The 72,089-nt window shown below is 37.2% G+C and overlaps 2 non-coding genes across 2 annotated transcripts; both read left to right on the top strand.

Annotated features, from left to right (window-relative positions):
* The first annotated feature begins 21,018 nt into the window (after positions 1-21,018).
* Positions 21,019-21,125, top strand: LOC112773754 (small nucleolar RNA R71). The gene has a single exon (XR_003188287.1). It is a non-coding gene; the product is annotated as a small nucleolar RNA R71 (small nucleolar RNA).
* Positions 21,126-50,458: 29,333 nt separating this feature from the next.
* LOC112773409 (small nucleolar RNA R71) lies at positions 50,459-50,566 on the top strand. The gene has a single exon (XR_003187960.1). It is a non-coding gene; the product is annotated as a small nucleolar RNA R71 (small nucleolar RNA).
* Positions 50,567-72,089: the final 21,523 nt, after the last annotated feature.

Here is a 72,089-nt window from a genome sequence, read left to right as displayed (position 1 = left end):
AATAACTTTTCAAATGAAACCTCAGGTTTTTATAAAATTTCGGCAGCACCTCCCCTAAAACTCGGACTTAACCACCCTTACGGGTTCCCTCTTTCTCCACAAATCACCAGCCCTTTTCTCAACAATTTTCAAACGGGTAATTCTCAATCAACCAGTCATTCACAATTCATAATAATTAGCAAGTCAATCATACTCCACAATTCCAACTAATCCATCAATCCAACTCCAATCTCATCAATTCACAACTAAATTCATAAGTCATAAAATCCTTTCAAATTAAACTCAATCAATTCTCCATCCGTTTATTAGCAATTATCATAACAGATTCTCAATAATTATCTCATCATAATTCAGTTTAAGAACTAACATCCTTTCATCAGTTAAAATCAGAATTTCACCCAGTCATCATTTATTTTAAAAGTAAACCAGTCTAACTTTAAAAACTCATAACTAATTTTCCAAAACCATTCTTCAATCAGTCACCAACCAAATCCACTACCGTTACAATATATCAAATAACCAGCACATCATTCAATTCAATATAAATCCGTCAAAGATCAGAATTTCAGTCAATTTGCAACCATCAAGCAAACCAGCCTATGGCAACCAGCTCAATATAATCAAATAACAGGATTCTCAGTAATTCCAAACAATCAGAAAATCGGAAATAGTTACAGCCTCAAATTAAAATCAGTATCACCAGTTAATCATTTACCGCAACAAAATCAATCACAATTCAAACTCAATTCATCAATCATCAGCATGTTAGTTTTTCTTTATAATTAACTCAACATATTTTAATTTAGTAAATAGCACCAGTTTAATCACCGTTCATAACCACATTTAATTCAAATCATAACTCAGAAAAATCACCACTTACAGCCACATTTCAACCAATTCCAACCCATCACAAGTTCATTTTACAGCCATTCCAATATATTAAAATTCCAATCCAATATCAAATAATTCAAAATAACTTATTCAAGATCAGAATCTCAGCCAACTCATCATAAAAATCAGTAATTCAAAATACAATTCACAACCAGATTTCAACCAATTCAGGAATATCACATAAGATCAGAATTTCCAACAAATCCATCAAAATTTGAAACCAATATCAGTCACAGCATTAACCAAAATTAGTCTTGTCAAGTTAATTACTCACGATAACAAAACCTAGTAACATTCACAGCCATAAACTAAACTCAATAAACCAATTTAGAATATTATCTCAATACCAAACTTAATCCAAATTTTACAACTTTAAACCAAGCTTATTCCTATCAATTAATCATATTTATGAATTATTTGCAATTACTCACTAAACCTCTTTGGCATTCATAAGTTAAAAGCTGTTAATTTCAAATAAAATCCCCTACCTCGATTAGTTGAATTCACATAGATTAGACATCGAAACTCCCTTCTCTTTTAATTTTTATGGCAGCAGCATTGTCAATCTCTTATAGCAGTGACGATGGTTGTAGCGAGACAAGGATTCGAATTGGGTAAGAATCAAAAGCAAACATAGCTCTGGAAGATTCAAAACAATTCAAAGACCAGAATTGAATTAAAACAAGAACATGGCAATTAAAAGTGACAAAATAAAACGTGCCAAATAGGTCAGAACCAAGGAGAAGAGCAAACCAGAATCAATGTAATAGGATTCGGAACCAACAGCAGCAACGGTGACATCAGTTCTCTCGGAGCAAGAACAACAACGATCTCAGCATCAATTATGCCTTTTTCGAACAGTAAACCAGCAACGAAATTTCAAAGAATAGGAGAATTGAAATCAAAACAAGGCTGGCGCTATCTTCGACACTGGTGTCGGTTCACAACTCACCGGCGACTGAGGCAGCAACGTAGACAAGGCTTCCCCTCGGCGGTGAGAAGCGGCGGTGGCACGCGGCGGTGGTAACTCCGGCGATGACAAGGCCTGGCGGTGGCTGAACAACAACGAACGGTGGCGCAACACCTTCCTCTCTCACCTGCGAACTCTTTCTCTCCCACTTGTGAGCTCAACGGCAACGGCCATGGAAGCTTCTGCTCGGCGGGCTCAATGGCGACACGGGCTTTAGGTAACGGCGACGCCGACCTCTCTTCGCGTGGCCCTCTCCCTGGGTTTTGGTCTTCCTCCGTGACGGCGTGCAGCAGAACGCGATAATCGGTTCGGCGGCGGAATAGGTTCGGCGGCAGCAGGCAGCGATGCCATGGTGGCTGGGTAGTGACGTGACGACGGCTGGGTGGCGAGTTCGGTGGCGGCAGGGCGTGAATGAACGACGGCAACGCGGGCTCGGCTCCATGGATGGGACAGCACTGCGGAGCAGCTCGACGGCGACGGTGGTACCAGGCCGGCGACGCTCTTCTTCCCTTCTGCCGGCGCTAACTCTTCCTCCGGTCTCCTCTCTCTGTGTGTGTGATTTTTACGTTTAGGAAAGGAAGGGGAGAAATGGGGGTGCGGCTGAGTGTGGTGAGGGAGTTAGGGTTAGGGTTTCTGGGATTTGGGAATTAGGGTTTCTAATTCAATTTGGGAATTTGGGATTAGAAATTAGGATTTTATAAAATAATAAGGATAGGTATGAATAGATATTTTGATAAAATTGAAAGGTAGAGTTATTTTAAAATCAAATATACTTTATTAAAAATATTTAGGAACATTATTTATCAACATATTGCTAAGTTAAATCAATTATTTCTAATTTACATTATAAAATGAACAAGTTAATTATATTTTGTAAAGTACAATTTAAATTCAAATATCAATTTTCTAGATTAAATCATACAAATCTCTATTATTTTTCTATCTCTGAAACTTTAATTTCAATTTATAAAATAATTAATTATAATAAAAATTATACATAAATATTAATTGACTTAAACTTAAAGTATTTATAAATATCAATCTAATTATTTCTAATAAAATAATTTCTAGGAGTTCAAATTAATAACATAATTCATTCAAAATAGAATTTATTTAAATTAAATTATACAATTATTCTATTTTTCAATTATCAAAATTATAATTTCAGTCATACCAAATATCTAATAAAGATTATATAAAAATTCTAATTAATTTAAACTCCAATTATCATGAAACTCTATTTAATTATCATTAGTAAAATAATTTTCTTAAAATAAATCACAAATAACTAATTATTTGATTTTCAAAAACTAGGGTTGTTATATAAAGTATAGACTATTATATATTTCTGGAAAGCTCTGAAAGTCAGCTTTCCATAGCCGTTGACAACGTTCCATTTGGACTTCTGTAGCTCCATAAAATCTCTTCCAAATGCAAGGAGGTCAGATTCAGACAGCATCTGCAGTGCTTTCTCTGTCTCTGAATAAGACTTTTGCTCCAGCTCCTCAATTTCAGCCAGAAATTACCTGAAAAATCTTACTGGGTTGTGTGTTCTTAGCTATAATTCATGTTCCAATTTATAGTCTTCAAACAAGTTTAACAAAAAAGTTTTAATTTAAATTAGTGAAAAAATAGAGTTTTGAAAAGAAATTTATTACTTTAACCAAGCAAACATACATGCAAACGATTATTATCATGCAATCTATTCTATCTAACAAAAGAAAAACTTAAAATATTGGTGTTAAGAAAAAGCACTTACCTCCGGAAGTCAAGTACTGACCGACCTCCCCACACTTAAAGCTTGGCACCGTCCTCGGTGCCATCAGTTAGGAACAAAGGGGGGGCTTGTAACAGCATGTCCCGTTGGGATTGTCATGGCTCCCAGTGCTGGTAGGTGAGGTGGAGTCTGGAGTGTCTGGTTCTTCTTCAGGTGGGTGGTTGCCAACAATAAGCTCCTTAAGGCATGTAAATTGGCGCTTGTTATGGCGCTCCATTCGCTTTGCTTGCCGGTCAAGCCGGTCCAACCTCTGAAGTATCTGTAGGATCAGCTAATTTGTTGAAGGTGCTGGTGATGCAGAAGGAGAAGGAGTATCTCTGGCCGGGGCTGCGGTCTGGTTTATAGTGGTTGCTAGAGGTCTGATGTACTTCCCATTGGGGACAATCTGATCATCTCGCGGAAGTATAGTCTTTTTGTCCCTAGCTCTGTAGGAGACTCCGGCTATCGAGACTAGATCTAAAACCAAGGCGGGAAAGGGTAGGTGTCCCGCAATCTGTACGTGTCCTATGGCGTGCCGGAGGTGTCTTGGTAAGTTGAGAGGCTAGTTTGTAAAGATACACCAGAGGAGAACAGCCATATCTGCAGTGAAGGAGGACTCGTGAGTGCTCAGAAAGACGTAGTGGGACATAATATGTGCCCACACTCGAGCCTCCAAGGTGAGTGCTGAAGCCAATATTCCCTTAGGTCGGGATCGATGGTATCCATAGATCCATCTGCTGCCAACTTGTGCTATAACTTTGAGGACGGCGTCCCAGTCAAATTGGTATGTCTGGCGTTTGGAAGAGGCTTCTTGGTATGCGTCCAATCCTTCTGGAGCAGGGGGAGAGATCTAAAGCTCGCTGAATGGCCTCTTCGGAAATAGGGACTTGCTTCTGATGGACATAGACAGACTGCAGGGTTGGCATGTGGAAATTGGATTAGAATTCAACTACCCATGAAAGGTTAACCTGCTGTGGCTGTTTTCGTAAGAATCTCCATTGTCTGTGCTCAATGCGGGGCTCTACCAACTCAATAATCTGGGTAGGGAGGATGAGTAGGTGCTCATTATTGTAGTTCCGCTCAGCCAGGATGGGGAACATCTGTTCACAGTAGCGGTTAGTGAACCGCGCAGTGTCCCTTGCTGGAAAGGCTTTCTCTTTTTCATCGACCTTGATGATCCTCTTGACTCGCTTTGTGGATTGCTTGACTAATGTTGAGGATGGTTCCATAGCTAGTGCTCTTTTTGTTCCTCTCCTTGCCGGTGATTTGGGAGCAGATTTCTCTTTACCCTTCTTGATGGCCATCCTAAAAAGGGAAAAGGAAAGTAACGTGTAAAGCCAAGGGTTAAAGCAAGGAGGAGGACAGTACAAGTGATAATCAATGCCAAGGTAAGGAAGGATGTCGTTAACACATGGTCGCGACTACATGTGATCAGTTCATCAATGGAAATATAGCAAGTGCATATTATGGCAAGTAGATGCAAGATGTTTATTAGCATGCCGACGAAGGCATGAGTAGCATAGATCAAGCATCAATAGTTAAAATGTATTATCACTCGTAACAAACTAATAATTACGTTTGTATTGATAATTACATTCAATTAATAAAATATGGAAAGGGTTTTGTGGAAGAAACAGGCATTAGAGTAGAAGGATAGAATAATTAAAAATGCTCAATGCCATACGGGTTTTTTCACAAACACTTAGTATGTATAGTAAATATGTTATTGATAGTATTAAATTTGAACATGCAAGCAACCCAAAAATAATTAGTGATAATTGTCAAACAACTCCTTAATAATCCACAAGCAATAATGGAAGAAAACAATCACCCAATTAAATTTCTAACACCAAGTAAAATAATGCAAAAATAAATAAATAATAAGCAGAGAAGAAAGAAAATAGAAAAAAAGAACCTTGAGAAGAAGGTGACAAAGAGATGGAATGGAGGGGGTGAGGTGAAGAAAATAAGATGGAAGGGGGAAGAAAAAGAAAAGAGTAAAGAAAGAAAGAAGGAGAAAAATAATGGAGAATAAAGAAGAAGGAAGAAAAAGATAGAAGAAAGAAGAAAGAAATTGGGATTGGAAAAGAAAAGATAAGAAAAGTGGCGGCGCAGGGATTTGGTGGTGTTGCGCGGGTGATGTGCACGCATACTCCACGCGTACGCGTGGGTCGCGCAAATGGGGAGGCGACGCGTACGCGTGACCGTGTTTGTGCTACTTGCGCGAAGGTAGCCTTGCGCGCGCACAACTCTCTATTTATCTTGGGGTGTGTGCCAAAATGGTATACGATGCGTGCGCGTCATTGACGCGTACGCGTGAGGGTGCAGAATTTGAAAATGACGCGCACGCGTCAGGGACGCGTACGCGTGAGTGACTTAGTGCCTTGGGCACAGTTCCAGCACCAGGCCAGCACAACTTTCGGCCTGACACCTTTTTACGTCGATTTTCTTAGGTCACGCGTGCGCGTCATTGACACGTACACGTGAGGTGCCAAATATTCAAATGACGCGTACGCGTCAGGGACGCGTGTGCGTGGTGATGCTTGTGCGATTGGCACACTTTCTGCATTGCTCCCACGCAATTTTCTACCACTTTCTCCCCTTTTTTTTGCCGAATGCAGATGCAGATGCAGACTATATGCAGAAATTATGAGAAGAGTCACTAAATGAAATTAAAAAGATAGAAAAGAACGATCGTACCATGGTGGGTTTTCTCCCACCCAACACTTTGCTTTTATGTCCTTAAGTTGGACGGTCCATAAGCTCAATCTGCTTCTGTTGGTGGATCTTCCAATAGGAAGACCTCTAGCTCTTTGTGTTCCTTTATCTTCTCACCATGATAAAGCTTTAAGCGATGTCCATTGACCTTGATGAAATTGGAACTTGAAGGATGACTCAGGTGGAAGACCCCATATGGTTTTGCTTTCTCCACTCTGTAGGGACCTTCCCATCTGGATCTCAGCTTTCCTGGCATGAGTCTCAGCCTGGAGTTGTAGAGAAGAACCAGATCTCCAGGTCTGAACTCTCTTCTTTTGATATGCTTGTCATGCACAGCCTTCACCTTCTCTTTGTATAATCTGGAGTTATCATATGCTTCGAGTCGAAAGGTCTCCAGTTCTGTCAGTTGCAGCTTCCTTTCAGCACCAGCTTTCTCAAATCCCATGTTGCATTCCCGTACAGCCCAGAAAGCCTTGTGTTCCACCTCTACTGGAAGGTGGCAAGCCTTTCCGTACACTAAGCGGAAGGGACCCATTCCAATGGGTGTCTTGTACGCTGTCCGATACGCCCAGAGCACATCGACAAGTTTAGTGCTCCAGTCCTTCCTATGAGGTTTCACTATCTTCTCCAGAATACGCTTTATTTCTCTGTTAGACACCTCTGCTTGCCTATTGGTCTGGGGATGGTAAGCTGTTTCCACCTTATGACCGATCCCATGCTTCTTCAGTAGTCCTGCTAGTCTCCTATTACAAAAGTGAGTGCCTTGATCACTCACGATTGCTTGTGGTGATCCAAAGCGACAGATAATATGGTTTCTAACAAAGGAGATAACAGTGTTAGCATCATCAGTGCGGGTAGGAATTGCTTCCACCCATTTAGAAACATAATCTATAGCTAACAGTATATAAAGATAACCACTAGAGTTTGGAAATGGACCCATGAAGTGAATGCCCCAAACATAAAAAATTTCACAGAAAAGCATAATCTGTTGGGGCATCTCATCCCTCTTGGATATATTACCAAACCTTTGGCATGGGGGACAAGATTTACAGAAGGTAGTAGCATCCTTAAAAAGAGTAGGCCACCAGAATCCATAGTCTAAAATTTTTTTAGCTGTTCTTTGAGGGCCAAAATGTCCTCTACTCTCAGAAGAGTGGCAAGCCTCAAAAATGGACTGGAATTCTGATTGGGGCACACACCTTCTAATTACCTGGTCAGCACCACACCTCCATAAATATGGGTCATCCCATATATAATATTTAGACTCGCTTTTCAGCTTGTCTCTTTGATGCTTAGTAAAATTAGGAGGGAAAGTATGGCTACCTAGATAATTAGCTACAGGTGCATACCAAGGAACTACTTCAGATACTACGTGCAAGCTATCAAGTGGAAAAGCATCATTGATAGGAGTGGAGTCAGTCTTAATGTGCTCAAGGCGACTTAAATGGTCTGCCACTAAATTCTGGTTACCACTCCTATCCTTAATTTCTAAATCAAATTCTTGTAGCAACAGTATCCAACGTATTAACCTTGGTTTGGACTTCTTTTTAGCTAATAAATATTTTAGAGCTGCATGGTCTGAGTACACTACCACCTTAGTACCAAGAAAATAAGCTCAGTATTTATCTAGAGCAAAAACAATAGCCAGAAGCTCTTTTTTAGTGGTAGTGTAATTAGGCTGAGCAGCATCTAAGGTCTTAGAAGCATAAGCAATTACAAAAGGATCCTTACCTTCGTGCTGAGCCAGCGCCGCACCTACTGCATGGTTGGAGGCATCACACATAATCTCAAATGGCTGGCTCCAATCTGGTCCTCTCACAATTGGAGCTTGAGTTAAGGCGATCTTCAGCTGATCAAATGCATTCATGCAGTCCTTACTCAGCTCGAACTCAACATCTTTCTACAGCAGTCTGGAAAAAGGCAATGCTACCTTACTGAAGTCCTTGATAAATCTCCTGTAGAAACCTGCATGGCCAAGGAACAAACGGACTTCCCTCACGGACGAGGGATAAGGTAAACTAGAAATGATATCTACCTTTGCTGGATCAACAGAAATACCAGTATTAGAAACAACATGTCCTAGTACAATACCTTGTTTTACCATAAAGTGACATTTTTCAAAATTAAAAATAAGGTTTGAACTAACACACCTGTCTAATACTCTAGCTAAACTATCCAAGTAAAGGCTAAATAAATCACCATATACGCTGAAATCATCCATGAAAATATCCATACAGTTCTCATAAGATTTGAGAAGATACTCATCATGCATCTTTGGAAAGTAGCCGGTGCATTAGATAAGCCAAAAGGCATCCTTTTGTATGCATACGTTCCAAAGGGACATGTAAAAGTAGTCTTCTCCTGATCTTCAGGAGCTATATGAATTTGAAAATAGCCTGTATAACCATCTAAAAAGCAGTAATGATCCTTGCGAGTAGCTTGGTTGAGACGTCTGTAATCAATGCAAACCCTCCATGAATTCTGCACTCTAGTTGTTAGGAGCTCTCCATGCTCATTCTTTACTGTTGTGACTCCAGACTTCTTGGGCACTACTTATATTGGACTAACCCATTCACTATCTGAGATGGGGTAAACGATATCTACTTCAAGTAGCCTGGTCACTTCTTTCTTGACAACTTCTAACATGGTGGGATTCAGTCTTCTTTGGGGTTGACAGACAGGTCTTGTTCCCTCTTCCAAAAATATTCTGTGCTCACAAACTTGAGGGCTGATGCCTACTATATCCACCAAGCACCACCCAATTGCTTTCTTGTGTCTTCTTAGCACACTGAGCAGTTGCTCCTCTTGTTGGGAAATAACTTCCCTTGCAATGATAACTGGGAGCTTCTGATTATCCTCAAGGTAAGCGTACTTGAAGTGGGGTGAAAGGGGCTTTAATTCCAATTTCGGTTCATGATTAGGCACTTGATCATCTGGAGCCAGTGATGGTTGTAACGTGTCTTCATCTTGTCTGGGGGTGTCCCCACACTTGCATCGTGCTCCACGTGCCTGTCTTCTACTTCCTCCTGGTGAGCTGCAGCTACTGTCTCATCAATGATGTTGTACTGGAAGATGGAATGATCTTTTGGAGGATGCTTCATAGCTTTATCTAGATTGAAGCTCACTGCTCTGTCATCTATCTCAAAAGAATAAGTTCCTGAGAAGGCATCCAGCTTGAATTTTGAAGTCTTCAGGAATGGCCTTCCAAACAGGATGGATGATGGTCTTCCTGAGTCATTAGGGGGCATTTCCAAAATATAGAAGTCAATAGGAAATGTGAGCCCCTTAAGGCTCACCAGCACGTCCTCAGCAATTCCAACCACAGAGATAATGCTTTTATCTGCTAAAACAAAACGAGCTGCCGACCTTTTTAAGGGATAGAGCCTCAAAGCATCATATACAGACAATGGAATTATACTAACACACGCTCCTAAATCACACATACACTCAGGAAATTTCACACCATCTATAGTAATAGTAACCATGCATGGACCTGGGTCACTACATTTTTCAGGTATATCACACACCAATGTAGAAATGGAACTACCTAGAGGAATAGTTTCTAAATTCTATAATTTATCTTTATGCATGCACAAATCCTTTAGAAATTTAGCATATTTAGGTACCTGCTGAATGGCATCAAAAAGTGGAATGGTTACCTCAACCTTTTTTAATATTTCTACCATTTTAGGGTCTAGTTCCATCTGCTTTCTGGACTTCCTAGCAAGGTGTGAAAATGGAATAGGAATGGCACCACTTGCAGCTTCTGCGTCCCTTGGTGCTCCATTCCTTGGCTGAGCTGCTTCTTTTTCAACCAAGTCTTGTATTACATCCTCTTCTTCAGCATCATCTGCCTCCACAACGCCTTCAACTTGTATGTTTTCCTCTGAACATGGCTCCTCATAATTCCTCTCTTGTAGTGTGGTTCCGTACCTCAAAGTGATGGCATTGATGCCACCCTTGGGGTTGGGTATAGTTTGAGAAGGAATTTTACTAGAGCTTGAAGGTTGAGTGTTGGAGGTGTTCGACGATCCCATCTGAGAGACGAGAGCTTGTATAGCAGAAGTCAGACCTGTAAGTGTGTTTTCCATGGTCTTTTGTCTTTGTGCAAGAGAGTGAAGCAACTCGTCATTGGGAGAAGAAGATGGGTAAGTGATTTGAGGGACCTGCTGTTGGTTGTTCTAAAGCGCTTGGGACTGCCTTTGGTGACGTGCTTTGTAAGGCTGTTTTGATTCTGCTATCTGTTGTTGTTGTTCCACCTCTGATTTCCATTATTGTCTCTGCCTCTTCTGTTGTAGTTGTCCCTCCATCCCTGGTTATAATTATCTCTTCACCCTTGGTTAGAGTTGTCTTGCCAACCTTGATTGTGGTTTCCACCTTGGTTGTAATTGCCGCCTTGTTGATTGTATCCTTGACTCGGGCGGTCATAGAAATTAGGAATAGCTGCCACGGTGTTGTCTTCTTGTTGGAGCTGCGGATACTCATCAGTGTAATGAGTGTAATCAGCACATATTTTGCATACTCTTTGAGGAACCAACTGTTGACTTTGTTGTGGTGAGGGAGGCTGAGGTTGTTGTTGATTCAGCTGTATCTGCTTTAGTAGGTTGGTTATCTCACATACAGCTTGTGTGAAAGCAGTAGTTTCACTGCTAGAGGAGACCTCTACAACAGCCTTGGGGTGGTTGTTCCTGTGTCTATGATTCCAAGTGGACTCAGCTAGGTCGCTGATCAGTTGCCACGCTTCATCTACGGTCTTGTACTTTTTCAAGGAACCATTACTTGCACCATCCAATGTGGTCTTATCCTGAGGCTTCATGCCTTGAGTAAAGTAGCTGATCAACACCAAATTGTCAATCATGTGATGGAGGCATGCGTTTAGAAGATTCTTAAAGCGCTCCCAATACTCATAAAGAGTCTCCGATTCGCCTTGAATAATGCAAGAGATCTCTTTCTTTAGTCTATTTGTAACTTCAGCTGGAAAGTATTTTTCCAAGAATTCTCTCCTGAGCGTATCCCAGTTGGTAACAGTTGCTTCAGGTTGGGTGTAGTACCACTCCCTCGCCTTTCCCTCAAGAGAAAATGGGAAGGCAGTTAACAGAATAGAAGTTTCATCTGCACCATGTCGCCTAACAGTAGAATAGATTGTCTGAAAATCCCTTAGGTGCTTGATAGGCTCCTGAGCAGGTAAGCTATGAAACTTGGGCATCAAGTTGATTAATGCAGTCTTCAGTTTAAAATCTACAGCCAGATTTGGGTGACGCACTTGATACGGTTGCAGAGTAAAGTCTGGGGCTCCAGCTTCCTGGAGAGTAATCCTCTTGGGCTCCGTCATATTACCTGCATGTAAATCAACCGAATTAGTAGAAAAGAAGCTTGTTTCTTCCTCAGATGGCGCTTCAGATTCGCCTTCAGATGAGACTGGTGAATTGATAACAACCACTTCACCACCCTCAGAGGCTAACCTATGCCGAGCTCGCCTAATACTTGAAAGAGTCCTTTCAATTTCAGGATCAAATGTGGGTAAGCTCGGATCAGGCAACGAATGCGTCATTCAATGAAAGAAACATACAGCTCATGGTAATAAAATAAAATAAAATATGCAAAAATTAAAAATATGTACACTAACTAATAATTTACCACACAATTGCAACTCCCCGGCAACGGCGCCAAAAATTGATACGGGCAGAAATTGGCCGATTAAGAATTTATAATATAAGAACAGTGTTGTAAGTACAGTTCTTAACCAGCTAAAATCCGCTTATCAATTTAGAAAGGTTGTCACAAAATCAGAATAAAAATACTGGGAGTATGAATCCCAGGTCGTTTTCCAATGAGTTGACAAAAGGGTGCTATCTTATTAATCAGGAGTTTTCCGAGAATTTTTTAGAGTTGAATAATAGGAAATAAATAATTGTAAATTAACGCAATAAAAATTAAAAGAGATTTATATATTCAGAATAAAAAACCTTGACTGGGGGAATGACTAATTGGAAGTTCTGTCCTTGTTGGAATTCTCTCAAGTGTAGTATAAAGAGGTTGTTATTTTCATTTAGTTAACCCTTACTAAATAAAGGAAAGTCAAGTGATTGAGCTAACTCTTATTCGCAAATCCTAGTCCTCTCCCTTGGGAAGGTCTAGCATTAGTAAATAGAGAATTAGCCAACAACTTCCAATTTAACTAATCACTTGAGCATTCTAACTCAAGGGTCTCCATTTAATCAACCCCCAAGTCAAGTTGGGAGTCTACTCCATTGACATGAAAATTACTTGCACAGAATAAAAAAGGGAATAAAAGGAAGACATGATAAACAATAATTGAAAATTAATTAAAAGTAAAAGTAATCCTTTGCATTAATAAAATCTAAAACCAATCTAATTGTAACTCTGAACAAAGATTAAGGATATGGAAGAGTAAGGGAATAAGAAAACAAACTAGAATAATAACTTCAACGGAGGTAATGACTCTTCTCAATATCCAAAGCATAAAACTAAAAATTTGTGAATGTAAAACAAAACCTAGAGGAAGAGTAATTTTTCTCTAAGATCTTAATCTAAAACTAAAACTACGCTAAAGAGAATCTCTCCTGAGTCTCTGCTCGATCCCTGGCTCTAGTCTGTGTTTCTGGGCCGGAAACTGGGTCCAAACTCGGCCCAAAATCGCCCCCAGCATTTTCTGTGATTTCTGCAGATCGCGCATTGATGCACGGAAACTTGTCTCTCAACAATTTTTCCCTCGGCAAGTATACCGAATTGTCATCAAGTAAAAACTCATAATAGAGTGAGATCGAATCCCACAGGGATTGATTGGTCAAGCAATTTTAATTAGAGAAATGTTCTAGTTGAGCTAAGCAGAATTTGATTTGAGAATTATAGAAAATTAAATGACGGGAAAGTAAATAACAGAAAGTGTAAATGCTGGAATTAAAGAGAAAAATGTAAATGGCGGAAAGTAAATTGCAGAATCTTAAATGGGGATTTGGGGAAATGAACATAAAAGTAAATGGCAGAAAGTAAAGAGAATGGGTAAGATTAGAAATACGGAATTCATTGGGCTCAGGAGATGTATTCTCCGGATCAAGTTCATCTTCATCTCTTCCTCAATCAATGCATTCATTGATCTCCTTGGCAATCTTAAGTGATTGAATTCCAATTCCTTGGTAATTCAATCTCTCAAATCTTGATCAATAGCCAATTCCTTGGTCTAATTGCTCATGAGAAGAGATAAAGAGTGGTCACTGATTATACCACATGTATTCCCAAATCAAAGTGTGGTAGGATTATATGTCACTATATCCATCTAAACCCCAATTTGGTCCAACATGAGAAAGCATTTCTACCATGATCTCTTCATTCCTCTTCCATGGTTCCGAAGAGATCCAAGTATGAATAGCTTATTTTCCAAGACAACTACCCAATTGCATGAAGATTGAAAGCATTCTAGTAAAATCAAGAGAAAAGAAAGAAGAAGAATAATGAAAACTATTATTGATCCATCAAATTACAACAGAGCTCCCTAACCCAATGAAAGGGGTTTAGTTGTTCATAGCTCTGGGAATGGAAAGCAAAGATGGAGAATACATTCTGAAAGTAAAACTAGAGTTGCAGAGAAAGTAAAATTATACAGAGAGTAGTTCTCCCAATGCCAAAAGCTCCTTCTATAGTTTAAAACTACTCCTATATATACTACTCTTCTGATCTTCTAGTTGGCTCTTCAAGTCTTTGGATATGGGCCTTTGGATCTTGAAATTGAAGTAGTTTGGAATCTTCATTGGGCTCAGCTTTACTTGCAGAGAAAGTGTGAAGTAGGAATGGACTTTAGCTAGGACGTTAGTGGCGTTAACGTTAAGTGGAAATGTGGGTTCGAAAACATTAGTGACGATCACCTTTTTCACTAACATTCCTAGCCCAAGATGGTTCACGTTAACTTCAACGTTAGTGGCAATAACGTGACCACTAACGTTGCCTCTTAGTCCATCGCAACCATTATTGGCGTTTATCTTTGCCAATAACGTTGCTCTTAGCCCCTCTTTCTCACGTTAGAGTCCACGTTAGTATAACTAATGTGGCTCTTAACGTGGGCATGCCTTAGCCTCGAGAGCGTTAGTGACACTTACCTTTGCCACTAACGCTCCAAGTGCCCCTTCTCATGTTAGTGCCTCACGTTAATTGTCTTAACGTGGCCACTAACATTGTAGTGAAAGCCATCTCCAACGTTAGTGACAAAGGTGGGTGTCACAAACGTTGGCTCATCATTCTTTCCTCAAAGTTAGCTTCCACGTTAATGCAATTAACGTGGCAGCCAACGTGGCTCATAGTGGCTTGGTCCAACGTTAGTGACAAAGGTGAGTGTCACTAACGTTGGCGACTCCTTGCTCCTCCCACGTTGGAGTTCACGTTAATGTAGTTAACGTGACTCTTAACGTTGCCAATTGGGCTTAGTCCAACGTTAGTGACAAAGGTGAGTGTCACTAACGTTGGCATGGTCTTCCTTTCCACGTTAGAGTTCACGTTAACTAAGTTAACGTGACTCTTAACGTGGCTAATTGCCAATTTGGAGCGTTAGTGGTATTCACTTTTACCACTAACACTGGAGCTCCCTTTCTCTCCACGTTAACTACCACGTTAATATAGTTAACGTGGCAATTAACGTGGGCCATGATGGTTTTGAAGGCGTTATTGACAATCACTTTTCTCATTAACGTTGCAAGTTTATTCCCATTCCACGTTAGTGGTCACATTAATTAGATTAACGTGGCTGCTAATGTGGCTCTTCCTTGCTTTCTTTGTCCTGAAATCAAGCAAATAAAGTGCATCAAAGCTCTAATCCAAGTTATGAGACACGCATTATCCAATTTGTCATTCAATTCATGCATGATTCTCATAAAATCACATGAAGTTCACAATGTTTGTTTGAATCAAGATGTAAGTGATTATCTACCCAAAACTTGCTTATTAACTAAGAAAATGCATGAAACTACCCTAAAACAGTAAAGAAAAGGTCAGTAAAACTGGCCAAAATGCCCTGGCATCATAACACCAAACTTAAAGCTTGCTTGTCCCTAAGCAAGTACTGAAATATAAGAATGATGAATGAAATGACAAAAGAATGAATCATTATTGTGGAAGTCATGTCCTTGGTTTTATGGGGTTTCATGCATAGCAACTTAGGTTCATTCCTTTATTGGATTTCAGACCTTTACCATGCCCTGGAATACTCACTTGATTGCACCCTATGAGACTTTTATTTATTGATCCCTTTTTCTTTTCAGGGTTTGATTGTGTTCTTTAGACTAGGTGCTTTGTAAGGGGGCGACTCTTTAAGATAAGCTTTTAGCCAGCACTCCCGGACCAGTTGGTCCAAGGTGCTGGGTGTTAAGACACCCCTAAGGACTTACTCCCTCAAGTCTCTTTCCCCCATACATACACACCACAGGCACATGGTTTGTTATTTTCTTACTTGAGGCCTTGGTGTCCAGTACCACTTTGGGTTATTAAGTGTTCTGTAGCAAAGGTTACTCTTGATAGTGGACTTTCAGCTGATAATCCCAGGTTAGTTAACCCAAGTTACCAAGTGATAAGGCACCCCTGAGAGCTTATTCATCCAAGTATATCCTTTGCACAGGAGCACCACAGACACATGCCTTAAGGTTCAACCCTTGGTGCCTAGCCTTATTTCTTATTCTTTTTCTTTATTTCTCAACTTTCATTTTTCTTTCTCTTTTTCTAATTAGGATCTTGTTATGTAGCTAGTCTCATGGGGTGTATTTCAAGCATATGATTCAGGACAGATAGTTGCCTTCCTACCTTATTGGTGAACCAACTTAGCTAAGTAATTACTACACCACAAGATTAAGAACTTTAATCCACAAATTGAACATCACTCTGGTCTTTCATAACATCTCTTTTTATTTGACTTCAAAGGACAAGCATACAAGTAAGCAAGGTGAAAATGCAGCAGATAATTTGGCACAGCTAGCATAGACCTAAGCAGTAAACTTAAAGGCAGAATTTAAAATCCTAAATTACCATGGAAGCATGTTCTATTTCATACATGATTTTCCTTATTTAAAACTTGAAAAAGATGGAACAAAGAGGGAACTCCACCACCTTTTACTCATGGGAGTGCTCATGCTCTCCCTCTTATTTGTCCTCTTTGTGTCCACTTGTGCTTCCTTGTATCCACGCCAGTCTGGCTTTCTTCCACTCCTCAAGTGCCTTCCTTACTGATTCATGACTCTTTTCTACCCCCTCTCTTTCTTTTCGCGCTAATTCATCTTTCACCTCTTCATATCTTGTGATTCCCGGATGCAATATAGGCAGCTGTCCAACTAAGTACCCTAGCCTGGCTTGAGTGTTCACATGATGTCCAGTCTCGTTCATGTAAACTCCCTCTGTGAACGCTCTGTATTCGTCAAAGAGTTTTGCCTGTTCCAATTGTTTCCGATCCGTTTCATGTATGTGTGCACCTTGATGTGCTTGGATGTTGATTAGCTTTTGGATGGCTTCTTGTTGTTGATCCTGCCTTTGCTCTATCCTGTGGAAGGATTCACCCCATTGTTTCCCTTGTTCCAGTTGCTGTTCCATTAATTGCTTTTGCCACTCCCCTTGTTGATTCGTCCATCTAGAGAATGATTCTTCTTGACGATCCATCAATTGTAGTTAAAGCTCTTTCTGTGCCCCTTAATTTTCCAAGTATTGTCTAGATAAGCCATCAATTGCTTCCTGTAGTTGGTGCATGTCCAGAGGGGCTTGCTCCTCTAGGTTTTGTCCTTCTACCACTTGCTGGGCTGCCTCTTTCTTGGCTTTCGTTGAGGTAGGGGAGATGCAACAGCATGCATCCGTCGAACAGTAATTGGGATGCCCACTTTTATCCACTCGGGGTTCTCATCCTTGAACACCACCCCAGCCTTGTCACACAGACGGAAAATAGTGCTGGGGTAGCCCAACCTTCCTCCAGAATCGTTTTTCTCAGCCATCTTCCTAATGCCTTGGGCTATGAGTTCATGAACCTTGATCTCCCCCCCCCCTTTTAGTATACATTGCACCATTATTTCTCTCTTAAGATTTACCTCTGAGTTATTCCCGGCGGGGAGGATGGATCTCCTTACAATTTTGAACCACCCCTTTGCTTCAGGAGTGAGGTCCCCTCTCTTGACGAACTTGGGCTTCCCTTGAGGGTCTCATACCCAATCAGCCCCTTGTACACAAATATCTTGCACAATCTGGTTATGATCGGGACTGCCATCTATTCTGGAGTGATAGCTTTCTTCTACAAATGGTATGGTTCTTAGCTTTAACGCCCTCATGATGCTCATAGGACTGAAATCCACGGTCACCCCTCTTACGAAGCTTATATAGGAGTCATCTGCCTTATCATACCTGAATGCATTTACATAAAACTCTCTTACAAGAGTTGCGTTTACTTTTATGACTGGATCAGTAAGGAGCTCCCATCTTCTCTTTTCCACCTTCTCTGTGATTTCGGGGCACTCAGTTTTTCTGACTTGAAAGCCTAGCTCATAGATGATCTCCTTATCAACCATCCACCCGAATTGTAATGGATGGTGAAAGGTTCTAAATTTCTTCTCATCGGAAGGGCGTTGCTCCATAGGCTCCTTCCCCTTTCTTCTTTTAGAGCTTGACGATGCCATGAATAGGAGTTGGTATGTAAAGGTGGTGAGGAGTATGAGTTGCTGGTGAAATTCGATTGGGTTTGGATAGGGTGTAGTTAAAGGAGTGGGTGAGAGTGCTTTTGATGGGGGTAAGAGGAGTTGGGTGCCGAAAGTGGGAAGTACAAAGGATGGAAATTGGAATGTGAAAGGGAGTATGGAATAAGAACCACTTATATAGGGAGATGGTGAGTGAATGAAAGGTGTGGATTGATGGAGTGGTTGTGTAATGAACGGATGGGGTTTAGCATGGGATGAGCACAAGGATCATCAACTTTATGAAGGGGGTTGGTTCAGTTTCCAAGCGTGTCATTCTTCCAATGTTACATGGCAACATTTCCCAATGCATTCCCCTTGAAGACACGTGTATAGTCCTTTCCTTTTGTGGTGGCCGAACCCTTCCTCTTTCAATTGTCCCATCAATTCTCCTACAAAACAAAAGGGATGTGATTAATAAAATTGTGAAAAGTGGCGGCAAAATTTAAAACAAAATGGGATAACTACTTTTTTTAAAGTTTTTGTTTCTAACTAACTAAGTGCTATTCATGACTGCAAACCAACTGTCTATTGAATTGTCCATGTATGCAACATTGGTGACACCAAACTTAGTTTGTGGTCATGTGGTGTACAAAGTTTTGTTCAAGGTTCTAAGAGTGACATGATATGAATTGCATTCATGTCCTCTTAGTGTACCTTGAACACCAAACTTGTTCTTCACTATATGTTGCATAAAAGGATTCATTCAAGTATATGTCAGAGTTGAATTGGAATTCATGAACCTTGCATTATTAACTACTTAAAAGCATATAAAACATGGGTTGCCTCCCATGAAGCGCTTCTTTAGCGTCACTAGCTTGACGTTCTGACTTTGTCAGGGTGGTTGGTAATGCTTCAAATCCCCCCCCCCCCCGCAGTAAATCTATCTCCATTGGCTTCATCAAGGATCTCCACATGTTCTAAGGAGAGAATCCTGTTGATGGTGAAAACTTTAGGTAGCTGAGATGGGATGGTGGGGAGATGAGGTGGGATAACTGGGAAATAAGCTGAGATCACTTTATCCCCTGGAGAGAAGTCCTCTGTAGGGATCTTCTTGTTCCTCCACCTCCTTGGTGCCTTCTTCTTTGTTCCTTTTGATGTTGCCCTGCTCTTTATGACCTCTTTTTCCAAGGAAATTTTGTTACTGGTCTCATATGACTCTGGTGGTTTAGGTTCCTCCTGGTTTTCCTTTTTCTGTGACAACTGCTGACTGTCTTGTTCATCAATCAAAGGGATTCCCAGGTGTACCGCTTGTGCTTCAATGTTTGTTTCTTCCACCAGTGCTTTGTCGTGCTCTCTCCTTGGTTCCTTGCTTTCCTGATCTGCTTCTTGTGAGGGTTTGAAGACATTGAATGCGAGTTGTTTGTCATGTATCCTCAGTATTAGCTCTCCTCGCTCCACATCTATGAGCGCTCTGGCTGTAGCTAGGAATGGTCTTCCCAATATGATTGGGTGAAGGTGACTCTCTTCCATTTCCAATATGACAAAGTCTGTGGGAAGGAAGTAGTTCCTAACCTTTACCAACATGTTTTCAACCACTCCTACTGCTTGTTTTTGAGTTTTGTCAGCCAGCCTGATGACTACGTCTGTGGGCATTAGCTCATTGATCTGCAGCTTCTTCATAACGGATAAAGGCATTAAGTTGATGCTTGCTCCCAGGTCACAGAGTCCTTTGTCAAACATTGTTTCTCCTATGGCACAGGGGATGTGAAAACTCCCTGGGTCTTTCCTTTTTGTAGCCAACTCTGGTTGAATGAGAGCACTGCACTCCTTATTCATCACTATTGTTTGCCCTCCTTTGAGTGAGCCTTTCCTGGTCAGCAGCTCTTTCATACACTTAATGTATGAAGGCATTTGTTGGAGAGCCTTGATGAATGGTATGTTCACATGGTGAGATACAAACATATCAAGGAATTTTGAGTATATTCTCTTTTCTATACCACCCTTGAGTTTTTGGGGAAAAGGTGCATAGAGTTTCAGCATCTCCTTCTGTGTAATTTTGGTTTCTTGGTGACCCTCTTCCTGCTTCTCTGCCGAAGTATCTCCAGAGTGTTCGAAGGGTTTGTTCAGCTCTTCTTCAGTCCCCTTATCACTTATAGTGACCATCTTGCAGTCTTCCCATTTTACTTTCTTTGCTTCACCTCTCGAGTTTTCCTCTGTGTCACTTGGGAAGCTGTCAGTAGGTTTGGTAATCTTCTCAGAGAGGTATCCCACTTGAAATTCTAGCCTTTTAATGGTGTCTCCCTGGTTTTTGATATTAGCTCGCACCTCCTATTTGAACACCTTGTTCTCTTGGAGTTCCTTACATATGCCTTCAAGTAGGGTCTCAATCCTTGAGAGTCTATCTTCGGATGATGGTGAGTTGGAGTTGGAGGGATGAGAATGGCCATTTTGGTTTTGATATGGATGTTGAGAGGTGTTGTTAGGTGTTGTTAGGTGGTTGCTGATATGATCTCTGTGTGGAATGTTGGTGAGCTGCATTGTTGTTGGGGTTGTGACGTCTCTGATCTTGGCCTTGATCTTGTTGATTTCCCCACCCAAAGTTTGGGTGGTTTCTCCAACCAGGATTATAGGTTTTGGAATATGGATTATGGGTATGCCTAGGTGAGTTTTCAATGTAGTTGGCTTGTTTCTGATCACCATCTGCCTCTGCATTTACTCCTTCTTGAGTTGCTAATGAGGTGGTGATTGCTGCTACTTGGTTCCTCTCCATCTTCTTGGTAAGTTCAGCCAGCTGCTTGGTAATCAGCTTATTCTGGGCCAACAGTGCATCCACATTATTTAGCTCTATTACTCCTCTAGTGTTGCCTCTTTCAAAAGAATAGAAGTAGTCATTCTCAGCTACAGTCTCAATGACATCTATGGCTTCTTCAATGGTCTTCTTCTTGTTCAGAGATCCCCCAGATGAGTGGTCTACTGCCTTCTTTGATTCGTAAGAAAGACCCTCATAGAAGATGTGTAACTGCACCCATTCGTTGAACATATCTGGTGGGCACCTTCTTGTCAAATCCTTAAACCTCTCCCATGCTTCAAATACAGTCTCACCATCTTGTTGCCTGAAGGTTTGTACCTCGGCTCTCAACCTGTTGATCCGTTGAGGAGGATAGAATCTCGCCAAGAATTTGTTCACCACATCTTCCCAAGTTGTTAAACTCTCCTTCAGGAAGGATTCCAGCCATTTAGATGCTTTGTCCTTGAGTGAGAAGGGAAACAAAAGTAGTCTATAGATGTCGGGATGAACACCATTAGACTTCACAGTATCACATATCCTTAGGAATGTGGTTAGATGTTGATTGGGGTCTTCTTGGACACTTCCTCCAAATGAACAGTTGTTTTGAACAAGGGTGATGAGCTGTGGCTTTAGTTCGAAGTTATTGGCATGTATGGTTGTTTTTTGAATGCTACTTCCACAGTTTCCTGGGTTTGGATTGATGTAAGAGCCCAGAACTCTTCTCTCTTGGCCAGCATGATTTGCTGGACCTTCTCTGCCAAGGTTGTAAGCCTCTTCTTCATGATGGTTCTCCATATTTTCATCCATGTCTGGTTCAAAGTACTCTTCCTCTTCCTCAGCACCAACAATTCTCTTTCCTCTTGCTTCCCTCCTTAGTCTAAGGAAGGTCCTCTCAGGTTTAGAATCGAAGGAAGTTGAAGCCCCACTTCTTCTACCTGTCATACAACCAACAAGGCCAAAGCAAAAGAAAGATAGAGAGTATTCTTTGTTAAAAAAAATGCTGTTAGTGTGAGTGATGTAATATATCAAACAGTTAGTGGGTTAGTGAACTAAATTATAACAACTAAGAGAACACCACTAACGGGTAGGGGTAAAGGGAAGGAAATAACTAAAACTGGAAGTAAATTACTCAAAACAGAATTTAAATCAAACAAAAGAAAATTGCTCAATCTAGTTTTCCACCAATTTAATCATTGTTGATACAAAATCAATCCCCGGCAACGGCGCCATAAACTTGATGCACGAAAACTTGTCTCTCAACAATTTTTCCCTCGGCAAGTATACCGAATTGTCGTCAAGTAAAAACTCACAATAGAGTGAGGTCGAATCCCACAGGGATTGATTGGTCAAGCAATTTTAATTGGAGGAATGTTCTAGTTGAGCTAAGCAGAATTTGATTTGAAAATTACAGAAAATTAAATGGCGGGAAAGTAAATAACAGAAAGTGTAAATGCTGAAATTAAAGAGCAAAATGTAAATGGCGGAAAGTAAATTGCAGAATCTTAAATGGGGATTTGAGGAAATAAACATAAAAGTAAATGGCAGAAAGTAAAGAGAATGGGTAAGATTAAAAATACGGAATTCATTGGGCTCAGGAGATGTATTCTCCGGATCAAGTTCATCTTCATCTCTTCCTCAATCAATGCATTCATTGATCTCCTTGGCAATCTTAAGTGATTGAATTCCAATTCCTTGGTAATTGAATCTCTCAAATCTTGATCAATAGCCAATTCCTTGGTCTAATTGCTCATGAGAAGAGATGAAGAGTGGTCACTGATTATACCACATGTATTCCCAAATCAAAGTGCTGGTAGAATTATATGTCACTATATCCATCCAAACCCCAACTTAGTCCAACATGAGAAAGCATTTCTAGCATGATCTCTTCATTCCTCTTCCAAGGTTCCGAAGAGATCCAAGTATGAATAGCTTCTTTTCCAAGACAACTACCCAATTGGATGAAGATTGAAAGCTTTCTAGTAAAATCAAGAGAAAAGAAAGAAGAAGAATAATGAAAACTATTATTGATCCATCAAATTACAACAGAGCTCCCTAACCCAATTAAAGGGGATTAGTTGTTCATTGCTCTGGGAATGGAAAGCAAAGATGGAAAATACATTCTGAAAGTAAAACTAGAATTGCAGAGAAAGTAAAATTATACAGAGAGTAGTTCTCCCAATGACAAAAGCTCCTTCTCTAGTTCAAAACTACTCCTATATATACTACTCTTCTGATCTTCTAGTTGGCTCTTCAAGTCTTTGGATATGGGCCTTTGGATCTTGAGTTTGAAGCAATTTGGAATCTTCAGTGGGCTTAGCTTTACTTGCAGAGAAAGTGTGAAGTAGGCATGGACTTTAGCTAGGACGTTAGTGGCGTTAACGTTAAGTGGAAATGTGGGTTCGAGAACGTTAGTGACGATCACCTTTTTTACTAACGTTCCTAGCCCAAGATGGTTCACGTTAACCTCAACGTTAGTGGCACTAACGTGACCACTAATGTTGCCTCTTAGTCCATCGCAAGCGTTATTGGCGTTTACCTTTACCAATAACGTTGCTCTTAGCCCCCCTTTTCTCACGTTAGAGTCCACGTTAGTATAACTAACGTGGCTCTTAACCTGGGCATGCCTTAGCCTCGAGAGCATTAGTGACACTTACCTTTGTCACTAACGCTCCAAACGCCCCTTCTCACGTTAGTGCCTCACGTTAATTGTCTTAATGTGGCCACTAACGTTGTGGTGAAAGCCATCTCCAACGTTAGTGACAAAGGTGGGTGTCACTAATGTTGGCTCATCATTCCTTCCTCCACGTTAGCTTCCTCGTTAATGCAATTAACGTGGCAGCCAACGTGGCTCATAGTGGCTTGGTCCAACATTAGTGACAAAGGTGAGTGTCACTAACGTTGGCGACTCCTTGCTCCTCCCACGTTGGAGTAGTTAACGTGACTCTTAACGTGGCCAATTGGGCTTAGTCCAACGTTAGTGACAAAGGTGAGTGTCACTAACGTTGGCATGGTCTTCCTTTCCACGTTAGAGTTCACGTTAACTAAGTTAATGTGACTCTTAACGTGGCTAATTACCAATTTGGAGCGTTAGTGGTATTCACTTTTACCACTAACACTGGAGCTCCCTTTCTCTCCACGTTAACTACCACGTTAATATAGTTAACATGGCAATTAACGTGGGCCATGATGGTTTTGAAGGCGTTATTGGCAATCACTTTTCTCATTAACGTTGCAAGTTTATTCCCATTCCACGTTAGTGGTCACGTTAATTAGATTAACGTGGCTGCTAATGTGGCTCTTCCTTGCTTCCTTTGTCCTGAAATCAAGCAAATAAAGTGCATCAAAGCTCTAATCCAAGTTATGAGACATGCATTATCCAATTTGTCATTCAATTCATGCATAATTCTCATAAAATCACATGAAATTCACAATGTTTGCTTGAATCAAGATGTAAGTGATTATCTACCCAAAACTTGCTTATTAACTAAGAAAATGCATGAAACTACCCTAAAACAGTAAAGAAAAGGTCAGTAAAACTAGCCAAAATGCCCTGGCATCACGCATGTCACGAGTACGCGTCAAGCACACGCACGCGTCGTTTGTCATCTTCGCGTGTCACGCGTACGCGTCAAGCACGCGCACACGTCGTCTAGCAAATCTTCAATCCACGCGTACGCATCAGGTACGCGCACGCGTCACTGTAAAAATCTCCAGATTGCGCGCACAAGTGAGCCATGCGTGCGCGTCGATGCTCGCTAGTTGTCTCCTTTATTTCTTGTGCTCCTTCCATTTCTGCAAGCTTCCTCTCCATCCCCTAAGTCGTTCCTACCTTACAAAGCCTAAAACACTGAACACACAGATCACAACATCGAATGGTATAAAGGGGGTTTAAAATACACAAATTAAAGGCTTAGAAAACAAGTTTTCAATCATAGAACAAAACTAGGAAGGAATTGTAAAACCATGCAATTTGTATGAATAAGTGTGCAAAGACTTGATGAAACCACTCAATTGAGCACAAGATAAACCATAAAATAGTTGTTTATCAGAGATACTGATCTTGATGGGTCAGCCTAAGCAATTTATTGCTTAATATATACATATGTATACCCATGTTTTCTTCACCTTTTTATTTGTAAGTCATATTTTTGTTTTAATTTCTCATTTCGTTAGTGTTTCTTATAATATATGCCACTTTATTGCTTATGTTAACAAGAGTTAACTAATTTATTCGTGTAGGAATAAAGCATTTGCTTTGACAATTTGAAGTCAAGAGACGAAAGATTGTAAATGAACGCAAGAAATATGAGATGCAAGGTGCAGCACCTAATGACAAGGAGGAAACTATGACAATGTTGGATGTAGTCGAAAGTCAAAAAGAGTTGAGTGCAACCGAAGGAGTGAAGAAATCATTATCAAAGAAGCTGGATTTTACTCATTTACAAAGCACACTTGATACAATCAGCAAAAAGACAAATTTCATGCCTAAAACCATGGAAGTACAGCCGAGCATTCCTGTGCAACAGGCAGAAAATAAAGAAATAAAGAATCACTTTACTGTGAATATAATTGATAAAAGGAAGCTTGAAGTGCAAGGTGAACCGTCAACACAAGGCTTGAATAATCCTAACCTTACAAAGGTGGGTACAGATGAACTTAAAAGGAAGCTCGATGCAATTCGTAATATGAATAATAGCGTGTCAACAAGTGTAAGCCAAGAGTGGAGTTATGCATATTCTACTCAGCCCACAATCAACCAAGGGCAGCAGCAGATCATTCAGGTCACACATGATAGGACTAAAAAAATGCAACCTGACACTACTTTGCCTAGTTCAAACACTACCCCACAAGCTGAAGATTTAATGTCGGAGCAAGATGGATCAAGAAAGGAAAAGAACAAGCCAAGCGTAAGGGCTACAACTATCGATGAATTCTTAAAAGAAAATGGGATAGATGTAAAAATTAACGGACTAAGCTCTGAACTAACTGATGATATGGGAGATGACTTTCCACTTGATGAAAATTATTATTCACATGTAGTGGAGGACATTGATTATGACAAAGATAATATATTTCTATCAAATTTTATATTCTTTTGTAAATCATGAAGCTTAATTTTTGAATTGGCATCACTAATTACTCCCTAATTTTTCCCCTGATGTATGAAACTAGGAGAGCCAAAGAAGAAGAAAACCCGAGGAAAAATAACTTGCAAAGAGATTTATGCAAGAACTATGGAACAGCGGAAAGAAGTTATTTTTGATATTGGACAGCCAATAGGACCCACCGATCAAAGTGTATCTAATTTAAATAGTTTCGTAGGCACAATTGGAAGAAATAAAAGATTTGTTAGTCTTTTATACACTAATTGGCACGCTGTAACTCCTAAAGCTAAGAAATTCATGTGGAACTATGTTAACGTAAGACTTTTCTGTTATTATTGGATTTTGATTTTTTTAAGAATAGGAAGGTGCATATAACACAGTTGATATCATTCAAACCAAGTTTATCTTCCCAGATAGTGCAGAAAAGTGGGTGATCCAAGCAATTTGGGATGCTTGGAAGCAGTTCAATGGGAAAGATGAAGCAGAAGCACTCTATTCCCCTTGATACTATTGAAGATATGGTGAAAAATCGACCGACACAAGTTCCAAAAAGTCAATTCATAAAATTGATCTATTATTGGAGTCATCCTACAATCCAAGTAAAATAGTTGGTACTATAATTGCAAATATATTACTGTTTGTTAAGACATAAGAAAAATAATGAAAATTGAACTGATAATGTGGGAATCTGTCCTCTCTCATGTTGTACAAACACATATTCTATCCTAAATTGCATATATATTAATGTTTGAATCCACGATTATTCTTATTATGTTCAAATCTGTCTTCTTTCATGCTGTACAAACACATATCCATGATAAATTAGATAGTATGTTCCAAATTTTCTAATTTGCTTGCATATGTATCTATTAGTGCCCTACACTGAACTAACTTGATAATCAATATGTATGGGGAAGATTTAAACATATATTTAAAGAGAAAGGGATCAGAGGTAGGTTCCTGAACTAAATTGAATTTTCTTTGGATATATTGCTGCTTTTTCTTATAGTGTGTTACCTAACTAGCTAACTGATATTTCATTAAATTGTCAACTTGGAAGCAGCGGGTAATTAAGTTGGGCGTAATTAGACTGCTATTCTATTTTTGCTATAATTTTGATTTGCTGCAATTCTATTTTCTGTAGTTCTATTTTGTGCAATTTTATTTTGTTTAATTATATCTACTGCTATTCTATTTGCTGTAATTTTGATTGCTGAAGTAAAATTTAATCTGTTTCTATGTGCTAAATTTTTATTCAATTATAGTCAATAAGTGAAAAGAACAAGAAACATAAAGAACAGCAAAAGTTTCCGCATCACATGGGGCCAATCAATTTCGAAAGAGAACAAGTGGCTCTGGTATACATATTTAATATTCGTGATAGGATTTGTTTAGTTAATTTTAGTTATATTGTTATAGTCTTACTTATTTAAGACTTTATTTTGTAGCGCGCAACAACGGAAACAAATGAGGAACCAAAAAGGTTTGAAATGTTCGTTGCTACTCGAACAAGTTGGAAAAGGAAGGAAGTTGATCAGGAAACACAAGATGCAATTGTATGTGAGTTCAATGAATTATTAATGATTATAAATCAAATTTAGGATATGGTAACTAATTTCATTTTAAATGTTTCTTTTAATCAGGAAGAATTCCAAAATCGGCAAGCTGCCGATGAAACAGATGAGGAAGCTTTTGAGTCTTTATTTGGAAAAGACCAACCACGTCGGGTTAGGTGCTATGGAAAATCTGTTACACGAAGTGACTTGAAAAAGCATGCAGAAATTTCTGAAATCAAGCAACGGCACCAAGAAGAAGTCACATCTTTGAAGGCTGAACTTGGAGACATGAAGGCCAAACAGCAGCACCAAGAGGCTGAGCTTCATGGATTGCGAAACTTTATTAAGTTACTAGTTCAGCGATCTGAACCTGGAATGAGGCCGGAAGAAATTGAAGCTTTGTTACAAAATGCTCAACACTCTCCAATTGATGCGAATAGCACTCATGGAACAACTCAGATTCCAAACATAGATATGGTATGACCACCTTTTTCTTATTCCAAACATACCAATTCGTTCATTGTTAATATTTTTTATATATTGTTAATTGTTAATTAGGATTCTGAATATCTGCTGTTGAGTTTAAAATTTTTATTTGTTAGAACTTAGGAGGTTGCCAAATCTTTTTATATAAACATCGCTTTTCTGATTTAAAACTTTTCAGACAGTATAAATCAGTAGAACCCCACAAAAAATTATGTCTTTATATTGGTAAGTGGTGATGAAGTAGAATACCAAATTACCCTAGTTGTTGTTGTTGCACTTGCACATGTGTGTATGTGTGAGTCCTAAGTCCTGAGAGGGTACAAGAATTACTTTCTCAACTGTCACTGTTTTCTCCTTTCTTCACATTTTTTGCAAATAAACTCTTTTGAGATTGAAATTGAAAGCTACTGAAATTGAGGGAGATGGAAGATGTGATTTGGTTTCTCTGGTTTTGTTTTTTCATAATGTAATTTTATTATTATTAATATGTTAATTATTTTTTCTTGTACTTTTTCAAATCATAATTATTTTTCTATATAATTATGCAGGATAATTCTGAAGATGTGAGTGAAGATTGAGAAGTTTATCATAATGGTTTATTCGCAAAGATGGAGCTAGTGTTGGAAATGGAAAGATGTATGGTTGATGATGATGTCTTTTATTAGAAGATACATTTAATTTATATGATATAATATTTTGGTTTTTTCTAGTTTATTAGTAGTAAGCTCTAAGTGGTCTCATGCATATTTTGAATTGAGTATGCTTATTCTAGTGTGAGATGTATGAATACTCAAAATTATAATCATCCCAATATTTTTGGTTCATTATATATATAAATATATTTTGTTTTTAGATAATTTTTATATTTAAAGATTATTGTATGATATTATTATGTATTTATTTTTATTTTATAATAACTAATTAATTTAATTAAAAATACAGGATTCTATATATATTTATATTCTCAAATATTAGATTTTAGTTAAAAAGATTATTAGACATCTCTATATATATATATATATATATATATATATATATATATATATATATATATATAAACAGAAATTTTAAAAAAAAAATGAGGGACAAAAGGCTACACTTATAAAAAGTAGCTATAGTTATACTATTTGTTATGTTTATAAAGTGATGCATTAGCCTTGAAAAGTGTAGCCTATTCTTTTGAATTCTGGTAACCATTAGTGCTGAAAAGCGTAGTCTTTGTTCCTGGACGGCATCACTTAAAAAGCACACCCTATTCCCAAAGGCCAGAAGCATAGCCTTTGATACAGAAAAGCGTAACCTTTGAGAATAGGCAACACTGGTATAGGCATCCCCCAGAAAAGCGTCTCCAAAGCCTAAAACACGTAGCCTTTGCCTAAGGCATCATTTTTTTCATTTTTGGCTACACTTTTCAAGTGTACCTGAATGGGTGTTTTTCTTGTAGTGATATATATATATATATATATATATATATATATATAGACACACACACACACACACACACACACACATAAGGGAAGACTTCCAAGAATACAGATAACAAAGCTTCTGACCAAGCTAGCGAAGTTAAAACTGGCTAGAGCATATATACATATATACATATATTCAAGAGAATCCCAAAAAGATCGAAAATACAGTTTACAGAACCCGTTTTTCTAAATCAACCTCTAAGAGGGATAAAGCATAATATACATATATAGTAAAGATAATAAGTATCATCATATATGCCTCAAAACTAAAATAAAGTCCCAAAAGCACAAAAGATCTTTGCTTTCAGAAGCTCCCAGTATGCCTCAACGAGATGTTTCACGTCATGCATCTGAAAACCACAAAATATGTATGGGGTCAAAACCAGAGGTTCTCAACATGGTAATAGTGCCCACATAACTAACATATAAGTAGGGGTAGAAACAGGCCAAGCCAAGCCAGGCTTTACTCTTAACAGGCCTGGCCTGTTATGTAGTTAATTGGCTTGAGCCTGGCTTGCAGTCTGTTATAGGCTTTTTTCAAAGTACTAAGCCTGGCCAGTTATTCAATCTGGCCTGGCCTGTAGCTTGTTAGAAGGCCTGATAATTTTTTTTTACAAAAAAAATATTATTTTAAAAAATAATTTTTTAATAAAAATATTTATAAGTAATATATCATATTTAATATTTACAAGAATTTTGAACTTTTAAAGTATTTAAAATATACAAAAATATTTATAATAAAATATAATAAATTTAAAATATCTAATAATTGTAATAATAATAAAAAATAATTTATATATTTAATTATGTTTTAACAGGCCAATAAGGCTAATTAGCAAGCCTGGGCCTGGCCTATTAACATATTAAGGCTTTTACAAAGGCCTGAGCCTGTGCCTATTTTATAATAGGCCAGGTCAGGCCAGGCCAGGCCAGGCCAAATATAGGCCAGGCTGCAGGCTCCTGACAGGCCGCTAGCCTATTTCCATCCCTACATATAATGTCCTGAAAAAGCCAAAGGCAATCCCCTTCTATTCTAACTAACATATTTGATTAAATCTTATAAAACATAACTTAACCAAAAATAAATTAGGCAACTAACTAAGGATCTTCCTTCTATTCTAACAATCCTCTTTCCAACTCTTCCGAACCTCCCAACCGCCACTGGAATTATTTATTTTCAAACACATGCAAAGAAATCACAATTAGAATGCAGATACAGCAGGTAAACAAGTAAAAAGTAGTTCATATGATCAGTCTGGCATTCTCGTCAAAGCACACCAAGCAAACACATAGATGCATATGATGCATGCCTATCCTATGGCTGATGAGTCTCATCTGTCGGTTATATAGCTAACCTGACAAGTTCTGATAGCTAACCATTGGACTGTCCTTCTGTTGTGCATCCCCAAATCTCAAATCATAATCATATAACACACACCGGTGTATATCAACGGGGGAGAGCACATCCAGAAAGGTATAAGTGTCTGGCCACACTTACGACATAGGGTCAGTACAGTATCGAGTCTCAACCTGGAGCACGTAGTGGCAAGCCACTACTTTCACCCAGGAAAACTCATATCTCAGATAATTCATTATCAATATAGCCATCCATCTCATAACATAAACAATACTTCTGCCATTGTCATCAGTGAATTCATATTCATCATGAATACATATCATCATGATTCTTTGTAAAAAAGCGTACTAGTGCTTAAACCAGAAGTACCTGCTCTAGACTGTCCGATACCACGTATTTGGAAAAATAAGATTTTGAAAATTTAATTTTATTATTTTGAAAGGACAAAAATAATTTAGAATAAAAAATCGAGCACTAATCTTAAAGGTTTTGGCCCAAAATTGGGCCAAATAGACCTAAAACGCTAATGGGTTGGACCGGGCCTAAGTTGGGCCCAAGCCCAACATATATATACATCTTTTAATGAGCTTTCAGCTCATTTTACCCTAGATTGAGAGAGGGGAGGCGCTGAGATGAGAGGAGAGGAGAAGAGGGAAGAGCACTATTCACATTCATCTTGTTTCACTCATAACTTTTGATCTGAAACTCCGATTGATGAGCCATTTGCGGCCACGCGAAGCTCTTACTGAGCTCGTCATTTCTATCTAAACAAAGTGGGGTGACCTAGCTTTGGAATATTATTAGGTTTTTCCCCTAATTTCGTTTGCTAAGATTGAGTCTTGGTGTTTATTGGAGTTGGTTTGAGGCTTATGGATCGAGCTTGGTGGCTTCAATTTGGTGTTTGGTGCATTTTGGGAATCAGCCAAGGTATAGTTTCAGTTTTCTTTATGTAATATGTAATTTTTATGGACACTCAGGCTAGTTGACTCGAAGATAGGTTTGAATAATGTTGATGCATGATTAATTATATGTGAATTCATGTTTGATGATGAGGAGGATGATATTGAGTGTTAGAATGTGTGAATTATAAATTATGACAATAATATGATAAGTATTGATGTTGTTGTAATTATGATGAGTGATGAAGGATATTGTTGAATTATGATGTTATTGTTGGTGAATGACGTTGATTATTGAGATTGAACTTGAATAATGAGAATTATGAGGATTTATGGTGAGATATGATGAGTGAAATTGTGCAAATTTATTATGATTGTGATCTTGAGATAGAAATTGTGGATTTTTGTTGAAGTATGGTTGAAAATTGAGTAAAATAGAGGTTGAGTTGAATGAAATGCAATGAAATTGTAAAGTATAGTGTGTGGTAGTATTTTGTGATGATTTGGGTATGTTTTGGTTTGTTTGGTTATGGAACTTGAAAATTTTAGAACTTTGATGTTTTTATGTAAAACTTTATTTTTGGTGAACTTTGACGGATTATAACCTGAACCTCAGACATTGAAATTGAATGATTTTTATTTCAAATTAAAGATGATTTTAGCAGCTTTAAAATGATATAAAGTTTGAGAAAATGGATTTTTGTAGAGGAAGTTATGAATGTTTAAAGTTTGGGGACTAAAACTGAAATTTCCACAACTTAACTTTTCTGGATTTTGATATACATGCGTACACGGACCCATGACTCATACGCACATGGTGGCCTCTGTGCAACACTCCTACATGCGTGGCCCAGGTATGCGTAGGCAAAATGGCCCAATTTTTGTGTATGCATACGCGAACGTATTATATGCGTACATGGACGTACCTTTTTCAAAACATCAATTTCTTGCATTCCTTCCACCTTTTCTCAAAACAAGAATTTCTTGCGTTCCTTCCACTTTTGCATGCTTTCTTTCCGTCCTCTAAGCCATTCCTGCCCTATAAACCCTGAAAACACTCAGCAAACATATGACGGCATCGAATGGTAATAAGAGGGGATTAAAATTAGCAAATTTAAGACCAAAGAAGCATGTTTTCAATCATAGTACAAAATTAGGAAGGAAAATGTAAAATATGCTAATTATATGAATAAGTGTGAGAATAATTGATAAAATCTACTAAATTAAGCACAAGATAAACCCTAAAAATGGGGTTTATCAATCTCTCCACACTTAAATATTAGCATGTCCTCATGCTAAGCTCAAGAGAACTAAAAGAGTGAAGAGGAATGGTGGAATTTATGAAATGCGACCTATCTATATGAATGCAACTACATGCAAAAATACATCTAACTACTTGGTTAAAAGAAAACAAATCTTTCAAAAACAAATATGAACTGGATTTCACTAATTCAAATCATAAAGTAAAGTGCAAATAGAATTGCAAGAAGAAAGTAGCTCATGAAAGTCGGGAACAAAGAATCGAGCATCAAACCCTCACTGGAAGTGTGATGAGCGGATAATTTATACGCTTTTTGGCACTGTTTTTAGTATATTTTTAGTATATTTTAGTTAGTTTTTATTATATTTTTATTAGTTCTTATTTAAAATTCACTTTTCTGGACTTTACTATGAGTTTGTGTGTTTTTCTGTGATTTCAGGTATTTTCTGGCTGAAATTGAGGGACCTGAGCAAAAATCTGATTCAGAGGCTGAAAAAGGACTGCAGATGCTGTTGGATTCTGACCTCCCTGCACTCAAAGTGTATTTCCTGGAGCTACAGAAACCCAATTGGCGTGCTCTCAATTGCGTTGGAAAGTAGACATCCTGGGCTTTCCAGCAATATATAATAGTCCATAATTTGCCTAAGATTTGATGGCCCAAACCGGCGTTCCAAGTCAGCTTAAGAATTCTGGCGTTTAACGCCAGAACTGGCATAAAAGCTGGAGTTAAATGCCCAAACTGGCACAAAAGCTGGCGTTTAACTCCAAGAAAAGTCTCTACACATGAAAGCTTCAATGCTTAGCCCAAGCACATACAAAGTTGGCCCCGGAAGTGGATTTTTTACACTAAACACCCTAACTTACTCATTTTCTGTAACCCTAGGTCACTAGTTTACTATAAAAACTACTTTTAGTAATTCATCTTGTACCTCATGACACTTTACACATTTCATATTATATCTTCTACGGCATGAGTCTCTGAACCCCATTGTTGGGGGTGAGGAGCTCTACTGTGTTTTGATTAATTAATGCAATTACTACTGTTTTTCATTCTATCATGCTTGCTTCTATTCTAAGATATTCATTCACACTTCAACCTGATGAATGTGATGATTCGTGACACTCATTATCATTCTCACCTATGAATGCGTGCCTGATAACCACTTCTGTTCTACATGGAATCAAGCTTGAATGTGTATCTCTTGGGTTTCTAATCTAAGATTAAACCTTCGTGGTATAGGCTAGAATTATTGGTGGTCATTCTGGAGATCTGGAAAGTCTAAACCTTATCTGTGGTATTCCGAGTAGGATCTGGGAAGGGATGACTGTGACGAGCTTCAAACTCGCGATTGTTGGGCGTGTGACAGACGCAAAAGGATCAATGGATCCTATTCCAACATGATCGAGAACCGACAGATGATTAGCCGTGCGGTGACAGCGCATTTGGAACATTTTCACTGAGAGGACGGGAAGTAGCCATTGACAACGGTGATGCCCAACATAAAGCTTGCCATGGAGGGAGCCTTGCATGTGTGAAGAAGAAGATAGTAGGAAAGCAGAGATTCAGGGGACGGAGCATCTCCAAAACCTCAACCTGTTCTCCATTACTGCAAAACAAGTATTTATTTCATGTTCTTTAACTTTTTACAATTAAATCTGAGAATTATTGATATCCTGACCAAGAGTTATAAGATAACCATAACTTGCTTCAAGCCGACAATCTCCGTGGGATCGACCCTTACTCACGTAAGGTATTACTTGGACGACCCAGTGCACTTGCTGGTTAGTTGTGCGGAATTGCAAAAGTGTGATTATGATTTCGTGCACCAAGTTTTTGGCGCCGTTGCCGGGGATTGTTCGAGTTTGGACAACTGACGGTTTATCTTGTTGCTTAGATTAGGAATATTTTATTTTTGTTGGTTTAGAGTCTTTCATTTGAGTTTAGTTTCATATTTTAAGTTTGGTGTCAATTGCATGCTTTTACTTTCCTTTAATTTTTCGAATATTTGTGTTTGATTTTCTAAAAATTTTAAGTTTGGTGTGTTTTTGTGCTTGTATTTACTTAAAAATTTTTCAAAAATTTGTTCTTGGTGTTCATCTTGATCTTCAAAGTGTTCTTGGTATTCATCTTGACATTCAAAGTTTTCTTGTTTGTTCTCTTTGTTTTGATCTAAAGTTTCTAAGTTTAGTGTCGTTTTGTTATTTTTCTCTTTCCTCATTAAAATTTAAAAATCAAAAAAATATCTTTTCCTTATTTTACTCATAATTTTCAAAATTTAGCATTAAAGTAGTCAAAGATTTTCAAAATCATATCTTTTCTTTTTAATCAAGTCAAAATTCTAATTTCAAAAATTGATCTTTTCAAATCTTTTTCAAAAAAATCAAATCTTTTTAATTTCTTCAATCATATCTTCTCAATCATATCTTTTTCAAAATAATTTTCAATCATATCTTTTTGATTGCTAATTTCCAAAATCTTTTTTAATCAATTAATTAATTTAGTTTTCAATTTACTTTTATTTTCTTCTAATTTTCAAAGATTTTATTTTATCTTCCATTTATTTTGTTTTATTTTTTTTGGTTACTTTTAATTAAAAAAATTAAAAAAAATTCATATCAATTCCCTTTTCTCCATCATGGACATAAGTGGAAGTGAACAGTCCAGAAGGACTCTGGGGTCATATGCCAACCCCATTACAGCTGCATATGGGAGTAGCATCTGTATACCTCCCATCAAAGCAAGCAGTTTTGAGCTAAATCCTCAGCTCATTATCATGGTGCAGCAAAATTGCCAGTATTTCGGTCTTCCACAGGAAGAACCTACTGAGTTTCTGGCACAGTTCTTACAAATTGCTAACACAGTACGTGATAAAGAAGTGGATCAAGATGTCTATAGATTATTACTGTTTCCATTTGCTGTAAAAGATCAAGCTAAGAGGTGGTTAAATAACCAACCCACAGCAAGCATAAAAACATGGAGACAGTTATCAAACAAATTCCTGAATCAATTTTACCCTCCAAAAAGGATGACACAGCTAAGGCTGGACATCCACGGCTTTAAACAAGAGGATCATGAATCCCTTTATAATGCCTGGGAGAGGTATAGAGGGATGCTAAGGAAATGCCCCTCTGAAATGTTTTCAGTGTGGGTACAGTTAGACATCTTCTACTATGGGCTTACAGAAAGAGCTTAAATGTCTCTATACACATGAGAAAGATAATTGAAGAGGCTCAAGAACTCATAGATACAGTTGCTAGAAATCAACATATATACTCAAGCAATGAGCCCTCCAAAAAAAAAGAAGCTATGGTAGCAACTACTAATCATAATCCTCAAAAACAGATTATTGAACTAAATCAACAATTACTTCTAATGACAAAACAATTAGCAGAATTCAAGGAGATGCTCCAAGACACTAAAAATGCTAACAAGAATATAGAAGCACAATTAAATCAGACAAGACAGTAGCTATCTAAACAGATAACAGAAGAATGCCAAGCTGTTCAACTAAGGAGCAGGAAGACATTGAATAATTCAGTTCAAAGTAGCAAAAAGTCAAGAAAGGAACAAATGACAGAGGATGATCAAACCACTGCCCAAAATCCCTCTGAGGACAGCAAGAGCCCAGAGAGGAATAATTCTGGCGTTCAAACGCCAGAAAAGGGAGAAAAGTTGGCGTTAAACACCCATTCCTTGCCCAGTTCTGGCGTTCAAACGCCGGAAAAGGGTGGGAAGATGGCGTTTAATGCCTATCCTGTATCCAATCCTGGCGGGTAAATTAATTAGCAATTAAGATAAATAAATAACTGCAAAGCAAACTTTTGGCAAGGTATGAGAAATTGGAAGTCCAGACTTAGTTATTCTTATCAATAACAATGAAAGTTGAATCTTAATTCCACTTAGTCAACCTTTACTAAAGTAAAGGAAAGTCAAGGGACTAATTAGTTTGATCTTCGAATCCTATTTATTTCCTGAGAAAAGGTTGGGATTATTGAAGCTCAGTTCAATTAGCAAAGATAACAGTTATCAATTATGTTGAGATAAGATAACTCCTGAGTTACTGCTTTCTTAACCAAGACCAAAAGAGGAAAAAGTAAATTTGCTGGAATAAAAATGCCTTCAGATGTAAAGCAACAATAACATAAATTAAAGAAAGCAATCATGAATTGAAATACTTCAAATAACATTAATAAGGGAAATTATAATCTAACATGAAGAGTTCATAAACTAAATTGGAAGAATAAATAAAAATAAAGAACCTGGGATTGAGAGTCACTCCTAAAACTAAGAGAAGTCCTAAATCCTAAGAGAGAGAGAGAGGAGAGAACCTCTCTCCAAACTAGATCTAAAACATGGGAAATAACTAAATTGGTGAGCTCTCTCTGAATGGATGCATTCCCTCACTTTATAGCCTATAATCTGTGTTTTCCGGGCCGAAAACTGGGTCAAAAACAGCTCAGAAATCGCCCCCTGCGTATTCTGGTATGTTCAGGTCGCGGACAAGTGATGCAGAGGCGTCGTCCATGCGGCCATGCGGATTGAAGTTCGCAGATGCAACACGTCCGCGTGGATCACGCGTTCGCATCACCTAGTGTCAAGGAAACTATAGCATATTATATATCAAATCGAAGCTCTGGACGTTAGCTTTCCAATGCAACTAGAACCGCGTCATTTGAACCTTTGTAGATAAAGTTATAGCCATTTGAGTGCGAAGAGGTCAGGCTGGACAGCTTAGCAATTTCTCTAACTTATTGTATTCCTTCCACTTTGCATGCTTCCTTTCCATCCTCTGAGCCATTCTTGCCCTGTAATCTCTAAAAACACTTAACACACATATCAAGGCATCTAATGGTAATAAGAGAGGATTAATAATAAGCAAATATAAGATCAAAGAAGCATGTTTTCAATCATAGCACAAAACCAGGAAGGAAAATGTAAAACATGCAAATAGTATAAATAAGTGGGTAAAGAGTTGATAAAAACCACTCAATTGAGTACAAGATAAACCATAAAATAGTGGTTTATCAATCCTCAAGACCAAGAGAAAATAGCATTCACATGTCCATCTGGAGTATTTGCTTACAGAAGAATGCCTTTTGGTCTGTGCAATGCACCTGCAACCTTTCAAAGGTGCATGCTCTCTATCTTCTCTGACATGGTAGAGAAGTTCCTGGAAGTCTTCATGGATGACTTCTCAGTATTTGGAGACTCATTCAGCTCCTGTCTTGATCATCTAGCACTTGTCTTGAAAAGGTGCCAAGAGACTAACTTGGTCTTAAACAGGGAAAAATGTCACTTTATGGTGACTGAAGGAATTGTCCTTGGGCACAAAATTTCAAGCAAGGGAATAAAGGTGGATCAAGCCAAGGTAGAGGTGATTGAAAAATTACCACCACCTGCCAATGTTAAGGCAATCAGAAGCTTTCTAGGGCATGCAGGATTCTATAGGAGGTTCATAAAGGATTTTTCAAAAATTGCAAAACCTCTAATCAACCTGCTAGCTGCTGACACGCCATTTGTATTTGACACAGAGTGTCTGCAGGCATTTGAGACCCTGAAAGCCAAGCTGGTCACAGCACCAGTCATCTCTGCACCTGACTGGACATTACCATTTGAATTAATGTATGATGCCAGTGACCATGCCATTGGTGCAGTGTTAGGACAAAGGCATAACAAGCTTCTGCACGTCATTTACTATGCCAATCGTGTTCTAAATGACGCACAGAAGAATTACACAACCACAGAAAAAGAGCTGCTAGCAGTGGTTTATGCCATTGACAAGTTTAGATCCTATTTAGTAGGATCAAAAGTGATTGTGTACACTGACCATGCTGCTCTTAAATATTTACTCACAAAGCAGGATTCAAAACCCAGGCTCATAAGATGGGTGTTGCTTTTGCAAGAGTTTGATATAGAAATAAGAGACAGAAAAGGGACAGAGAACCAGGTAGCTGATCACCTGTCCCGGATAGAACCAGTAGCTGGGGTGTCCCTCCCTTCTACTGAAATCTCTGAGACCTTTCCAGATGAGCAACTCTTTGCCATTCAGGAAGCACCATGGTTTGCAGACATTGTAAATTATAAAGCTGTGAGGTTCATACCCTAGGAGTACAGCAGGGTGCAAAAGAAAAAACTAATTTCTGATGCAAAGTACTACTTGTGGGATGAACCATATCTCTTTAAGAGATGTGCAGACGGAATGATCCGCAGATGCGTCCCTAGAGAGGAGGCACAGAAGATCTTGTGGCATTGCCATGGATCACAGTATGGAGGACATTTCGAAAGTGAGCGCACAGCCACTAAAGTCCTCCAATGTGGTTTCTACTGGCCTACTCTCTATAGAGATGCCCGAGAGTTTGTCCGTAACTGTGACAGTTGCCAAAGAGCTGGCAACTTACCTCATGGTTACGCCATGCCTCAACAAGGGATCTTAGAGATTGAGTTGTTTGATGTATGGGGTATTGACTTTATGGGTCTTTTTCCACCATCATACTCAAATACTTACATTCTGGTGGCAGTAGACTACGTATCTATATGGGTGGAGGCAATTGCCACACCCACTAATGATACCAAGACTGTGCTGAAGTTCCTCCAGAACATATTTTCAGCAGATTTGGTGTTCCCAGAGTACTAATCAGTGATGGGGGCACCCATTTCTACAATAAACAGCTTTACTCTGCCATGGTCCGATATGGAATTAGCCACAAAGTAGCAACTCCATATCATCCACAGACAAAGGGACAGGCTGAAGTCTCTAATAGAGAGCTAAAAAGAATCCTGGAACGGACAGTAATTGCCCGTAGAAAGGATTGGGCAAAGAGCTTGGATGATGCTCTGTGGGCATACAGAACAGCATTCAAGACTCCTATAGGAACCTCTCCATACCAGCTTGTGTATGGCAAGGCCTGTCATCTGCCCGTGGATCTGGAACATAAAGCCTACTGGGCAACCAGATTCCTAAACATGGATGCTAAGTTAGCTGGTGAGAAAAGATTGCTCCAGCTAAATGAGCTAGAGGAGTTCAGACTCAATGCTTTTGAAAATGCAAAAATTTATGAGGAAAAAACAAAAAAGTGGCATGACAAGAAATTGTCATCTAGAGTCTTTGAGCCAGGACAAAAAGTTCTGCTGTTCAAATCTAGGCTCAGATTATTCTCCGGGAAATTAAAATCCTGGTGGAGGGGACTATATGTGATTACAGGAGTGTCACCATATGGATATGTTGAGCTTCGAGATATTGATTCTGACAAAAAGTTCATTGTTAATGGACAAAGAATCAAACATTATCTTGAAAGCAATTTTGAGCAAGAATACTCAAAACTGAGGCTTGAATGAAGCTCAGTAAAGGTCCAGCTAAAGACAATAAAGAAGCGCTTACTGGGAGGACCCAGCCATTAGCAAATTTTTTGTTTTAAATAATACTTGTAGAAATTTGATATACACTTTCTTCAAAGGTTAATCATCAAAATTGAAGGAATTCACAGCGTTACAGAAGGATTCAGTGCAAAAAGTAGAGAAAAGGAGCTTGCTGACAAGAAAACGCCAGTAAAGGTACCATTTTGGGCGTTAAACGCCAGAATTGCAGCATCCTGAGCGTTCAGCAAAACGCCCAGTGATAAAGGGGTTTCTGGCGTTTAACGCCAGCCAGGGTACCTGGCTGGGCGTTAAACGCCCATAATGGCCAACAATTGGGCGTTAAACGCCAGACTGGATATCATTCTGGGCGTTTAACGCCAGAAAGGCAGGGGGAGGAGATTTTGTTTCCAAATTCAAATTTTTTTCAAATTTTCATGTTTTAACTCATAATTTTCTGCATAAACATGTTCCAAACTTTCATTATACACCCTCAATTTTCAAAAATTCAACAATTCTCTAAATCTCTTTTTCAATTTTCTTTCAAATCCTTCCCAAATCTTCTTCAAAAACTCAAGTATCTTTTCAATTTCTTTTCAAAACCCATCATATCATCTCTTATTTCTTAGATGCATAACCAAATTATCAGATTTAACCTCTTTATATCTTTTTCAATTGAAAATCTCATCTTTTTCATATCATGATTTTATTTTCTTCCACCAATCATATCTCTATGGCATATCTCTTTCAAAATTTTCGAAACCCCCTCTCCTCTTATAAATACACATTCGGCCATCCCCTCCTCTCCACCATTCGAATTTGCCTCTTTTCCTCTCTCTCCCATTTCCTTTTTTTGCTTGAGGGCAAGCAAACCTCTAAGTTTGGTGTGCTTTTTCGTGATCACTGAGCTAAGACTCATCAAGATCATTGCACCTAAGGGAAAGAAAACCAAATCAAGAGGCAAGAAAGAGAATACTCCAAAGAGTCTTTGGAATCAAGAGAGGTTCCTAACCAAAGAACATGCAGACCATTACCACAAAATAATGGGTCTGAGGTCAGTGATCCCGGAAGTTAAATTCAATCTGAAAGAAGATGAATATCCGGAGATCCAAGAGCAAATTCGAAACAGAGGATGGGAAATTCTAGCTAATCCTGAAACAAAGGTTGGAAGAAACATGGTTCAGGAATTCTACTCAAATCTGTGGCTATCAGATAAGCAGAGAATAACTGGAACCGCCTTTCATACCTACCGAACCATGGTCAGAGGGAGGCTTATTTACTTCCATCTGGACAAAATAAGAGAGGTCTTCAAACTGGCTCAACTACAAGATGATCCAGAATCCTTTAATAGGAGAATGGTGAGAGTAGATAAGGGGTTGGATCAAGTTCTAGAGGACATATGCCTCCCTGGAACTAAGTGGATAACCAATTCAAAAGGTGTCCCAAACCAACTCAAGAGGGGATATCTCAAACCAGTTGCAAGATGCTGGTTGGACTTTATTGGGCGTTCTATATTGCCCACTAGCAACCGCTCTGAGGTCACTGTCAAAAGAGCAGTGATGATTCATTGTATTATGCTTGGAAAAGAAGTGGAGATTCATCATCTAATTTCTTGTGAGATTTACACAATTGCAAACAAGAACTCTACTGAAGCCAAACTGGCCTACCCAAGCTTAATTTCTCTGCTATGTAAAGATGCTGGGGTGAGGATGGGAGTAGATGAATTCATCCCAATCGAATACCCAATCACCAAAAAGTCAATGGAAGGACAAGTGCAAGACAACTCTATAAAAAGGAAGGTGCAGGAGTTCTTCCCAGAAATTCCTGAAATTGACTACTGGACCCGCCTAGAAGCATCTGTTACCAAGCTGTAAGAAGCTATGGAACAACTTAAGGAAGAACAGCAGAATCAAAACTGCATGCTCTGCAAACTGCTAAAGGAACAGGAGAAGCAGGGGCGTGAGCTACAGGAGCTGAAGCGCCAGAAGCTCTCCCTTGAAGGACCAAACACCCCACAGATTGAGGGAGCATCCACTTCTCAAGATCAAGGTTGTTGAGTCCTAACTCTGTGATAACCTTTATTATTAAGAGTCTATTTTAAGAGTCATTTATTTTTCTATTTTGTTTTTACTTTTCTGTCTTCTATTATTATTAGTTTGCTCTTATATTTATTTTTGAGTCTTATTGTCATTCCATGATTAATAAAATTTAAAGTTTATGTCTTAAAGTTATGAATGTCCTATGAATCCATCACCTTTCTTAAATAAAAAGGGTTTTTAATTGAAAAAGAAAAAGAAGTACATGAATTTCAAATTTTAAAATAGTTTAATTACTTTGATGTGGTGGCAATACTCTTGTTTTCTGAATGAATGCTTGAACAGTGCATATGTTTGAATTTGCTGTTTATGAATGTTAAAATTGTTGGCTCTTGAAAGAATGATGGAAAAGGAGAAGTGTTATTGATAATCTGAAAAATAAAAAAAAAATTGATTCTTGAAGCAAGAAAAAGCCAATAGCCTTTTAAACCAAAAGGCAAGGGTAATAAAAAAGGATCCAAGGCTTTCAGCATCAGTAGTGGATAGGAGGGCCCTCAAGAATAAAATCCTGGCCTAAGCGGCTAAACCAAGCTGTCCCTAACCATGTGCTTATGGCGCGAAGGTGTCAAGTGAAAACTTGAGACTGAGCGGTTAAAGTCGTGGTCCAAAGCAAAAAAGAGTGTGCTTAAGAGCTCTGGACACCTCTAATTGGGGACTCTAGCAAAGCTGAGTCACAATCTGAAAAGGTTCACCCAGTTATGTGTCTGTGGCATTTATGTATCCGGTGGTAACACTGGAGAGCAAAATGCTTAGGGTCACGGCCAAGACTTATAAAGTAGTTGTGTTCAAGAATCAACATACTTAACTAGGAGAATCAATAACACTATCAGGATTCTGAGTTCCTATAGAAGCCAATCATTCTGAACTTCAAAGGATAAAGTGAGATGCCAAAACTGTTCAGAGGCAAAAAGCTAAAAGTCCCGCTCATCTAATTAATAATGATCTTCATAGATGTTTTTGGAATTCATTATATATTGTCTTATTTTTATCCTATTTAATTTTCATTTGCTTGGGACAAGCAACAATTTAAGTTTGGTGTTGTAATGAGCGGATAATTTATACACTTTTTGGCACTGTTTTTAGTATGTTTTTTGTATATTTTAGTTAGTTTTTATTATATTTTTATTAGTTTTTATTTAAAATTCACTTTTCTGAACTTTACTATGAGTTTGTGTGTTTTTTTGTGATTTCAGGTATTTTCTGGCTAAAATTGAGCGACCTGAGCAAAAATCTGATTCAGAGGCTGAAAAAGGACTGCAGATGCTGTTGGATTCTGATCTCCCTGCACTCGAAGTAGATTTCCTGAAGCTACAGAAACCAAATTGGCGCGCTCTTAATTGCGTTGGAAAGTAGACATCCTGGGCTTTCCAGCAATATATAATAGTTCATACTTTGTCCAAGATTTGATGGCCCAAACCGGCGTTCCAAGTCAGCTTAAGAATTCTGGCGTTTAACGCCAGAACTGGCATAAAAGCTGGAGTTAAACGCCCAAACTGGCACAAAAGCTGGCATTTAACTCCAAGAAAAGTCTCTACACATGAAAGCTTCAATGCTCAGCCCAAGCACACACCAAGTGGGCCTCAGATGTGGACTTTTTACACTAAACACCATAGCTTACTCATTTTCTGTAACCCTTGGAAAAGTACCTAATCTAAGCAACAAGATGAACCGTCAGTTGTCCAAACTCGAATAATCCCCGACAACGGTGCCAAAAACTTGGTGCACGAAATTGTGATCATCAAAAATGGCGCCAAAGACTTGGAGCTCTCAAACGTGAATCACACTTTGTCACAATTTCGCACAACTAACCAGCAAGTGCATTGGGTCGTGCAAGTAATACCTTACGTGAGTAAGGGTCGATCCCACGGAGACTGTCGGCTTGAAGCAAGCTATGGTCATCTTGTAAATCTCAGTCAGGCAGATTCAAATGGTTATGAAGGATTGATAATTAAAGATAAATAAAACATAAAATAAAGATAGAGATAGAGATACTTATGTAATTCATTGGTAGGAATTTCAGATAAGCGTATGAAGATGCTTTGTTCCTCCTGAACCTCTGCTTTCCTTTGACCTTCTTCCAATCATTCATACTCCTTTCCATGGCAAGCTTTATGTTGGGCATCACCGTTGTCAATGGCTACTTCCCGTCCTCTCAGTGAAAATGTTCTACGCACGCTGTCACCGCACGACTAATCATCTGTCGGTTCTCGATCATGTTGGAATAGGATACATTGATCCTTTTGCGTCTGTCACACACCCAACACTCGTGAGTTTGAAGCTCATCACAGTCATCCCTTCCCAGATCCTACTCAGAATACCCCAGACAAGGTTTAGACGTTCCGGATCTCAGGAATGGCAGCCAATAATTCTAGCCTATACCACGAAGGTTCTAATCTTAAATTAGAAACCCAAGAGATACACATTCAAGCCTGTTTGCATGTAGAACGGAAGTGGTTGTCAGGCACGCATTCATAGGTGAGAATGGTGATGAGTGTCACATAATCATCACATTCATCATGTTCTTGAGTGCGAATGAATATCTTAGAGAAGAAGTAGGCATGAATTGAATAGAAAAACAGTAGTACTTTGCATTAATTCATGAAGAACTCCAGAGCTCCATACCTTAATCTATGGTGTGTAGAAACTCAACCGTTGAAAATACAAAATTGATAATGGTGGTCATTGGCTTTGGCCCCAGAGAGGGAACCCGAAGAACTAAGATCAAAAAGTATATCCAAGATGAAAATACAATAGCAAAAGGTCCTATTTATAGAGAACTAGTAGCCTAGGGTTTACAAAAATAAGTAATTAATGCAGAAATCTTCTTCCGAGCCCACTTGGTGTGTGCTTGGGCTGAGCATTGAAGCTTTCACATGTAGAGACTTTTCTTGGAGTTAAACGCCAGCTTTTGTGCCAGTTCTGGCGTTTTGATGCTAGAATTCTTAAGCTGACTTTGAACGCCGGTTTGGGCCATCAAATCTTGGGCAAAGTATGGATCATTATATATTTCTGGAAAGCCCAGGATGTCTACTTTACAACGCAATTGAGAGCACGCCAATTGGGCTTATGTAGCTCCAGAAAATCCACTTTGAGTGCAGGGAGGTCAGAATCCAACAGCATCTGCAGTCCTTTTTCAGCCTCTGAATCAGATTTTTGCTCAGGTCCCTCAATTTCAGCCAGAAAATACCTGAAATCACAGAAAAATACACAAACTCATAGTAAAGTCCAGAAATGTGACTTTTAAATAAAAACATAATAAAAACTAACTAAAACATACTAAAAACATACTAAAAACAATGCCAAAAGCGTATAAATTATCCGCTCATCACAACACCAAACTTAAATTGTTGCTTGTCCCCAAGCAACTGAAAATCATATAGGATAAAAAGAATAGAATGTACAATGAATTCCAAAAACATCTATGAAGATCAGTATTAATTAGATGAGCGGGGCTTTTAGCTTTTTGCTTCTGAACAGTTTTGGCATCTCACTTATTCCCTTGAAGTTTAGAATGATTGGCATCTATAGGAACTCAGAATCCAGATAGTGTTATTGATTCTCCTAGTTAAGTATGTTGATTCTTGAACACAGCTAATTTATGAGTCTTGGCCGTGACCCTAAGCATTTTGTTTTCCAGTATTACCACTGGATACATAAATGCCACAGACACATGACTGTGGTGAACCTTTTCAGATTGTGACTCAGCTTTGCTAAAGTCACCAGTGAGAGGTGTCCAGGGCTCTTAAGCACACTCTTTTTGCTTTGGACCATGACTTTAACCGCTCAGTCTCAAGTTTTCACTTGACACCTTCACGCCACAAGCACATGGTTAGGGACAGCTTGGTTTAGCCGCTTACGCCCGGATTTTATTCCTGTGGGCCCTCCTATCCACTGATGCTCAAAGCCTTGGATCCTTTTTATTTTACCCTTGCCTTTTGGTTTAAATGGTTATTGGCTTTTTCTGCTTGCTTTTTCTTTTTCTTTTCTTTTTTTCTGTATTCATTGCTTTTTCTTGTTTCAAGAATCAATTTTATGATTTTTCAGATTATCAAATAACATTTCTCCTTTTCCATCATTCTTTCAAGAGCCAACAATTTTAACATTCATGAACAATCAAATTCAAAAATATGCACTGTTCAAGCATTCATTCAGAAAGACAAGAGTATTGCCACCACATCAAAATAATTAATCTGTTATAAAATTCGAAATTCATGCACTTCTTTTTCTTTTTCAATTAAAAATATTTTTCATTTAAGAAAGGTGATGGATTCATTTTCATATCTTTGAGGCATAGACACTTAGACACTAGTGATCATGCAATAAAGACACAAACATAAATAAACATAAAGCATAAACATTCGAAAAACAAAAAATAAAGAACAAGGAGATTAAAGAACATGTCCACCTTAGTGATGGCGGCTTGTTCTTCCTCTTGAAGATCTAATGGAGTGCTTGAGCTCCTCAATGTCTCGTCCTTGCCTTTGTTGCTCCTCTCTCATGGTTCTTTGGTCTTCCTTAATTTCATGGAGGAGGATAGAATGCTCTTGGTGTTCTACCCTTAGTTGTCCCATGTTGGAACTTAATTCTCCTAGGGAGGTGTTGATTTGCTCCCAATAGTTTTGTGGAGGAAAATGCATCCCTTGAGGCATCTCAAGGATTTCATGATGAGGAATTTCCTCATGCTCATGGTGAGGTTCTCTTATTTGCTCCATCCTTTTCTTAGTGATGGGCTTATCCTCATCAATGAGGATGTCTTCCTCTATGTCAATTCCAGCTGAATTGCAGAGGTGACAAATGAGGTGAGGGAAGGCTAACCTTGCCAAGGTAGAGGGCTTGTCCGCCACCTTGTAGAGTTCTTGGGAGATAACCTCATGAACTTCTACTTCCTCTCTAGTCATGATGCTATGAATCATGATGGCTCGATCTATAGTAACTTCAGACCGGTTGCTAGTGGTAATGATTTAGCGTTGGATAAACTCCAACCATCCCCTAGCCATGAGCTTGAGGTCATGCCTTCTTAGTTGAACCGGCTTCCCTCTTGAATCTCTCTTCCATTGAGCGCCCTCTTCACAGATGTCTATGAGGACTTGGTCCAACCTTTGATCAAAGTTGACCCTTCTAGTGTAGGGGTGTGTATCTCCTTGCATCATGGGTAAGTTGAATGCCAACCTTACATTCTCCGGACTAAAATCTAAGCAATTTCCCCGAACCATTGTAAGCAATTTTTTGGGTCCGGGTTCACACTTTGATCATGGTTCTTGGTGATCCATGCATTGGTATAGAACTCTTGAACCATTAAGATTCCGACTTGTTGAATGGGGTTGGTGAGAACTTCCCAACCTCTTCTTCGAATCTCATGTCGGATCTCCGGATATTCACCCTTTTTGAGTTTGAAAGGGACCTCGGGGATCACCTTCTTCTTGATCACAACTTTATAGAAGTGGTCTTGATGCACCCTTGAGATGAATCTCTCCATCTCCCATGACTTAGAGGTGGAAGCTTTTGCCTTCCCTTTCCTCTTTCTAGAGGTTTCTCCGGCCTTAGGTGCCATAAATGGTTATGGAAAAACAAAAAGCAATGCTTTTACCACACCAAACTTAGAAGTGTTGCTCGTCCTCGAGCAAAAGAAGAAAGAAGAGAGTAGAAGAAGAAGAGATAGAGGAGATGGAGGGGGCTTAGTGTTTCGGCCAAGGGGGAGAAGTAGTGTGTATGTTGTGTGAAAATGAAGGAGTGAAGATGGGTTTATATAGGAGTGGAGAGCAGGGTATGGTTCGGCCATTATGGGTGGGTTTGGGAGGGAAAGTGGTTTGAATTTGAATGGTGAGGTAGGTGGGGTTTTATGAAGGATGGATGTGAGTGGTGAAGAGAATGATGGGATTTGATAGGTAAGGGGTTTTTGAGGAAGAGATATTAAGGTAATTGGTGAATGGGTGAAGAAGAGAGAGAGATGTGGGGTAGGTGGGGATCCTGTGGGGTCCATAGATCCTGAAGTGTCAAGGATTTCTCATCCCTGCACCAAGTGGCGTGCAAAACGCCCCTTTCTTCCAATCCTGGCGTTAAACGCCAGGTTGCTGCCCATTTCTGGCGTTTAACGCCAGCTTCTTGCCCTTTTCTAGCGTTAAACGCCAGTCTGGTGCCCATTTCTGGCGTTAAACGCCCAGAATGGTGCCAGACTGGGAGTTTAACACCCATTTTGCTACCCTTATTGGCGTTTAAACGGCAGTAAGTTTCTCCTCCAGGGTGTTCTGTTTTTAATACTGTTTTGCATTCTGTTTTTACTTTTTCAGTTGTTTTTGTGACTTCACATGATCATCAACCTACAGAAAATATAAAATAACAATAGAAAATAGAAATTTAACATAGATAAGTAAAGATTGGGTTGCCTCCCAACAAGAGCTTCTTTAATGTCAATAGCTTGACAGTGGGCTCTTATAGAGCCTCACAGATACTCAGAGCATGATGATGGCCTCTCAACACCAAACTTAGAGTTTGGTTGTGGCCTCCTAACACCAAAATTAGAGTTTGAATGTGGGGATTTTGTTTGACTCTGTATTGAGAGAAGCTTTTCATGCTTCTTCTCCATGATTACAGAGGGGGATCCTTGAGCCTTAAACACAAGGGAGTCCTCATTCACTTGAAGGACTAATTCTCCTCTGTCAACATCAATCACAGCTTTTGCTGTGGCTAGGAAGGGTCTGCCAAGGATGATGGATTCATTTATACACTTCCCAGTCTCTAGGATTATGAAATCAGCAGGGATGTAGTGGTCTTCAACCTTTACCAAGACATCCTCTATAAGTCCATAAGCCTATTTCTTTGAATTGTCTGCCATCTCCAGTGAGATTCTTGCAGCTAGTACCTCAATGATCCCTAGCTTCTCCATTACAGAGAGAGGCATGAGGTTTATGCTTGACCCTAGGTCACACAGAGCCTTCTCAAAGGTTATGGTGCCTATGGTACAAGGTATTGAGAACTTTCCAGGATCTTGTCTCTTCAGAGGTAATTTCTGCCTAGTCAAGTCATCAAGTTCTTTAGTGAGCAATGGAGGTTCATTCTCCCAAGTCTCATTACCAAATAACTTGGCGTTTAGCTTCATGATTGCTCCAAGGTACTTAGCAACTTGCTCTTCAGTAACATCTTCATCCTCTTCAGAGGAAGAATACTCATCAGAGCTCATGAATGGCAGAAGTAAATTCAATAGAATCTCTATGGTCTTAGTGTGAGCCTCAGATTCCCATGATTCCTCATGAGGGAACTCCTTGGAGGCCAGTGGACGTCCAGTGAGGTCTTCCTCAGTGGAGATCACTGCCTCTTCCTACTCTCCAAGTTCGGCCATATAGGTCATGTTGATGGCCTTGCACTCTCCTTTTGGATTCTCTTCTGTATTGCTTGGAAGAGTACTAGGAGGGAGTTCAGTAACTTTCTTACTCAGATGACCTACTTGTGCCTCCAAATTTTTGATGGAGGACCTTGTTTCAGTCATGAAACTTCGAGTGGTTTTAATTAGATCAGAGACTACAGTTGCTAAGTCAGAGTGGCTCTACTTAGAATTCTCTGTCTGTTGCTGAGAAGATGATGGAAAAGGCTTGCTATTGCTAAACCTGTTTCTTCCACCATTATTGTTATTGAAGCCTTGTTGAGGCCTCTGTTGGTCCTTCCATGAGAGATTTGGATGATTTCTCCATGAAGGATTATAAGTGTTTCCATAGGAATCTCCCATGTAATTCACCTCTTCCATTGCTGGGTTCTCAGGATCATAAGCTTCTTCTTCAAATGAAGCTTCTTTGGTACTGCCTGTTGCTGCTTGCATTCCAGACAGACTCTGAGAAATCATATTGACTTGTTGAGTCAATATTTTGCTCTGAGCCAGTATGGCATTCGGAGTATCAATCTCAAGAACTCCTTTCTTCTGATTTTTCCCATTATTCACAAGATTTCTTTCAGAGGTGTACATGAATTGGTTATTTGCAACCATTTCAATGAGTTCCTGAGCTTCTGCAGGCATCTTCTTCAGATGAAGAGATCCTCCAGCAGAGCTGTCCAATGACATTTTGGACAGTTCAGACAGACCATCATAGAAGATACCTATGATGCTCCATTCTGAAAGCATGTCAGAAGGACACCTTCTGATCAATTGCTTGTATCTTTCCCATGCTTCATAGAGGGATTCACCTTCCTTCTGTCTGAAGGTTTGGACTTCCACTCTAAGCTTGCTCAATTTTTGAGGTGGAAAGAACTTTGCCAAGAAGGCATTAACTAGCTTTTCCCAAGAGTTCAGGCTTTCTTTAGGTTGTGAATCCAACCATGTTCTAGCTCTGTCTCTTACAGCAAAGGGAAAAAGTATAAGCTTGTAGACCTCGGGATCAACCCCATTAGTCTTGACAGTGTCACAGATTTACAAGAATTCAGCTAAGAACTGATGAGGATCTTCCAATGGAAGTCCATAAAACTTGCAATTCTGTTGCATTAGAGAAACTAATTGAGGCTTAAGCTCAAAATTATTTGCTCCAATGGCAGGGATAGAGATGCTTCTCCCATAGAAGTCAGGAGTAGGTGCAGTAAAGTCACCAAGCACCTTCTTTGCATTGTTGGTGTTTTCGGCTGCCATGGCTTCTTCTTGTTTGAAAAGCTCTGTTAGGTCCTCTACAGAGAGTTGTACTTTAGCTTCTCTCAGCTTTCTCTTCAAGGTCCTTTCAGGTTCAGGATCAGCCTCAACCAGAATATCTTTGTCCTTACTCCTGCTCATATGAAAGAGAGAAGAAGAAAGTATGGAATCCTCTATGTCACAGTATAGAGATTCCTTGAGGTGTCAGAGGAAAATAAAAATAGAAGGAGGAGGTAGAAAGAGAAGAATTCGAACTTATCAAGAGGGATAGAGTTCGAACTGTTGATAGTGGAGGAGTGTTAATCCTTAAATAGAAGGATGTGAGAAGAGGGGAAGAATTTTTCGAAATTAAAGTAAAATATTTTGAAATAATTAAAAGAAATTTTGAAAATTTGGTAAAGGTTTTTCGAAAACTAAGATTGGGAAAGAAATTAAGTGATTTTTGAAAAAGATTTTGAAATTAGAAATCAAAAAGATATGATTGAAACTTAATTTTGAAAAAGATGTGACTGAAAAGATATGAATGAGAAGATATGATTGAAAATCAAATTAAAAAGAGAAAGTTTTAAAATTAAAGTTGATTACTTGACTAACAAGAAATTAGAAGATATGATTCTAGAATTAAAACTTTTGATCCTTTCTTAATAGGCAAGTAACAACTAGAAAATTTTGAATTAAATTATTAATTGTAGCAAGGATTTTTGAAAATAGTAATAAATAAAAAAATTGAAAAGAAATTGATTTTGAAAAGATATGATTTGAAAAAGATTTGATTTTGAAAACTTATGAAGATTTGAAAAAAATTTTGAATTAAAAACAAAATCTTCCCTCTTGTGTCCTCCTGGCGTTAAATGCCCAGAATGCTATCCATTCTGGCATTTAATGCCCAAAATGCTACTTTTTTGGGTGTTAAACGCCCAGCCAGGTACCCTGGCTGGCGTTTAAACGCCAGTTTTCCTTCTTCACTGGGCGTTTTGAACGCCCAGCTTTTTCTGTTTAATTCCTCTGCTGAATGTTCTGAATCTTTAATTCTCTGTATTATTGACTTGAAAAGACACAATTTTGAAAATATTTTTGAATTTTTAATGATGAGAAACAATAAAAAATGCAACTAAGATCAAATAAACAATGCATGCAAGACACCAAACTTAGAAGTTTGTATACTAAGGACTATAACAATTTGAAAATGCATGTAAGAAACAACAAAACACACAAAACAAGAACATAATGCATATATTCAAAAAATGCAAGAAGAATAAAGACATGCAATTGACACTAAACTTAAAAATTGATATTAGACTCAAACAAGAAACATAAAATATTTTTTATTTTTATGGTTTTATAAATTTTTTGTGATTTTTCAAATATTGAGTGGAAAAGAAAATAAAGGGGTTCAAAACTTTTAATAAAAATTCCATGAATCATGCAATGTTAGTCTAAAGCTTCAGTATAAAAAGATTAGACATGGCTAGCCAAGCTTTAGCAGGACATTACATTCAGCAGCTAAATTGATGAGAATCAATCAGCTTTTCTGATGATAAGAACATCACCTTGAAACTCTAGAATTCATTCTTAAAAATTTTGAAAAATAAAAAAGAAAAGTACATAATCTAAGCAACAAGATGAACCGTCAGTTGTCCAAACTCGAACAATCCCCGGCAACGGCGCCAAAAACTTGGTGCACGAAATTGTGATCATCAACAATGGCGCCAAAGACTTGGAGCTCTCAAACGTGAATCACACTTTGTCACAATTCTGCACAACTAACCAGTAAGTGCACTGGGTCGTCCAAGTAATACCTTACGTGAGTAAGGGTCGATCCCACGGAGACTGTCGGCTTGAAGCAAGCTATGGTCATCTTGTAAATCTCAGTCAGGTAGATTTAGATGGTTATGGAGGATTGATAATTAAAGATAAATAAAACATAAAATAAAGATAGAGATAGAGATACTTATGTAATTCATTGGTAGGAATTTCAGATAAGCGTATGAAGATGCTTTATTCCTCTTGAACCTCTGCTTTCCTATTGCCTTCTTCCAATCATTCATACTCTTTTCCATGGCAAGCTTTATGTTGGGCATCACCGTTGTCAATGGCTACTTCCCGTCCTCTCAGTGAAAATGTTCTACGCACGCTGTCACCGCACGGTTAATCATCTGTCGGTTCTCGATCATGTTGGAATAGGATCCATTGATCCTTTTGCATCTGTCACATGCCCAACACTCGTGAGTTTGAAGCTCGTCACAGTCATCCCTTCCCAGATCCTACTCAGAATACCACAGACAAGGTTTAGACGTTCCGGATCTCAGGAATGGCCGCCAATAATTCTAGCCTATACCATGAAGGTTCTAATCTTAGATTAGAAACCCAAGAGATACACATTCAAGCTTGTTTGCATGTAGAACAGAAGTGGTTGTCAGGCACGCATTCATAGGTGAGAATGGTGATGAGTGTCACATAATCACCACATTCATCATGTTCTTGAGTGCGAATGAATATCTTAGAGAAGAAGTAGGCGTGAATTGAATAGAAAAATTGTAGTACTTTACATTAATTCATGAAGAACAGCAGAGCTCCACACCTTAATCTATGGTGTGTAGAAACTCCACCGTTGAAAATACAAAAGTGATAATGGTGGTCATTGGCTTCGGCCCTAGAGAGGGAACCCGAAGAACCAAGATCAAAAAGCATATCCAAGATGAAAATACAATAGCAAAAGGTCCTATTTATAGAGAACTAGTAGCCTAGGGTTTACAGAAATAAGTAATTAATGCAGAAATCTTCTTCCGGGCCCACTTGGTGTGTGCTTGGGCTGAGCATTGAAGCTTTCACATGTAGAGACTTTTCTTGGAGTTAAACGCCAGCTTTTGTGCCAGTTCTGGCGTTTTGACGCGAGAATTCTTAGGCTGACTTGGAATACCAATTTGGGCCTTCAAATCTTGAACATAGTATGAACTATTATATATTGCTGAAAAGCCCAGGATGTTTACTTTCCAACGCAATTGAAAACGCGTCAATTGGGCTTCTGTAGCTCTAGAAAATCCACTTCGAGTGCAGGGAGGTCAGAATCCAACAGCATCTACAGTCCTTATTCAGCCTCTGAATCAGATTTTTGCTCAAGTCCCTCAATTTCAGCCAGAAAATACCTGAAATCACAGAAAAACACACAAACTCATAGTAAGGTCCAGAAATGTGATTTTTAAATAAAAACTAATAAAACATAATAAAAACTAACTAAAACATACTAAAAGCATACTAAAAACAATGCCAAAAAGCGTATAAATTATCCGCTCATCACTTTTAGTTCCAAGATTTGATGGCCCAAACTGGCGTTCCAAGTCAGCTTAAGAATTCTGGCGTTAAACGCCAGAACTGGCATAAAATCTGGAGTTAAACGCCTAAACTGGCACAAAAGCTGGCGTTTAACTCCAAGAAAAGTCTCTACACATGAAAGCTTCAATGCTCAGCCCAAGCACACACCAAGTGGGCCCCGGAAGTGGATTTTTTACACTAAACACCCTAGCTTACTCATTTTCTGTAACCCTAGGTCACTAGTTTACTATAAAAACTAATTTTAGTAATTCATCTTGTACCTCATGACACTTTACACGTTTCATATTGTATCTTCTACGGCATGAGTCTCTGAACCCCATTGTTGAGGGTGAGGAGCTCTGCTGTGTTTCGATGAATTAATGCAATTACTACTATTTTCCATTCTATCATGCTTACTTCTATTCTAAGATATTCATTCGCACTTCAACCTGATGAATGTGATGATCCATGACACTCATCATCATTCTCACATATGAACGCATGCCTGACAACCACTTCCGTTCTACATGCAATCAGGCTTGAATGTGTATCTCTTAGGTTTCTAATCTAAGATTTAAACCTTCGTGGTATAGGCTAGAATTATTGGCGGTCATTCTTGAGATCTGGAAAGTCTAAACCTTGTCTGTGGTATTCCGAGTAGGATCTGGGAAGGGATGACTGTGACGAGCTTCAAACTCGCGATTGTTGGGCGTGTGATAGACGCAAAAGGATCAATGGATCCTATTCCAACATGATCGAGAACCGACAGATGATTAGCCGTGCGGTGACAGCGCATTTGGAACATTTTCACTGAGAGGACAGGAAGTAGCCATTCACAACAGTGATGCCCAACATAAAGCTTACCATGGAAGGAGCCTTGCGTGTGTGAAGAAGAAGATAGTAGGAAAGCAGAGATTCAGGGGATGGAGCATCTCCAAAACCTCAACCTATTCTCCATTACTGCAAAACAAGTATTTATTTCATGTTCTTTTACTTTTTACAATTAAATCTGAGAATTATTGATATCCTGACTAAGAGTTACAAGATAACCATAGCTTGCTTCAAGCCGACAATCTCCGTGGGATTAACCCTTACTCACGTAAGGTATTACTTGGACGACCCAGTGCACTTGTTGGTTAGTTGTGCGGAATTGCAAAAGTGTGATTGTGATTTCGTGAACCAAAGTGTATACACTCTACTGACTCAAGTGTTTAAAGTTCGATTCTCTCAATTCTCTACTAACCTTGCTTTCTAAGGCTTGCTCTTCATCTAACAATCAACAAAAACTTAATGCATAAATACACATATTAAGAGGTCTTTTAAGGTTTGTAATGGGGTTAGGGTCAAGGTAGGATTGTATTTGGTCAAGTGGACTGAAATCTGACTCCTTAATTAACCTAAACTTCCCACCTACCTAAAGACAATCCATGTAAACAAAATACAAAACCTAACTATCCATTAACCATGTTTTCCACATATCCATGCATCCTAATTTCGAGTACAGTACATATGCATTGCTATCACCATTTACTTTGAGACATTTTGTCCCCTTTTATTATTTGCTCTTTTTTTTTTCTTTTCTTTTTCTCTTTTTTTCTTTTTATTTTTCTTTTCTTTTATTTTATTTTTCTCAATGCATATGATTAAATTATTGAATGCAAGAATATATGCTCAACTATTATTTTGCACATTTTCACAAGAATATACAACACCCAATTCTCAAACCAAATATTGGCAAACCCAACTTTCCCACACTTAAATCATGAACATTTTCACTAGTCTAAGCTGACCAAGGATTCAAATTAAGGACATTATTTTTTTCACTTAGAGTTAGTGATGAGCTAAAGTAAAGAATAAATGGGGTTAAAAGCCTCAACATTGGATCACAAAGGATAATGAAAAGGTTAAGGCCATATGGGTATGTAAGCTCAGTGAAACAAGGTCTCAATCATGTAAGTGCATGCATACATCAAACAATGGAAATATAGAATTAAGCAAGACAAAGATCACAATTTTAGAGAGAACAACACACACCAAAAATAAAATATTGGTTGATAAAATGCAACCAATCGAATAGGCTCAAAATCTCACTAGTTTTGTGTGTTCGAGCTCTAAACCATGTTCCAATATAATATTTCTTCAAACAAGTTCAATAAAAATTTTAATTCAAATTAGTGAAATGCTATAAAATAGTTTCCTGGAAAAAAATTCATCGCTTCAACCAAGCAGTGGTAGAATATGCACAAAATCAAACAAACATGCAATCAAACATGCAAATGCAACAACTAACAAATTAAACATTGGTGTTGAGAAAGGAAGTAACTAACCCACGGAAGTCAGTATCGACCTTCCAACACTTAAAGACTGCACCGTCTTCGGTGCATGCTAAGATAAACAAGTGGGCGGGCGGCTACAACTAATGCTTTTCTCCAAAGGTTGTGCAGATGGACTTGTCTGTCGTCCCATTGAGAAGCTTTTCCTTTCCCTTCTCGGTGGCCATCCTGAAAGAAGGGAAAAAGGAAGAAAAGTAACCCAGAAACAAAGATAGGAAAACAAAAAAAAATATGGGTGGGTTAATGCCAAATAATGAGGGTCTCAACTACATGGTAGCTATAACATGCAGGTGAGAAAACAGTAGAAGCAAATGGCATATCAATAGTGCAAAAATTTCAACAATGGGGGAGAGAGAATAAGAAGAGTGGGTTTTGAAAGACATTATAAGTGCATATCAATGCAAATGGAATACAAGTGTCATAAAAATTTAACATTGACCTATGAATAATAATACCTAAAAATATAAATCAAGTCACTAAACACCAAAATAATTCAAGAAAAGATGCAATAGTTGAATAAGAACATTTAACACCAATGGAAAAATAATAAACTTAGAAAAGAAAATAAAAGTATGCACAAAGTTAAAATGCAATGAATGAAAGTATGCAAATGTAAAATGTAAAAGAGAAGGAAAGAGAATAAGGATGAGAATGGAGGAGAAGAAAGTGAGAAAGGAAGAAGAAAGAGTAAGAAAGGAAAGAAGAAAGAAGTAGAATGGAAAACGGGACGCGACACGCGCACATACAACACGCGTGCGCGTAAAAACGGAAACGGCCATGCGACGCGTAAGCGTCCTCCACACGTACGCGTGGATGGCCGAAAATGAATAATGACACGTGAGCGTCGGTCACGCATACGCGTGACTACTCGTGCGACTCCAGCACCATGGTCGCACAAATCTCTGTTCAATTCACTCTTTTACGCCGATTTTCATGCCCACACGTACGCGTCGCTGACGCTTACGCATGGATAGTGAAAAACACTAGGGACACATATGTGTGGGTCACGCGTACGCTTGGTTTGGCTTGCGCGCCTAGCACCCCACCAGCGCGGGCCTAGCACAACTCTCTGTCCAGGTCGCGCGTGCGTCGTTTCACCACGATTTCAGCATGGTCCAGTTTTGAGCATCGACGCGTATGCGTCGCTCACGTGCACGCATGACAGCTTTTTTTTATATAATTTAATTTAATTTAATAGGCTATCGAAGAAATGCCAAATATGATTAAGCAAGTGAAACCATAATGTAAATTAAATAAACATAACTAAAAATGAAAACGTAACTTATTACCAATGCAAACAAAAGAGAAAATAGGAAGAATATACCATGGTGGGGTGTCTCCCAGCTAGCACTTTTAGTTAAAGTCCTTAAGTTGGATATTTGGTGAGCTCCTTGTCATGGTGGCTTGTGCTTGAACTCATCTTGAAACTTCCACCAAAGCTTGGACCTCCAATAAGCTCCAATATTTCTGAATAAATTCACCAAGCCTTGATGAAGTTCCTCACAAGCTTTGAGCTTCCCAAGTTGATCCTCTTGTATGCCGGGATCCCAAATCCTGTTTCTACACCCATCTTGAAATGGATCATCATTCTTCTAACCGGGTGGCAAGCAATCCGAACTCTCAATTCAATACCAAACTCTTCTCTAGATCCAACCAAATATTCACTAGTCCCACCCTTGCATCTGGCTCTTAAAATATCAACCTTGATGATCCTTGATTTGAAACTTCAACCACTAAACATCCTTCTCTTATGCTTAATGCCACAAAGCCTCCTAAGTTGGCCATCCGTTTCAAGCATACCATACTCAAGTGGGACAGTAAATCCAATAAAGATAAGTTTTACCCACTCAAATGATGTAGTAGACGGCAACCTAGGTAGAGAAGTCTCCAACGATCTTGACAAAGCAAACTCAACTCCCGTCCATCCTTTTCGAAGGACTTCCACCTTTTGAGAATATTCTTCACCTTCAAGCTCTTCCTCATCAAGTTCATCAAACTCTTCTCCGTCACTCACATCATAACCATGAGGTTGAGAGAAATCTACCTCAATATTGCTTTCAATTTTATCGGGAGAAGGTTCTTGAATTTCATCACCAAGAGAACTTGCTTCTTGATCTATTCTGTCCAATTCTTCATAGGGAATATGCCATGGAGGTTGTGCACTAGCCTCTTTGAAATTAATTTCATGCTTCTTAGAGGAATACTCTACAACTCTGGATTCCCACTGATGTTCAGCGTCTCCTAAGTCTTCGACCACTTCTTCCTCTTCGACTATTACGGCTTCCTCCACTTGTTCCAATACAAAGTCACGTTCCTCATTGTCCACTGGAGTTTCAAGTGTCTCCTTCATGCTACGCTCTTCTATTGATTCTCCACATGTAGCCATGGGAATACTTTGAGTGTCGAAGCGCAGAGAGGCTAAATTACCTACTACCTCGGTCAAGGTAGCTATGAAATCTTGTGTCGTCCTTTGCATCTCTCTTTGCTCTTGAAGAAGAACACTTAGAGTGTCACCCATTGGAGATTGGGGTGGATATTAGGGTTCATTGTTTGGGAGGAAAGGATCATGATATGAGGGTGGTTCATCATAATAAGGATGTGGTGGTTCAACACTCTCCATCTTTTTCATTTGTTGCACAATACACTTCAATCCCTTGTTCTCAAGTTGAGATTCTTTAGCCATGAAAACTTCGTGTTCTTTCTGGCTTTCCACTCACTCTAGTTGATGAATGGTTGCTTGAAGTTGATCCAGTGTTTCTTTGAGACGATCCCTTGACTCTTGTTCCGCTTGGATAACATGATTAGGATCATACGGCTCTTCAGTTGATGGATATGGACAAGGTGTATATGGAGGTGGTGGTTCTTTGGAGTAGTTGGGTTGGAATCGGGGTGGCTCTATGTATGGTTCATATGGCTCATAAGGTGGTTGGTATGGTGGATAAGGGTTAGGGTCATAAGGAAGTGTTTGGTTGTAGGGGGCTTGTGAGTATAGTGGTTCAAAGCTATGTTGAGGAGGGGGTTCATAGGCATATGGTAGGCCTTGTTGGTAACTACAAGGGGGTTCACCATAGTTATTAGATTAATATGCACCTTGGAATGGCTCTTGCTCATAGTAAGTTGGTGGAGGTTGTTGCCAAGAGGGTTGATCAAATCCTTGAGGCTCCTCCCATCTTTGATTATCCCATCCTTGATGTAAGTTTTCATTGTAGCTTCCATTTCCTACAACATAATTTGAACCAAACTCATATCCAAAGGGGTGAGAATTCTTAGTAGTAAGAGATATAAAAACTAATAAAAATAAGCAACAAAGTCCTAAAACTAACAAAAACTAACAAATAGCAAAAAGCAAATATGTACAATAACCAATAATAAGGCACACCTTTGTAATTTCCCCGACAACGGCACCAAAATTTGATGGGAGAAAAATCATCGGTAAAGAATTTCACAAAAATAATCGCGTTGCAAGTATAGATCTAAACCGACAATTAAATCTCAATCAAATTTAATTTGTTTGTCACTAAAGCAAACTCAATAAAAATAACCGAAGTATTAAACCTCGGGTCGTCTCTCAAGGAATTGCAGGGAAGTATGTTACTATTGGTTATGAGATAGTATATTTTTAGGTTTTGAGTTTAATAAGCAAGGAATGTAAATAAAAGGTAAATAAACTAACAAATAAGAAAGGTCCTACCAAGGATTGATAATTGGAATTCCTATCCCCATTATCATAGTCACTTGTGATGGTAATTGCCTTTTACTCTCACTTAGTTAACCTCTAACAATCGAAGGTAAGTCAAGTGAGTAACTCAACTTGGGTTCACAAGTCCTAATCAAAGATTAGAGTTAGTGAAGCTTAAGTCAAGTAGCAAATCTCAATCACCAATCAACAAGTGAATTTTGATAATTCAAGAGTCTCTAAATTATTCAATCTAAGCTAAGAACATAAAAAGCTAACTTAAAATCCAACCAAGCATTCTATCAAACACTTGGTGGGCACAAGGTAAAAGCATAGAAAATTAACAAGGAATAATAAAACCTAAGACTAACAATTGCAAGCATTCAATAATAATAAACGAAGAAAGGAGCAATAAATATGAAATACCTCAAATTGCATTAAAAAGGAAAATCAAATCTAACATGAGAATTCATAAACTAAATGGGGAAAATAGAGAAATCAACAAGAGAAGATAAACTAAAGTGCTAAAATAAATAGGAGTAGAAGAAAATTAAATTAAACTAAGATAGAAACTAAAATTAAGAAGAACTAAGAATAAGAGACCTAAACTAAGATAGAACCTCTCTCTCTAGAATACTACATCTAAAACCTAAAATTATGTGAATGAATTATTGAATGAATGATTCCCCCACTCTGTAGCCTCTATTCTGTGTTTTTGGGCTTGGAACTGGGCCAAAAGTAGCCCAGAAATCGCCCCTAGCGTCTTCTGTGTAATGCAGCACGTGACGCTCTGTCATGCGTACGCGTCGCTTAGCAAAAATCCTGGTCACGCGTACGTGTGACTTACGTGTACGCGTCGCTTGCCTTCTGCACCAGTCACGCGTACGCATCACCCATGCGTACACATCGCTGCCAGCTTCTCAAAACATCAATTTCTTGCGTTCCTTCCACTTTTGCATGCTTTCTTTCTGTCTTCTAAGCCATTCCTGCCCTATAAACCCTAAAAACACTCAGCAAACATATGATGGCATCAAATGGTAATAAGAGGGGATTAAAATTAGCAAATTTAAGACCAAAGAAGCATGTTTTCAATCATAGTACAAAATTAGGAAGAAAAATGTAAAACATGCTAATTATATGAATAAGTGTGAGAATAATGGATAAAATCTACTAAATTAAGCATAGGATAAACCCTAAAAATGGGGTTTATCACTTTCCAAACTTCCATAACTTTTCTTTAAGAGTTGTGGCTATTAATTAGACTCTAAGACTAATGAAGATGGGATAGTTAATTTGAATTGGTGATTTTCTTTGATATGAGTTTAGAGCTGGTGACTTAGGCTTGGGAAGGTTTGTAGATGAGATTAGTGAATGTGGTGTGGTGAGGTATTCCTTTGACAAGACTTTGAGATTTGGAATGATTATGTCGTATTGGGGAACTTGAGGATTGATGATGGTGATGATGAGATTGGAACTTGAGAACTTGGAAAAAAAGATGACGAATCTGTTCAATAATGAGAGTGTGTAGGGCACTATATCTCTGGCATAGAAGATCCTCTGCTACATGATTATGCAGGGCACTATATCCCTGGCGTGGCAATTTTTCTGCTGTAAGAGTGAGCTGGGCACTATATCCCTTGGGTGAAGTTATGATTGACAGCCTTTCTACCGCATGAGTGAGCAGGGCACTATATCCCTGGCATAGCAGATCCTCTGCTGCAGGAGTGTGTCAGACACTATATCCCTGAGATGCGCATTTTATGATAGTGTGCAGGGCACTATATCCCTAGCGTGGTAGGAAAGGAAACATCACCAAAGATGTGTTGGGTTGGTATTTTGAACCAACAAGTGATGTTACGAGCCAAAATAAGATTGACATTAATCATATGCATCCTTCACCTGCTTGCTTCCTTTGATTACTTGAGTTATGCCTATTTGAATCTACTTAATATACTAAAACTGGGTTTTCCCCCAACTAATAGAAGGGAGGTGTCGATTCCTCATGAATCTATTTTCCCGCCAAAATGAATGCACTATTTTCTCTTCTAAATTTATTTTATAAAAATATCTTTATTATAATTATACTATAATTAACATTTAAGTAATAATGCATAATTATACCAATTTAGAAAAATATCTTTTTTATAGTTATATAAAATCAATATTTAATGCATTATTAAACTACTTATCAATTATCAATCAAAAATATAATAATAATAATAATAATAATAATAATAATAATAATAATAATAATAATAATAATAATAATAATAATAATAATAATAATATGATAATTATATGATAATGGCACCAGTTATTAATAACCAATTTATATTTCTCTAAATAAATTTATTTTAGAAACATATTTTTATTATAATTATATTATAATATTACAATTAATATTTAATGAACAATGCATAATTATACTAATTTAAGAAAATATCTTTATTATCTATCTATTCTATCTATCTATTCTATTATATAAAAATCGAGTTTTGTACTTAATGATGGAACTGATGTGACATGTTCTTGAAGTGTTTCCTGATTTATTTTATTTAATTCGTTAAAGCAAATCAATTATAATTAATTAATTATATCAATTAATTAATTTGATTAGACATTCAGATCTCACCATTTATTATAATTTATCTGAATTTATCAATTAATTAATTTGGTTAATTATATTAATTATTTGATTTGATTAAAATAAATATCAAATTATTTAATAAATAATAAATATAATAACGAAATATATGAATTAATTTAATTAGTTTATTTTTTCAATATCATCTATTTATACAAGATCAAATATTTTTTACTCATTCGCTCTCTTTTCTCCCTCTCTTTCTCCCTCCCTCCCTCCCTCTTCCTCTCTCTCTCTCTTGTATTTAAGGTACAATTTTTGTAATTTATTTATTTTTTGTTTCTTTTATCTTTATTTATACATTTTATTTTTTATATTTTTTTAAAATTTTTGTTTATTTTAATTGCTTATTATTAGGCGTATACTTTTTTTCTTTTAGCTTCTAATTAACAAAAAAGATGTGTCATTTTTACGTTATTTTTAAATAATCTTAGTAAAATTTTGTTTTATAATATTCTATTTTATTTTAATAATCTTACTATAAATAATCTTACGATAATTTTTTTTTAATAATCTTACTATAATTTTGTTTTATAATTTTGTACTTCTTATATATATATATATATATATATATATATATATATATATCTTTTTTTGTGATTCACAATTAATATATACATTGTTCGTGTATGTGGTTTATATGTTAATATTTTTATTGATTCTATTTATTATTATTTTTTGTGTGTGTCTCTTTGTTGCTCTTTATTTTAGTTATATTCATTGATTTCCCTGTATTGATGCTCTTTTTATTTGAAATATCGTGACAATTTAGAGTGTATGTTGTGACCCATGTGATATTTGTTAATTTGGTGTATTTTTTTAGATGGTTTATATTATAATGTGTTTAAGAAGTTGACTTAAAATTATAATATGATATATAAATTTATAATATGATTTATAGTATGCTAAAATGTTAGGACATTATCATATAAATATTTTTTTATTTGTCCATTAGATTCAACTATATAGGATCTTGAAAATTATGCAATTATGTAATTAGGTATTTTTTCATATAATTATTGTATTGATCATTTATATTAGTGAGACTATTTTTATTATTAATATTTATAAATATACTATTATTCGTATAATTGATTGAATATCTTATTTGTTTAAATTTAATTCTATTGATTAATTATTCAAGGTGCCATCGCTATTTCTATTTTTAAATAATTTTTTTAATATTATTTAACAAATCTAATAACATAATAACAATTAAAAAAGACAGAACAAAAAATTTTTTAATGTGAAAATAGGACAAAATGAACAAATTTATTTAATTATTTTTTCAGGATATATATATTTTTTTATAGATAATTATTGTAAGACATGAAAAATTATTAAATCCTAACAATAATTATTAAGGATAAATGATTATTATAATTAAAAATAATGTCAATTTAAATGTTGTGAAATTAATTATAATAAATTAACAATTAATAAATAATAAATTAAAAGGGACTTTTTTTATTACTTTTTAATGGATATACATATATATAATTTCACTTTTCCTTTATCTCTTCCTTTCACATTTATTTCTTTTAATTTATTGAACTAAATCAATTATATTAATTATTTGTATTAACTAATTAAGTACTTTTTAATGGGTTATTATAACTGTGCCTTTAGGCCATAAGTTAAAAATATTATAAAAAATTTGTTATAAAAGTTGTTGAAAAATAAATATTTTTAAAATGTGTCCTTATTAAGACACAAATTAACTAAATTATTTTTCAATTTAATGTGTTTGATTCATTCAATTGTATTAATTATAACTAATCAATCATATAATTTGATTTGATTAGGATAAATATTTCATCATTTTAATATTTTATTTGATTCATTAAATTACATTAATCATAACTTCAAATATTTAATTTAATTAGAGTAAATATCAAATTATTTTAAATTTTGTTTGATTCATTAAACCAAATTAATTATAACTAATTTATTATTTGATTTGATCGAGATAAATATTAAATTATTTAATAAATAATATATAAAGCAATGAAATAAATGAACTCAATTAATTCAAATTATTATCTTATTATTTTATATATTTCTTTTCTTTTTCTCTATTTTGTACTTCAGGTAAAATATTTATAATTTTTTATTTTTGTTTTTTATCTTAATTTCGTTAATATTTTTCTATAATTTTGTTTTATATTAATTTTTTTATTTATTTTGATTAATAATTCTTAAGGGTATTATTATTTTATTTAAAGATAATTTAAATCTTTTGTAGTATTTTTGTAAAAGTTGATTAATAGGTTCTTTTTTAAAATTTTTTTTGAAATTTTTTTAACATAGATCGTATTTTGATTTTTCTCTTTCATATTTTGTTTTAATTAATTATATTAATCTTCTATTGCAATACATTTTTTATCTACTCCACATATTATCTTTTCTATCTTTTTTTACTTTTTTAATTGTTCTTTTTACTTTATTTTTAATTATTTTTTTAACTTTTACTTCTCATATATAAATTTATTATAATTCATCACAAGTTCTTTTTTGATTTAAGTGATTTTTTAGGTTATATTTTACCATAGATGCTTTTATTTTATTTGGTGTGTTTTTTTTAGTCTGTGTTTAATATAATAATCTGTAAATATCTATTCTATTATGCAAAAATTAAATTTCTGCACTTAATGATTAAACTGTCGTAATATGTTTCTGATGGTGTCTTTTGATTTATTTCTTTTAAGTCATTAAATTCAATTTATTATAATAAATTAATTATATCAACTAATTTATTTGGTTAATTTTTTAAATATCATATAATTTATTATAATTTCTATCAATCAATCAATTAATTGTAATTCAAATTGAATGATTATTTTGTTACGAAATTATTATTTCCTAATCTATTTATGGACAATACATATATTAATTATAATCGTAAATTAAGCTATTTTACATTAAATGACTTATATAATGATCATCTTAGCTTATTTATTATCATAAATGCTTAATTAAATAAGTCATTATTATTTTTGATTTAGAATTAAATGAGAATAAAACTAAAAATACTATTTTATTTGGCCTTTTGGGTTTAATGGGTGTCACACTCAAACATAAATAGTGACTTCTGAATTTTGGTCTCCAACACATCAAAGCCATATCCGTAACTCTTTTTCCATAAAAGAAATTGCGATTCAACTCTATCAGGATACAGAAGGTTTTCAAAGAACAAAGGAATAGTCTGAATTTGCACGAATTCTAAATGTTTGAACTTACGACGTTGTTTCTGTTCGTTGTCGTTATGAGAATAACTCTAATCTATACGTGTCTAAGGACTAGAATAGATTAAATATTATTTAAGTAATTTATTTCTAATATTGGTATTTAATTAAATTAGTTTTAAAGAAATTTAAATTGTTGACTCAATTTATATATTACGACTATTCTTTTTTAATATATTATTTTTATATTTTTTAATATAAAATTTCTTTTTTTGCTAATTTTTATGTTTATTTTCTTTCTTGGATATGTGTATCACCTTTTTTTCTCATTTTATATTTCAGATTAGAAATATAATTATTAAAAAAATGTATTTAAAAAAAAGAAAAAAAATATTAAAACATCACTATTTTTTAAAAAAAAAGAAAGATACGTGAAAAAAAGAAAAACGAAAAATTAAAACATCACTATTAGAAAAAAATCTTAATATGCGTATGAATGGAGCCGGAATTGAGCAATATATATAGATATAAAAAATAAAAAATTATTACATGATTGTAGAATAAAAAATAATCATATATATAAAATGAAATAATTATAACAAAAAAATAATTAATATATGTGATTTAGATGTTTTTAATAACCGGTAACATAGAGTTTAACAAAATATAATTCATATATTTTTTTATTTATGTATATGTATATATTAAGAAAAATTACCGTTATATATATATAATTATTTAACAATTAATACATAAGGTTATGGAAAGTTCCATCCAAATTTGACAAGAACAAAATGACTTACATAGAAATGGTTCTTATGGATAATAAAATAAGTTAATTATTTTCCATGATTCTTTTAAGTGATGCTAGGTCTATTTTATAAATATTTTTAGTTCATATTTTAATATTTTTAATAACCGGTAACATAGAGTTTAACAAAATATAATTCATATATATATATATGGTGGTTTTCTTAATATATATATAGAATTATTTAACAAAATTAATATATATATATATATATATAGAATTATTTAACAAAATTAATATATAAGGTTTTGGAAAGTGCCATCTAAATTTGACAAGAACAAGACGACTTACATAGAAATGGTTCTCATAGATAATAAGGTAAGTTGATTATTTTCCATGATTCTTTCAAGTAATGCTAGGTCTATTTTATAAATATTTTGTGTTCATATTTTAAGTTTATTTGATAAGTAAACTCCTACATGAATCAAAGACAGTGCGATTTTATAGATTTATAAGTGTTAATAGCCTTTATATTTAATTTGTTTTATAGTATGATAATAGCCAATATTTTTGTTAGTGGATTTAACTATTACTATATTATTTATTATCACATTCACTATATATGTCTGATTTATTGAAAAAAGTAGATTATTAAAACCGATTAATAACTATTTTAGAGTTAATCCAATTAACACTAGATTAAAAAAAACAAACAATACATAACATGTTACTTTTTTATTAATCAAATTATTATAATTCAAATTAATTTTAAAAAAATAATTAAAAATTATAATTTCAATTTTATCACGTGCATGGCATGGGTAATTACACTTGTAATATATCTAAATGCTAGTTGGCTTACCTGTTATACATGAATATTAATTGTTCTTTACTTGTTTGCATTATATCTGTTCTACTAGTGTTAAGGAGGATCGGGAGGCGGTGGCGATGGAATCACACGGAGGTTAGGTTGGCGAAGGTTGTGGTATACAATGGTGTGACTAGTTTTAGTTAGAAATCGCCTATGTGATGCCAGGGCATCTTGGCCAGTTTCACTGACCTTTTCTTTACTGTTTTTAGGGTAGTTTCATGCATTTCTTTAGGAAATAAGCTAGTTTTGGGTAGATATTCACCTACACCTTGATTCAAGCATACATTGTGCATTTTACATTATTTCATGAGGATTTTGCATGAATTTAGTGACAAATTGTATGCTGCATTACCCATGACTTGGACTAGAACTTTGATGCACTCTGTTGCTTGATTTCAAGACCAAAGGAAGCAAGGAAAGGGAGGTAACTTGCAAGGTTAATGAGAAAAGTGATTGCCAATAACACTCTCAAAGCCATCATTGCCCACGTTAAGAGTCACGTTAACTAAGTTAACGTGCACTCTAACGTGGAGAAGGGAAGTTGAGCCAACGTTAGTGACACTTAACATTGTCACTAACGTTGGCAAACACTCATGAGTGGCCACGTTAGAGCCCACGTTAACCTAGTTAACGTGGCCTCTAACGTTAAATGGGGAAGAGAAGCCAACGTTAGTGACATTCAACATTGTCACTAACGTTGGCCTAAGGATGCAACACACCACGTTAACTCCCACGTTAACTAGGTTAACGTGGGAGCTAACGTGAGAAGTGAGAGTTGTCGACAACGTTAGTGACACTCAACATTGTCACTAACGTTGGAAGCAACCACACAACCCCCCAAGGAGCCACGTTAACTTCCACGTTAACTTAGTTAACGTGGAAGCTAACGATGAAGAATGAATGATGAGCCAACGTTAGTGACACTCAACATTGTCACTAACGTTGGGATGGCTAAGAATGGCCACGTTAGAAGCCACGTTAACCTAGTTAACGTGGACTCTAACATGAGATCTAGGGGCACATTGGAACGTTAGTGACAATGTTGAGTGTCACTAACGTTCTCGAAGTTTGGCAAGGCCACGTTAGAAGCCACGTTAACTAGGTTAACGTGGGCTTTAACGTGAAGCAAATAGGGGCATACTGGAACGTTAGTGACAATGTTGAGTGTCACTAACGTTCTCGAAGTTTGGCAAGGCCACGTTAGAAGCCACGTTAACCTAGTTAACGTGGGCTCTAACGTGAGGCAAAGGGGTACATTGGAACGTTAGTGAAAATGTTAAGTGTCACTAACGTTCTCGAACTTATACTTTCACTAAGCACCCCTAACGCCCTGAGCTAAAGTCTCTGCCCACTTAGCACTTTCTCTCTGCAAGTAAAGCTAAGCCCAAATGAAGAAAAGAGCTGCTTCAAACTCAAGATCCAAAGGCCCAAGACTTGAAGAGCAAACTAGAAGCTGAGAAGAATAGTATATATAGTTGTAGCTTTGAATTGTTAAAAAGGGGGCTGGAAGTTGGAAAAAGAGAATTACTCTCTGTATTTTACTTTCTCTGAAATTTCTAGTTCTATGATGTATTCTCCATCTTTATTTTCATTTTCAAGAGCTATGAACAACTAAACCCTTTTCATTGGGTTAGGGAGCTCGTTGTAATTTGATGGATCAATACTAATTTTCATTATTCTTCTTCTATCTTTTCTCTTGATTTTACTTGAAAGCTTTCGATCTTCATCCCATTGAGTAGTTATCTTGGAAGAGAAGCTATTCAAACTTGGATCTCTTTTGAACCTTGAAAGAGGAATGAAGAGATCAAGCTAGAAATGCTTTCTCATGCTGGACCAAATTGGGTTTGGATGGGTATGTGACTATAACCCTCTCAATACTTGATTTGGGAAATGCGTGTGGTATAATCAGTGACCATACTTCATCTCTTCTCATGAGCAATTGACCAAGGAATTGGCTATTGATCAAGATTTGAGAGATTGAATTGCAAGAAATTGTAATTCAATCACTTAAGATTGCCAAGGAGATCAATGAGTGCATTGATTGAGGAAGATATGAAAATGAACTTGATCCGGAGAATTGCAACATCTCCTAAGCCCAATGAACTCCCCATCTCTGATCTTACCCATTCTCTCTAATTTCTGCCATTTACTTTTATGAGCAAATTCCCCATTCCCATTTACAATTCTGTAATTTATTTTCAGCCATTTACTTCCAGTCCTTTAATTCTAGCATTTACTTTTCTGTTATTTACATTCCCGCTATTTTATTTTCTGCAACTCTCAACCCAAATTCTGGATTCGCTCAACTAGAACATTCTTCTAATTAAAGTTGCTTGATCAATCAATCCCTGTGGGATTCGACCTCACTCTATTGTGAGTTTTTACTTGACGACAAATTCGGTACACTTGCCGAAGGGAGATTTGTTGAGAGACAAGTTTTCCGTGCATCACTAAGTTTAGATAACCCTGTTTATGGTTTATAGTTTAAGTTATTTATTTTGTTAAGCTTGAATGTCTGTGATGTGAAGTTCTAGGATTGCCTTTGGCGTTCCAAAACCTTACATCTTACATATTGGGCACCGTTACCATACTGAGAACCTCTGATTCTCATACCATATGTTATTATTTTTTAGATGCAGGTCACAACCCACCTAGGTGAGTTTGCGGATGGTGACAGAGTGGAGGATCTTTTGTTATCTTTGGTTTTTTGATTACTTGTTATAGTACTTTCTCTCACCTTTTTATTTTAGACTTTATGACCTTAGAGGATTGGATTTTAGATATAAGTTGTATAAGCTGTTTTAAACTTCAAAAACTCTTTCATATTTTAGTTTGACTAGCTGGCCTAAACTCCGCAGGCTGTAACTAACCCTCTTTTTGGTATTTCATACTTATGTATATATCTTGTTAATTTAGTTATTACCTTGTCAATCTTGGAGCTATCTACAAGGTTTTATATATATATATTATGTCTTGTTCTGTCTGTGTCTACACGTTTAGTTATCGTGTGTGAACGCTTCGTGATGAGCGGATATTTTATCCGCCTTTTGGCATCATTTTCATATAGTTTTTAGTATATTTTGTTTCGTTTTTATTAAGTTTTTATAGGTTTTAGTGTTAAATTCACATTTTTGGATTCTACTATGAGTTTTTGTGATTTTTGGACAATTTCAGGTATTTTCTGGATGAAATTGAGGAGCTGGAGCAAAAGTCTGATTCAGAGACAGAGAAACCACTGCAGATGCTACCTGGATCTGACCTGCTTGTACTCAGAATAACTTTTATGAAGCTACAGAGGTTCAAATGGAGCACTCTCAACAACTATGGAAAGCTAACTTCCAGAGCTTTCCAGCAATATATAATAGTCTATACTTTGCTTCGGATTAGAAGGCCCAAAACTGGCGTCCAACGCCATCTTCCTACACCCTTCCAAGCGTACAGCACCCAAAAGAGCAGAGACCAATGTACAAACGCCCAAAGAGGACACCCCTAGCTAGCGTTCCATGCCCATAGACCTCATAGCACGTGGATCTCATCAAAGCTCAGCCCAAACACTCACCAAGTGGGCCCCAAAAGTGGATTTTAGCACTAAAAAGATTGTTTTACTCTTACTAGTCATTTGTTTAGTATTTAAGGGATTTTATTCATGTTATTCAAACAACATCAGGCTTCTTTATGCTATTTTCAAGGTTTACCTTGTGTTTTTACATCAGTATGAGTTTCTAAACCTCCTAGGTTGAGGGGAGGAACCCTACTGAGTCCTATGAATTAATAAAAGTATTACTATTTCTCTTCGATCCGTGTTTGATTAATTCTAAGATGTATATTCATTCTTAATCAATATGAATGCGTTGAACTGGCATAAGGTTATCACATTCTACATGGGTTCAGAGTGCGTCTTTCATCGGACAATGATGAACAACCAGCTTGAATATACGTCTCTCAGACGGCTAATCCACGACTTCGTTGGGAACTTCTCGAGACATCAGTTCAGCCGATTTCTGGGGAGATTAGGATCTCTGTAGTAGAGGCTAGAACTCAAGGTGCAGTATTCTCTGATCCAGAAGATTTGACTTTGTCTGTGGCATTTTAAGTAAGATCATTAAGGAGAATGGACTGTACGAGCTTCACCCTCAATCAGAATGGATCCGCACAAAACCTGGGGTTCAGATCTGGAGGAGTATTGGCAGCTGCTCAAACCAGTGTCAATCACATACGCTGCATTTGTTTTCAGAGACAGAACAGAACATGACACTGAGACAAAGACAAAACAGAACAGAACATTAAAAATTATTGTTTTTGTATTGTGTTTGGATATGATGGAGAAGACACTAATGTAATGTCTAGTATTATGTTTG

Source organism: Arachis hypogaea, chromosome 18 (genome assembly GCF_003086295.3).
Source record: "Arachis hypogaea cultivar Tifrunner chromosome 18, arahy.Tifrunner.gnm2.J5K5, whole genome shotgun sequence".
Classification (NCBI taxonomy): Eukaryota; Viridiplantae; Streptophyta; class Magnoliopsida; order Fabales; family Fabaceae; genus Arachis; species Arachis hypogaea.
The sequence above is the reverse complement of the archived record's forward strand: the minus strand, read 5'-3'. Positions and strand labels throughout refer to the sequence as shown.